This window comes from Trachemys scripta, chromosome 5 (genome assembly GCF_013100865.1).
Source record: "Trachemys scripta elegans isolate TJP31775 chromosome 5, CAS_Tse_1.0, whole genome shotgun sequence".
Taxonomy (NCBI): Eukaryota; Metazoa; Chordata; order Testudines; family Emydidae; genus Trachemys; species Trachemys scripta.
In genome coordinates this window covers 113536626-113596812 of record NC_048302.1, presented here as the reverse complement: position 1 = coordinate 113596812, position 60187 = coordinate 113536626, and the positions used below count along the sequence as shown (strand labels likewise).

The 60187-nt window shown below is 44.1% G+C and overlaps 1 protein-coding gene across 1 annotated transcript; it reads left to right on the top strand.

Annotated features, from left to right (window-relative positions):
• Positions 1 to 31133: 31133 nt before the first annotated feature.
• Positions 31134 to 51341, top strand: TMEM128 (transmembrane protein 128). The gene is made up of 5 exons (XM_034771672.1): positions 31134 to 31254; positions 41633 to 41774; positions 44936 to 45097; positions 46864 to 46973; positions 48807 to 51341. The coding sequence occupies exons 1-4, from the start codon at positions 31155 to 31157 to the stop codon at positions 46961 to 46963; spliced, it is 504 nt and encodes a 167-aa protein (XP_034627563.1). The 5' UTR covers positions 31134 to 31154; the 3' UTR covers positions 46964 to 46973; positions 48807 to 51341.
• The last annotated feature ends 8846 nt before the right edge of the window (positions 51342 to 60187 follow it).

Sequence of the window (60187 nt, the reverse complement as noted above, 5' to 3'; positions counted from 1 at the left end):
GGCAATTATCCCTGTGAGGAATTAATAAAGAATGCATGAATGTGAAAAAACAATGACTTTATTGCCTCTGCAAGCGGTGCTCGAAGTGGGGAGGGGAGGGTGCGGTGGGGTGGTTGGTTTACAGGGAAGTAGAGTGAACCGGGTCGGGGGGGGGTTTGGAGGGTTCATCAAGGAGAAACAAACAGAAGTTTCACACAGTAGCCTGGCCAGTCACAAAACTCGTTTTCAAAGCTTCTCTGATGCGCACCGCGCCCTGCTGTGCTCCTCTAACCGCCCTGGTGTCTGGCTGCGCGTAATCAGCAGCCAGGCGAGTTGCCTCAACCTCCCACCCCGCCATAAATGTCTCCCCTTACTCTCACAGATATTGTGGAGCGCACAGCAAGCAGCAATAACAATGGGGATATTCTTTTCGCTGAGGTCTGAGCGAGTCAGTAAGCTGCGCCCGCGCGCTTTTAAACGTCCAAATGCACATTCCACCACCATTCGGCACTTGCTCAGCCTATAGTTGAACAGGTCCTGACTACTGTCCAGGCTGCCTGTGTACGGCTTCTTGAGCCATGGCATTAAGGGGTAGGCTGGGTCCCCAAGGATCACGATAGGCATTTCAACATCCCCAACGGTTACTTTCTGGTCCGGGAAGAAAGTCCCTTCCTCCAGCTTTCGAAACAGACCAGAGTTCCTGAAGACGCGAGCATTTGCTTCCCCCTCCCTTTCCCGGCCATCCCACGTTGATGTTGGTGAAACGTCCCTTGTGATCCACCAGGGCTTCCAGCAGCATTGAAAAGTACCCCTTGCGGTTTATGTAGTCGGTGGCTTGGTGCTCTGGTGCCAAGATAGGGATATGGGTTCCGTCTATGGCCCCACCACAGTTTGGGAATCCCATTTCAGCAAAACCATCCACTATTGCCTGCACGTTGCCCAGAGTCACTACCCTTGATATCACCAGGTCTTTCATTGCCCTGGCAACTTGGATCACAGCAGCCCACACCGTAGATTTGCCCACTCCAAATTGATTACCTACTGACCGGTAGCTGTCTGGCGTTGCAAGCTTCCACAGGGCTATCGCCACTCGCTTCTCAACTGTGAGGGCTGCTCTCATCCTGGTATCCTGGCGTTTCAGGGCAGGGGAAAGCAAGTCACAAAGTTCCATGAAAGTGCCCTTACGCATGCGAAAGTTTCACAGCCACTGGGAATCGTCCCACACCTGCAGCACGATGCGGTCCCACCAGTCTGTACTTGTTTCCCGGGCCCAGAATCGGCGTTCCACGCCATGAACCTGCCCCAGTGACACCATGATTTCCACATTGCTGGGGCCTGTGCCTTGTGAGAGGTCTATGTCCATGTCAATTTCCTCATCACTCTCTTCGCCGCGCTGCAATCGCCTCCTCGGCTGGTCTGAGTTTTGCCTTGGCATGTCCTGGGTCTGCATATACTCCAGGACAATGCGCGTGGTGTTCATAGTGCTCATAATTGCCGCGGTGATCTGAGCGGGCTCCATGATCCCAGTGCTAGCTATGGCGCCTGGTCTGAAAAAAGGCGCGAAACTAGTACCTGACGGACTAGGGGAAGGAGGGCGGGAGGGAAGGAGGGCGGGCCTAGTGACGACATGGCGTACAGGTACAAGGAATTAAAATCAAGAACGGTGGCTGTGCATCAGGGAGAAACACAAACAACTGTCACACAGAATGGTCCCCCCAAAGATTAAACTGAAAACCCTGGGTTTAGCAGGCCGTTGATTTGACGGAGGGAGGGAGGGGGAAGCAAATGAATACAGAGCAAATCTATTTTTTACATCTTAAGACGACGGTGCAGCATGAATGATAGCCCTCGGCATCTTTCTGGGTGCTTGGCAGCAAATACTGGGCGTTTGGCAGTTAGTGTATTACGATGGCCTTCAGGCCTATTGCACAATCTGCTGCTCAGGGAAGATTCTGCTAATGTGCGATGACCCAACTTGTAATAGGACGGTTACCAGTCGTAATACACCATCTACTGCCAAAAGGCAAGGGGCTGGTGCAATGCAGCCCTACGGCTGCAAGCCCCACAGCTGCCAGCACCCAGATCGCCGATGAAGGCTACCAGTCTACTGCACCGTCTACCACCAAAAGGCAGTTAGCTGCTGCTGCTGTGTAGCAATGCAGTCCCACGTCTGCCGGCACCCAGATGACATATGGTGACGGTGAGCTGAGCGGGCTCCATGCTTGCCGTGGTATGTTGTCTGCACAGGTAACCCAGGTAAAAAGGCGCGAATCTATTGTCTGCCGTTGCTGTGACGGAGGGGGAGGGGCCTGACGACATGTACCCAGAACCTCCCGCGACACTGTTTTGCATCATCCGGGCATTGGGATCTCAACCCAGAATTCCAATGGGCGGCGGAGACTGCGGGAACTGTGGGATAGCTGTGGGATAGCTACCCATAGTGCAATGCTCCGGAAGTCGACGCTAGCCTCGGTACTGTGGACGCGGTCCGCCGACTAGAGCACTTAGAGCATTTTTTGTGGGGACACACACAATCGGCTGTATACAACCGATTTCTATAAAACCGGCTTCTATAAATTCGAACTAATTTCGTAGTGTAGACATACCCTTGCTAGCTGCAACTCCAAGTGTGATTTGGCCTTCCTGATTTCACTCCTGCATGCCTGAGCAATATTTTTATACTCCTCCCTGGTCATTTGTCCAATCTTCCACTTCTTGTAAGCTTCTTTTTTGCATTTAAGATCAGCAAAGATTTCACTGTTTAGCCAAGCTGGTCGCCTGCCATATTTACTATTCTTTCTACACATCGGGATGGTTTGTTCCTGCAACCGCAATAAGGATTCTTTAAAATACAGCCAGCTCTCCTGGACCCCTTTGCCCTTCATGTTATTCTCCCAGGGGATCCTGCCCATCTGTTCCCTGAGGGAGTCAAAGTCAAAGCTTTTCTGAAGTCCAGGGTCCGTATTCCGCTGCTCTCCTTTCTTCCTTGTGTCAGGATCCTGAACTCGACCATCTCATGGTCACTGCCTCCCAGGTTCCCATCCACTTTTGCTTCCCCTACTAATTCTTCCCTGTTTGTGAGCAGCAGGTCAAGAAAAGATCTGCTCCTAGTTGGTTCCTCCAGCACTTGCACCAGGAAATTGTCCCCTACACTTTCCAAAAACTTCCTGGATTGTCTGTGCACCGCTGTATTGCTCTCCCAGCAGATATCAGGGTGATTAAAGTCTCCCATGAGAACCAGGGCCTGCGATCTAGCAACTTCTGCTAGTTGCCAGAAGAAAGCCTCATCCCCCTAGTCTGGTGGTCTATAGCAGACTCCGACCACAACATCACCCTTGTTGCTCACACTTCTCAACTTTATCCAGAGACTCTCAGGTTTTTCTGCAGTTTCATACCGGAGCTCTGAGCAGTCATACTCCTCTCTTACATACAACGCAACCTTTTCTGCCCTGGCTGTCCTTCCTGAACAGTTTATATCCATCCATGACAGTACTCCAGTCATGTGAGTTATCCCACCAAGTCTCTGTTATTCCAATCGTATCATAGTTCCCTGACTGTGCCAGGACTTCCAGTTCTCCCTGCTTGTTTCCCAGGCTTCTTGCATTTGTGTATAGGCACTTAAGATAACTCATTGATCGTCCCTCTTTCTCAGTATGAGACAGGAGTCCTCCCCTCTTGCGCTCTCCTGCTTGTGCTTCCTCCCAGGATCCCATTTCCCCACTTATATCAGGGCTTTGGTCTCCTTCCCCCAGTGAACCTAGTTTAAAGCCCTCCTCACTAGGTTAGCCAGCCTGCTGGCGAAGATGCTCTTCCCTCTCTTCATTAGGTGGAGCCCGTCTGTGCCTAGCACTCCTCCTTCTTGGAACACCATCCCACGGTCAAAGAATCCAAAGTCTTCTCTCCGACACCACCTGCGTAGCCATTCGTTGACTTCCACGATTCAATGGTCTCTACCCAGGCCTTTTCCTTGCACAGGGAGGATGGACGAGAACACCACTTGCGCCTCAAACTCCTTTATCCTTCTTCCTAGAGCCACGTAGTCTGCAGTGATCTGCTCAAGGTCATTCTTGGCAGTATCATTGGTGTCCACGTGGAGAAGCAGGAAGGAGTAGCGATCCGAGGGCTTGATGAGTCTCGGCAGTCTCTCTGTCACATCATGTATCCTAGCTCCTGGCAAGCAGCAGACCTCTCAGTTTTCCCGGTTGGGGCGGCAGATAGATGACTCAGTCCCCCTGAGGAGGGAGTCCCCGACCACCACCACCCTCCTCCTCCTCTTGGGAGTGGTGGTCGTGGAACCCCCATCCCTAGGACAGTGCATCTTTTGCCTGCCAATCGGTGGAGTCTCCTTCTGCTCCCTTCCCTCAGATGGGTCATCTAGTCCACTCTCCGCATTAGTACCTGGAGAGAGAACATGGAAATGATTGCTCACATGTATCTCCATTGCTGATACATGGACGCTCCTCTTTCTCCTTCTGGAGGTCACATGCTGCCAAACTTCTTCACCATCCTTCTGTCCCTGCTGCGCCTGCTCTGAATCTTCAGAACATTGTGGCCGTAGAAGCATCTCCTGTCGTCTGTCCAGGAAATCTTCATTTTCCCTTATGCAACGCAGAGTCGATGCTCGTTTCTCCAGACATGGAACCTTCTCTTCCAATATGGAGACCAGCTTGCACTTTGTACAGACAAAGTCACTTCTGTCCTGTGGAAGAAAGACAAACATGGCACAACCTGTGCAGGTTACAATAGCTGATTGCTCACCTTCCGTATCACCTTCCTCTTAAGAGCTTCCTCAGCTGTTGCAGGAACTACTCAGAGAAACCTGCAGATGAAAGCCTCAGTGAGCTCTCCCCAGGCAAACTCCCTCTGTTAGCCTCTGCTGTTCGCCGCTTAGCTGGTTTGCTGCAGACTGCCCTTATATACCAGTCAGGCCCACTCAAGGCCCACCTGGAACAAAGCACTCCCAATTCACACTTTTCAAACAAACAAGCAAGCAATCAAGCACACGGTCAAACTGACAAACTGATCCTACACATGCCTATCACAATAAGTGGTATACCTCATCCAGGGCACCAAATGGCTCTATAACTATGTGAGTGAAACCAGGCAATCACTATGCTCTCAAATGAACTCACATAGGAAAATAAAATAAAATAAAAAAATAAATAAAAAAAAACACACCCTATCACCTGTAGGTAAACACTTTTCACAAAGCGATCACTCTATATCTGACCTATCAGTCCTCATCCTCAAAGGAACACTTTCAAAAGATGAACCTGAATGTTTAAATTCATTACTCAGATAGACACCAAAAACTATTGACTGGACAGAGACACTGAATTTATGGCTTATTACAACAATTTGTAACCCACAAACCCCCTTTTTTTGTCCTGTGACTGCAGAGGTATTAACAGGCCACTCTACATTGAATAGTCCCTAACAATATGTGCTAACTACTTATACTGAACAATCTGTTCCATCTTGCATTTTACAGTTACTCTGGGAGTACCTTTCCCAGACCTGAAGAAGAGGTCTGTGTGGCTTGAAAACTTATCTCTCTCACCAACGGAAGGTTCTCCAATAAAAGATATTACCTCACCCACCTTGTCTCTCTAACCTTTTCTATAGACATGGCTACCTGTCCTGACTATAATAATAATAAACCTGAGTTACACACATTAATAATGAACATTTGTGATTCTATTAACCCATTTTTTCTGAAAATTTACCATATAGTAACTGGAGTTTTCCTTTTACAGGAAATACATGCTGCATTTCTTGTGCACTCAAAATTCCCATTAAAGTGAATGGGAGCTTTATGTTTACAGAGAATATAGGTTTGGGCTCATCATGGAAGTTATTCTTGTCCCTTAAGTTGAAAATATCCCATCCAATTGACTATGTTCAAAGCCACATCGTTGGAGGTTTCAAATGTTTTGCTTTTTCAACACATCAAGCAATAGTTATCTCCTGTTTGTACAATACATATTTTAGGCCTGATCCCATATTTTTTCCAGCACCTAGATTTCCCATTACCAGACTAATTGGCTGTGTTGCAAAACTACAGTGTTGTAAGAGGTTTAGGCCTGTTTCAAGTTAATCAAAATCATGAAAAACTTGGGAACAAGTAGTAATATTTGAAGACAGTGGTATTTTTGCATCATTTTACAAAAATCTGTCCACAGTCAATAATAAATAGAATTTATGATGCAATTCGATACTTACCAAAACTAAAAAGCTGCAAAACATGACAGAAGTGTGCCAATATCTAAAATTAATAAAGTTGTAATTATGAAAAGCAACACATATATACAGTAATACCATTCAGAATTTAGAAATTCCTGGATATGAAATTTCATTTTTATTAAATATTTGGTGAATCAGCTACTTTGATGAAAGAATGTATACACTTATTTAATTAAAACAGGCCTTTTAATTATCATAGAATGTCTTAAGGATGTTAAGAAAATCAGTAGTTATGACATTTTGAAGAATGACTAGGAGTTTAGCGTTAGAATAATTGCACAGTGCTGTAAGCAGTTCAGAAAACAGGAGATTGTTTAATGATTTAATTAAAAACAAACAACGATTTTATTGAGCTGACAGAGACTAGTATGATCTGCTTCCATAACAAACAAACAGAGTGTGTTGAAGAATAAATCTTCAAAGCAGCATTAAGAAAACTATTCAATTTTCATTCCTTATATAGTTCAGCTCTTAAATTTGGGAGCTGTTGACAAATGTTTTATTTTATTGTCTACATTTTTTGCTATTATGACTTGTTAATTAGGTATAGACCAGGACTTCTCAAACTGGGGGTCACAAGGTTATTACATGGGAGGTCATGAGCTGTCAGCCTCCACCCCCAAACCCCGCTTCACCTCCAGCATTTATAATAGTGTTAAATATTTAAAAAGTGTTTTTAATATATAAGGGGGGGGCACACTCATAGGCTTACTAATTCAAAAGTTTGAGAACCACTGGCATAGACAGTGCTGTAAGTTTAAGAGCATGGTTCCCTAACAAATATTCTCCTCGAGTGAGGGTGGGGAAGTGTCCTCACCTACACATTCCATGTGTATATTTTCTTTGTAAAACACATTTACATGCCAGGCACTGCCCTCCTCCTGGCCTCTAGGGGAAGGGAAGGGCAGTAGCCCCATAGATTTCACATCACTAGGTATCTGGGAGAAAATGAAGATCCCTGCCAGAGCTGAGACTCCGAGAGAGTAGGAACAGAGAAGTTAGTCAAGATGAGATGGATGACCCACTTGCCTAACTTCAGTTCTGCCTTGTCTTTAGCTGTCTTTTAGTTAAGAAGGCTGGGACAGCAGTCTTCTGAACCTCTCTCTTCTCTCAACTTCAGCCGTGGCTGATTGGCTCCTCTCTTTACCTGGGTCATCAGGTGACAACTAGCAGGCAGAATGTCCCATTCCACATCTGAGGGGTGCTGGGGCAGCAAAGTAGACCTATTCTCACAACCTTTATGGAAAAGTCAATGGGAGTTTTACATACATAAAGTCTGCAGGACTGGTTCTTCATTGTCCACATATGCAATATACTATATACAAGGTTTATAGCACCCATGCAATACTTTCTTTCTTGCTCAATATTTTAAATATACATTTCATTATTGTCAGACAGACTTACTAATAGTTGAGGTTGGAAGTGGAGCCTGATTGGGAATTCCACAGCTGAGTTATCTGATTATTATAATAATATTTTAGTGGCATGGTTATTGGGTAGTTATGATGCAACATTTGATCTACTTTTGATGCAGATGTGAAATTGTTGACAGCAAATATGTATATCCATTTTTATATTACAGCATCGGAATTTATGTGAGTGGGGTCAGGTGAAGGTGTTATTTGTGTTTATATCTCAGTTTCATTAAACTGCAGTGGGTAATACTATCATGCAGCAATCAGACTGACTCAATGACAAGTTCTGTTCTATCTGTTCCCTGCAGTCCTTGTCAGACTCCATTCTAGTATGCTCCAGATTTGAAAGATTAGACAATCTTACAAGTATATCCTTTCTTCAGAGGTACCAGTGTTCCAAATTATTTGGTAGATGTGTCACACAATCGTTATATGCTAAAAAAACCGGTTACTCACCTTTGTAACTGTTGTCCTTCGAGATGTGTTGCTCATATCCATTCCAATTAGGTGTGCACGCGCTGCGTGCACGATCGTCGGAGAATTTTCTACCCTAGCAACACCCGGTGGGTCGGCTGTGGAGCCCCCTGGAGTGGCGCCTTTATGGCGCTGGATATATACCCCAGCCGACCCAGCGCCTCCTCAGTTCCTTCTTGCCGGCTACTCCGACAGTGGGGAAGGGGGGCGGGTTTGGAATGGATATGAGCAACACATCTCGAAGAACAACAGTTACAAAGGTGAGTAACCGTTTTTTTCTTCTTCGAGTGCTTGCTCATATCGATTCAAATTAGGTGACTACCAAACCTTACCTAGGCGGTGGGGTCGGAGTGAGACATCGCTGAGTGCAAAACCGCTGATCCGAATGCAGCATCGTCCCTGGACTGCTGTACAAGCGCATAGTGAGCGTTGAAGGTGTGGACCGATACCAAACCGCCACTCTACAAATGTCCTGGATCGGGACGTGAGCCAGGAAGGCAGTTGAGGAGGCTTGGGCCCTCGTGGAGTGGGCAGTAAGGCGTGGCGTCGGGGCACCGGCCAGGTCGTAGCAAGCACGAATGCAGGACGTGATCCAAGAGGAGAGACGTTGTGAGGAGACCGGTAAGCCTTTCATCCGGTCGGCCACTGCAACGAAGAGTTGTGTCGTCTTCCTAAATGGTTTCGTATGCTCAATATAGAAAGCAAGGGCCCTGCGTACGTCCAAGGAGTGCATACGCTGGTCTTGACGGGTGGCATGTGGCTTAGGATGGAAGACCGGGAGAAATATATCTTGGTTCACATGAAAAGCTGATACCACCTTGGGGAGAAAGGCAGGGTGGGGGCGAAGCTGCACCTTGTCTTTATGGAAGACTGTGTATGGAGGCTCAGACATGAGCACCCTGATTTCAGAAACACACCTCGCTGAAGTGATGGCTACAAGGAAGGCTGTCTTCCAAGATAGGTAAAGGAGTGAGCAGGTAGCCAATGGCTCGAACGGGGGCCCTGTGAGCTTGGAGAGAACCAGGTTAAGATCCCATGCCAGAACGGGTTGACATTGCTGTGGGTATAGCCGGTCTAAGCCCTTGAGGAATCTGACAACCATTGGGTTAGAGATGACCGAGGAAGCGTGTTGTCCTGGGTGGAATGCCGATATAGCGGCCGGGTGAACCCTGACCGAAGATATCGCCAAGCCCTGCTGTTTTAGGGATAGGAGATATTCAAGTATAAGTGGAATAGATGCCTGCAAGGGGGGCGTGGCCCGCTGCTCGCACCAACAGGAGAAACGTTTCCACTTGGCTAAGTAAGTGGTCCATGTAGAGGGCTTTCTACTTCCCAGTAGAATCTGTTGCACCGGATGTGAGCATCGTAGCTCTGTCCGATTCAGCCATGGAGCATCCACGCTGTAAAGTGGAGCGATTGCAGGTCGGGTTGACAGAGTCGGCTGTGGTCCTGAGAGATCAAGTCTGTGCACAAGGGAAGCGTGATCGGAGTTTGTACCGATAGCTCCAGAAGCGTGGTGTACCAGTGGTGTCTTGGCCAAGCTGGAGCGACTAGAATCATATGTGCCTTGTCTCTGCGTAGCTTGAGCAGTACCCTGTGGACCAGTGGAAATGGAGGGAAAGCATAGAACAGCTGGTCTCTCCACGATAGGAGGAAAGCGTCCAACAGGGAGCCTGTGATTGCCCTTGGATGGAGCAGAACACGTGGCACTTCCTGTTGGCTCGTGAGGCGAACAGGTCAACCTGGGGAAATCCCCACCTCTGGAAGATGGAATGGATGATATCCGGGTGAATCGACCACTCGTGTGTCTGGAAGGATCTGCTGAGACGGTCCGCTAGAGTGTTCTGGACTCCAGGGAGGAATGATGCCATGAGGTGTATTGAGTGGGCAATGCAGAACTCCCACAGGCGAATGGCCTCTTGGCATAGGAGAGACAACCGGGCTCCTCCTTGCTTGTTGATGTAGAACATGGCCGCGGTGTTGTCTGTGAGGACTGACACGCAACGGCCATGTAGGAGACCGAGAAATGCCTGACAGGCTAGGCGCACCCACCATCAGCTCTCGAACATTGATATGCAGAGCTAGTTGGGATGCGGTCCACAGGCCCTGGGTATGGTGCTCCCCGAGGTGAGCGCTCCAACCTAGAGATGAAGCGTCCGTGTCTAGGTGTAGAGAGGGTTGTGGGGCATGAAACAGCACTCCTGCGCAAACCGCCTTGTGATCCAGCCACTAGGTGAGAGAGGTCAAGACCGAGTTCGGAACCGTGACCACCATGTTCAGGTTGTCCCGATAAGGACGGTACACCGATGATACCCAGGCCTGAAGTGGGCAAAGCCGAAGTCTGGCATGCCTGGTTACATAAGTGCAAGAGGCCATGTGTCCCAACAGGCCGAGGCACGTCCTTATTGTGGTGATCGTGAAGCCCTGGAGTCCGTGGATAATGTTTGTGATGGTGTGAAACTGAGTGTCTGGCAGAAGAGCTCGGGCGAGTCTGGAGTCTAAGACTGCCCCGATAAACTCTATTCTCTGGGTTGGCTCCAGAGTGGACTTTGTTTTGTTGAGTAAAATGCCTAACTCCTGGAATGTTTGTAGTATTATCTGGACGTGAATTTTAACTTGCTCCCTGGTGCGGCCGCGCACCAACCAGTTGTCTAGATACAGGAACACCTGTATCCTTTGTCGACAAAGGTATGATGCCATGACAGACATACATTTGGTGAACTCTCTCGGAGCCGCGGACAAGCCAAAGGGAAGGACGGCAAATTGGTGGTGCACATTGTCTACTACAAATTGAAGGAAGCGCCTGGGGGGGGTAGATTGCTATATAAAAATATGCATCCTTCATGTCGAGGGCGGCGTACCAGTCTCCAGGATCCAGGGAAGGGATGATGGTCCCCAAGGAGACCATGCGGAACTTCAACTTTACTATGAATTTGTTGAGTCCGCGTAAATCTAAAATGGGTCGCAGACCCCCTTTTGCTTTGGGGATCAGGAAGTAGCGGGAGTAAAACCCCCTGCCCCTTAACTCCGGCGGAACCTCCTCTATGGCCCCCATAGAGAGAAGCCCAAAAACCTCCTGTATAAGGAGATGCTCGTGAGAAGGGTCCCTGAAGAGGGATGGGGAGGGGGGCTGGGAGGGGGGGAACGAAGAAAACTGGAGAGCGTATCCCCTCTCCACCGTGTGAAGGACCCAACGGTCCGAGATTATAAGGGACCACGCACGGTGGAAATGGGAGAGGTGATCCCGAAAGAAAGGGAATGGATCCTGGGTAGTGGCTGGCACGCCGTCCTCGAGCGCACCTTCAAAAATTTTGCCTAGGTCCTGAAGGTGGTCTAGGAGGGCCTTGGTTCTGACCGGGTTGGGGGCCAGTTGACCTCCGTCTACCACCTCGCCCCCGCCTTCTGGGGAAGTCCTGTCTTGGATGAGGAGGAGGAGGGTAGAACCTTTGTGGCTGGGGCCTAAAGGGCCTGTGCTGGGGTCCTGGGACATGCATCCCCAGGGAGCGCATGATGGTTCTGGAGTCCTTGAGCCTCAGCAACCGAGAGTCCGTCTTGTCCGAGAACAACTCCTGGCCCTCGAACGGCAGATCTTGCAGGGTCTGCTGCAGTTCTGGCGGCAACCCCGATACTGGAGCCAGGAGACGCGTCTCATGGCTATCCCAGACGCTAGTGTCCTGGCAGCAGGGTCCGCTATGTCTAGGGAGGCCTGCAAGGAGGTCCTAGCCACCTTTTTACCTTCCTCCACTAGGGCCCTGAACTCTTCTCTCGAGTCCTGGGGGACCAACTCTTTAAATTTACCCATGGAATTCCATGAGTTGTAATTGTACCGACTCAAGAGCGCCTGTTGGTTTGCGGCTCTGAGTTGCAGACCCCCCACTGAGTAAACCTTACGCCCAAACAAATCGAAGCGTTTGGCGTCCTTCGATTTGGGCGCTGCCGCCTGCTGACCAGGACGTTCTCTTGCGTTCACTGAGGAGACTACTAGTGAACACAGCAGAGGATGTGTATAGAGGTACTCATGGTCTTTAGAGGGGACAAAGTACTTCCTCTGTACACCTCTGGCAGTGGGAGGAATGGAGGCCAGGGTTTGCCATATGGCATTAGCGTTAGCCTGGATCGTACGAATAATGGGCAACGCCACCCGGGATGGGGCATCAGCTGAGAGGATGCTCACCACCAGGTCCTCCACCTCCACTATCTCCTCAGCATGTAGGTCCATGTTCTGTGCCACCCTACGCAACAAGTCTTGGTGGGCACGGAGGTCTATTGGAGGTGGGCCTGAGGCTGTTGTACCCGCCACCGCCTCATCTGGGGAGGATGAGGAGGACGCCTCAGGGGGTAAAGAATCCAGATGAGGGTCCGGCTCTAAGGGTCCCTGATGTGCAGGATCCCCTGCACCGGGGTCTGGGGCCTGCGTGGGTGTTGGCACTGGAACCTCCATACCCCTTGGGGGAGGACGGGAGATGGTGGCCTCAGGTACCCTAGGCTCAGAGTGTGCCGAGCGAGAGGCCGCTGGTGGAGCCCCTTGAGCTTGGTAATATGCCCATGGGGTCCAGAAAGACCAATGTGCAGGGTCCTGTCTAGGGTCCTCTGCCCCTTCCTGCCAATGACCCAAGTCATCTGCAGCCTGACTCTGAGCAGGGTATGCTGATCGGGAAGCCCCTTCCGACAAGAGAGACGCCGATCTTGAGGGCCAGGATGGTGCCGAGCGTGATTGCAGGGGCTCGTCCTGGTACAGTGCTGAGCGGTGCCGGTCCACAGGCGAGCGGTCTCTGCGCGGTGCCGGTGAGCAGTACCGAGATCGAGAACGGCGCCGATGGCCATGCTGGTACCGGGATCCAGATCTGGATCACGAAGACGAAGACCGTCTGTAGACTCGGTGCCGGGAGCGGCCTCGCAAACGGGAGCAGTGCTCATACTGGTGCCGGGAACTGCATCTGGACTCCAACCGGAACTGATGCTCAGGTCGATGGCGAGAAGTAGACCGGTGCCGGGAGGAAGATCTGGGCCACGAGTACGACTGGCGCCAAGATGAAGATCAGTGCTGGGACTGTGAGCGGCGTCGGGACCTGCTCCGAGACCGGGATCGGTGCCGCGAGTCCACGCTCGGAGATGGAAGGCGTATCAGGGCAGGCTTGCCCCTGGATTGCACCGTGCGAAGGGGATGCGGTGCCGCTGGCTGAGACAGCGCCGGCTCCGTGAGGGCGATAAGGTCTTTTGCCGTTGCAAAAGTCTCCGGCGTAGAAGGGAGATAGGGCTCAACCACAGGACGAGGCGGTGAGCCAGTCCGCACCGGACTCAACGGCCCTACACCCAGTGCCGGAGTCAACGGTGTTGACGATGCCTGCCCCCTCTGGCGCTCCAAAGCCGGAAACGGCTCTACCACCGGTGCGGGGGGAGCCGGTGCCTGTTGGACGGCAGCGTCCTGGGTCTTGCGGGGTCTTTTATGTCCCGGAGACAGGGAACGGCGCCGAGGGACTTGCGGCGGACACGGTGACGAGGGAGGACAGTGCCGTGGGCCTTATCCGCATCTGCTTGCGGTGCAGTACCGGAGGGTGCCGCTGAGGCGCTGCGCATCGAGGCGCTCGGTGCCGGAACTTGGTGCGCTGAAGGGAGATCTGGGCTAAGTGCCGCCTCCATAAGGAGCTGCTTAAGTCTAAAGTCTCGCTCCTTTTTGGTCCTGGGCCTGAAAGCCTTGCAGATCTTACACTTGTCCGTCTGGTGAGACTCCCCTAAACACTTCAGACAAGAGTAGTGAGGGTCTCCCGTTGGCATAGGCTTAGCACAGGTCGCGCACGGCTTAAAGCCAGGAGCCTTGGGCATGAGCCCGGCTGCGCGTTGGGGTGAAAAGTGGGGATAATAGCCCCCTTAATCCCCGCTAACTATTTATAACTACTCTACAACTATTAACAACAAACTACTAATCTAAAAGTATATAACCAACAACTATCTACAAGAATGAACAAGTAACGCTAGGGAGAGTGGAGAACAGCTATGCTGCACTCCACAGTTCCAACGACCATCACGGGCGGTAAGAAGGAACTGAGGGGGCGCTGGGTCGGCTGGGGTATATATCCAGCGCCATAAAGGCGCTACTCCAGGGGGCTCCACAGCCAACCCACCTGGTGTTGCTAGGGTAGAAAATTCTCTGACGATCGTGCACGCGGCGCGCGCACACCTAATTGGAATCGATATGAGCAAGCACTCGAAGAAGAACTGTCAACTCCAAAACTAATCTCATTTTGTCTAATTACACAGTGACTGTGCCTAACTGCTTGCTTCTCTTTGGCTTTGAGGGAGATCCAAAGTGAGCTTTTAAAAAAATATTGTTTGCTTAAAATGTTACAACAGATGGAAAAGGAAATATTATAGAAACCAGAATTGATTTTTCCTCCGTTTAGCTGGTGAAACTACTGAAATAAATGAGTTAAACTGTCATAAAACTGGAGTAACACAGTAATGAATTATGCTGTAAAAGACTTCTTAGTTCACTAAGGATCTTTTTGAAAGATTCCACTGACTTCAATGGGCTTTGGATCAGGCCCTTCTTACCCCGCCAGTTCAGGGTTGTTCCATAAAGTACGAAATACTTTCCAGTACTCTGTCAAGTTCAGTTTCAAATAACTCTAGCAATTGGCTTCCACTCCAATTTTAAAATTACTCTACTATGAGAAGTAGTGCAGTAATTAAGTATATCGTTATGTAACTATAGCAAACAATTCCATCTTTTCTATTTTCTAATTTTCCACCGAATGATGAATGAATGTCTACAAAATTGGGGGGGCAGAAGGGGCGAAGGTTATATACATTTCTCACAGCAAATGTGCATGGTGAGTAAAAGCTGAACCACCCCACCCTTCAATATTTCTTCATATTTATAGTGTTTGTTTTTTTAATCAATGGCTCTATGCAAAATATTCAGACACGGTACCTTTTAAAGGTAAAACATGCTGTAATCTATACTTCCAGATATATACATAATGAAACCAGATCTCTAAGAATTTTCTCTCATCACATTTGTCTCATTGCCCATGTAAATAGAGTACTCTCTACCCTCTATGCAATAATTTAAAATGTAATACATTTAAACTAACATTTACTATCCATCTTATTGTCCCTGGATTTCAGGTTATGGTCCACAACACAATACAGCAATTACTTATTTTCTTCAATCCAGCAACAGTTTGTTACTGAGATCCTAACTCATACAGTTTCACTAAAGTATTTCTGCACAAATTCAATCACCACTAATGTTTATTTATTTATTTAGGAAGCTTTAATAAGTTTACAAAATTTTGTCATGTAAATATCAGAAACATAACACTTATTACATGTTAGCTTTTGTTTAAAGAGACAGGAATATAGTAATCAGATCTTTCTGTTTCATAGGATATTGTCATATTACAGAGTGAGCATCATTACAACACCTATAGTATATAATTACTAGACATTTTATTAAATTGAGTGAAATCTCTATATATACACACATATTTAACCGACCAGGCATGTCTATCAAATATTAATATTCAAAACAACTGGATAGGTGTACTGATTTTTTTGAAGGAGAATGTACTTTTTTTGAGTATTGAATAAAAGGTAACCAAATATCTAGTATCTATTTGTCCTACGTCTATTTTGCTGGATACATCATTGGTATGTTAATTTTTTTCCATAACCAAAACCCCCCCCCCCCCCCTTTTTTTTTTAAACCATGAGCTATTTTTCTTTTTCCAATGAGAGGCTACCAATAGCTGACCAGCTACTAAAGATTAATTCCTCATTTCCTCCTGGGTGATCATTCACCACTAAAGTTTTACGAACATTTAACCTTAATAGATGCTACACTTGACAGTTACAGATATTGGGCTTTCCTGCAGTCTTTACTTAAGCAAAACTTCCATTGACTTTACTGATTCAGATGTCAGTATCACATCAGTAATCAAAGAGATCATGAAACAGAATTATCCTTTCTAATTAATTATCAATTAATAATTACTATTAGATGCATGTTTGTTGCCATATAAAAAGCTACAAAAATATGACTACTTAATGAATTGTATTTATTCAATTAACATATCATTAAATATACTATTAGATGAAAATGTAACAGAGACATCTTATAAATACCAAAGATAGATGGACTAGATAAATAAATTTTGAGCCCTAATATTTACCTTGTCCACATGCTCGAGTAACAAAGAAAGCAACTATACAGTAAGCTTATTAGAAACCCTGTGGGGTGTGTTTATTGAAACATGCTTATGTGAATTTATCAAAAGTAGTTATATGACAGATTCATCTACTGAGAGTTGAAACAAAGGCAATCTATTGTACTGTTTTATTAGGTTTTTTTTAAACTTTTCTTTTTATCTTCTGTTTTAGTACTAAGAACCTGGTTATTAAATTCAATTATAGGCTTCTCCCACAATATTACAGGATACCCAGAGTTCTCATAACTCCCAAGCCCTTATATTTGACTTCTGTCTTGTCTATACCTTTGTTCTATCTTTGTTCTAAGTGGATGCAACTGCACAACAAGGTTTGCAAAAGCCTTTGTATGTGTGAAGAACAGGGCTGAATTTAGACTGTTTTACAGAAATAATTTTATCATAAATGCATGTATTACACTTTTATACTTTTGAAGTTGGGACTACAGTATATTTGGAAAAAAGATATGTAGCTAGGGCTTTAGATCCTAAAGCATCAGGCCCTAAGTAAGATCTACAGGATCCAGCCCACAGTGAATCACCACATTCTGTGATAATGGTTTCTTTTCTCCTTTTTGTATCTCTATTAATGTAACATTTGTCTAGTCATCCTTCTGCGGGGCAATATCTGCTGTGTAAAATGATCCTGGGAAAGTACAGTTTGCAAAGTATTCCTCTGAAGTCTTGCCAAAGAACCATAATGTATAAAAATAACACAATTCTTCTTATTTATTTGTATTACAAATAAATATGGGACCAACTTCACTGTGCAAAATGCACAGCCCCTGTCTTGAAGACATAAGAATCTAAGCATGCAATTGGTGAAGTCCTGAGCCCACCGATGTCAAGGGCAAAACTCCCACTGACTTCAACAGAGTTGGGATTTCACAACACTCTCTCTCTCTCTCTCTCTCTAAATCTCAAGGTGGGATTTTCAAAGGAGCCTATGGGAATTAGGGGCCCAAAATCCCATTAAAAAAAAAAAACAATGGAATTCCATCCCCTAAATCCTTTAGGCTACTTTGAAAATATAATAAACCTTAAGAATTAGAGTCCAATAACATGGCTTAAATTCACCTATTATCATAACTCATCAAAATAAATATATATTTTTAGGGCCAATTCCTAAATCGCCATTTTGTTTTACCAGGGTTGTTGTTTGGCCTCCATATTGGTACCCCTTCTTGTTTGTGAAGATGGTGCCCTTTTTCAAACTAAGGTGGGAACTAATCATGTAACAGGTGTAATCTGCCCAGAAACAGGAAGTTATATAAGGACTAAGTGCACAGCACTCCAGACTGTCTGCCCCCATGGCGGCCCAGTACCTAGTAAGTGAACCAAGCTGAGACGTCAAGTCAAGATCAGAAGCAGCGTTCCCTCTAAGATGTGTGCCTGCGTGGCCGCACAATAGTGTTTATCTTGGTAGATTCAGTCAAATAAACTTTTGTCAGAATGTCAGGGCTTCATTATGTTTTTGATAGGAATAAATAAAAAAATAATTTGAATTTTGATCCATGTACACTGGACTGTGCTGACACCTCTCTTCGTGCTGAGAAACCAGGACAGAGGAGGACACGTAGTCATGGGGCAGTTGCAATGTGGCGTGCAGTTGCTACTCTCTTGATTTTCACCCAGTTTTCGGTAAGATTGTTAGAATTTATACTTGTAATATACGTGTGTTTTGCTGATAAAAGTACATTTATGCAATAACCTTATAGGATTTTCGGTTCAATTTAACAATGTTGCGGATCAATTTAACGATTAACTGTTCCAAGTTGTTTCTCTCACATCAAACATATAAACAAATACTATTGGTAAAGTCTTGCCTACCGTAATTGAGTAAAATGTCAGAGTTTAATGTAGATGTAGTGGGGCGGCTGCCCCACTCCCTGAGATTATGGGCTGCAGCAGGCCAGTGGGCCTGCGCAGACACACAGCCAATGAGAGAAGGGCTTAGTGGGAGCCAATCAGGGCCCAGGTTGGAGACAGCCAATCAGGGCCAGGCTCAGCCCTATAAAAGACTGCATAGGGAGAGAGCAGTCAGGCTGTCCCAGGCCTTCGAGAGGGGAAGGTCTATCTCCAAACTGGGAGATTAGCACCGCGGACAGCGCAGTGCTGGCCAGGCTCAGGGAGCAGAGGGGAGCTCTAGCCTGAGGCCTGCCAGGCTGCAGGCCCTGAGTGGAAGGGCCTAGCGGGTGCAAGGGGCTGTAGGGGAAGCGGCCCAGGGAAGCGGACAGACGAGGGGAGAGTAGGAGGACAGCGAGGCTGCCGCCAGAGGGTCCCTGGGTCGGGACCCAGAGTAGAGGGCGGGCCTGGGTTCCCCCCTATCCCCTTGCAGTACATCTAGCCATTGGCCGTAGGGAGCGGCCAGTACAGACCACGCCAGATCCCTGATGGGAGGGATTAGACTTTGGGGTGTGTGGTTGACTACGGTGGCTGGACAAGGAGACTGCTGATTGAAGCCCCCCCTCCCCTGGAAGGGGGTGTGGAAAGACAGAGGGACACTGCCGGAGGGCAGTGGTCCCGAAGAGGACGCCGCGAGTTGGTGAGCGACGTGGGCTCAGATACGCCAACCGAGGGCGAGACGACGGTCGGGACACCACCAGGAGGGGCGCTCCACTGGACTGAGCTAATTCCCGGAACAACCAGTAGGAGGCGCCACGGTGGTGAGTCCCAACCCCGTTACAGTAGAATTTTAAAAATTATTATTGATTTTAATTATTTTTGTGGCGATTCTATTTATTAACAAAAGCATATCCTTTTAACAGACATGTTTAAAAGAAGGCAAACATCACCACCCATCAAAGGGGCAAATCCTAAGAAGAAATGCTGCCTCATGTTCAGAGGAGAGTGGCTGGATGAAATAATGGAAACAGAATCTCAACAATCTAGAGGTAAGATTCATGTACAACTGAAGAAAATATTCCAATTGGGCTGATGTGGGCTTGATCTGCAAAATCTGTGCTAGAGCTAGAATATCCAGTGATTTCTCTACAGGCAAGAAATGTGAAGATGGATGGAAGTTGGACTACATGAAGAGGCATTTATTAAGCAAAGGTCATGAATCTGCTGCACATATTCTTAGAAGCATAAATTCTCACCCATTGGGATTTGACTTGTGAAGTATTCTATTAGAAACCACTAGTGACAGACAGAAGAGACTGATGTTCAAAGCCAGAAGAAATAAAATTTCTCATAGACAATGTTCTGCTTGCAGTACAAATGAACAGCTCCATGAACTCTGTGCAAAATATAAATGATCACATGGCAAAGTATCTGCATGAACCAACGAGATGGCGTAGCAAAAACTACGCTTTAGAGTTTTTGGAATCGATCAATAGTGTTGTCCTCACAAAAATCATGTCAGAGATTCGCCTGTCTTCCTATCATACACTTATTATTGAAGAAAGCACAGATATTTCTGTTAAGTTCAGAGATGCAGCATCTCCAGTGTTTGGTGGATTTCCACATTCTCAATAAGCTGGACATGATGAAAAAGGTGATGTTCATGTCTGATGGTGCTTCTGTCATGCTAGGAAAAAACAATGGTGTTGCCACACAACTCAAGGAGTGCATTCCACATTTAATAGAACAACACTGTGTAGCCCATTGAGAAAATCTGGGGTTAGTCGATGTGTGGAACAAAGTACCAATGATGAAGAAAACTGAGAGACTTTTGAAGACCATCTATACAGTCTTCTGCAGATCCGCAGTCCAAAGAGGACAATTTGAGGAAATGGCAAATGTCACAGAAAATGAGACTATCATTTAAACCTCTAAATGAAGTGAGGTGGCTATCTAGACATTTCGTGGAAAGTGCTTTGATGCACAATTAAGAGACCCTTCTTAGATACTTTGAACGTGAAATCTCATATAATGGCCCGATAGCAAAGTACTGCCTAAAGAAGCTTTTTGACACTAATTACCGTATCACTCTACCTGCATTAAATGATGTTTTATATGAATTAGCAGAACTGACCAAATGCTTTCAGAAGAGCTCTTTAACAGTTGAAGCTGTACAGTTAGCAAAGGCCCAGATCCACAAGATGAGAGGATGCTATCTAGGAGAAACAAACAGTCTCTTGGAGCAACAGTGTGAAAAATCTAATTGCATCAAGCACAAGAGATGAACAATTCAGCAGTTAATCTATTCTAAGTTTCATCTCTCTACTGTGTGATCATCTGAATAAAAGGTTTCTAGAAAAGGAACTAAATGAATAGGCAGCTTTTGATTTTGCCTCATTTTCATCACAGCAAATCAGTTATGAATTTGGCATTGAAAACATTAGCAAGGTAGTTGACCAATACAGAAAAATTTTGGACCTTAGTCAAGTGAAGTCATCTGCCCAAAACACCATGGAAAAAAAGGAGTCCATTGTGAACGAGTATAATGTTTACAAATACATAATTGCAGAGAAACATGAAGCAAAGTTGATAATAAATTTCCAGAAAATGGTGACTTTCAGTCTACAAAATGCAGAATAATACAGTATAGTTTCACAACTGGTGGATATATGTGTAACCTTTCAAGTTTCCAGTGCTGACCAGGAGCGTGGCTTTAGCCATATGAATAATATCAGAACTAAATCATGAAACAGCTTGAAATAAAATCACCTGGATATGCCAATGAGGATCAAATTTCATACTTCAAGTGATGAAGAAGTAAACCTTGACACTGTATATAAACACTGGAAGAGAAAATGTTCATAGCCAGCAGCAAGTGTCTGCCCCATCGTCTAATTTGATAACTACTGGTCTGGGGTCTCATTCCAGTGACAAGTGATCTCCTAAATCAAGAAAATAAAATAATTTCGTTCAGGTGTCACCAAAAAAAAAAAAAAGGAACACACACACACACAAAGATAAAAAACTGTTTTCATGTCAAGCCAAGAGATATCTTTAATTTCAAGCATAAAGTGTAAACTTTATTTTATTTCATGCATCAATACTAATGATAAAATATGTTTCCTATATCAAGAAAATGGATAATTTTGTTTTATGCCTCAAAAGGAATAGATACCTGTAAGATTCTAAAAGGCAACTGAAATTTTTGCAATGTTTATTTAATATGAAATCAAATAAAAATAAAATTAACATCTTAAGCATTGCACCTTATTAATTATCCCTTGTTTTAATATTCTCTCTTCTTCCTCCATACCTATGGTAACTTTTTAAAAATATATGTTATATCTAGGTTTTTTGTTTCTACTGGTGGTGCACATCCGCACATTACCTCCATTTTGGTGCACATAACAAAATTCATTCTGCACATAAAATGGAAAAAAATTAGAGGGGACATTGACCAGAAGAGAAGACCAGAAAACCTACTTACCTGTTGTTCCTGATCGCTCCCGATTTCCTGCGCTGTTCCTGTGCATTCCCGAGTTCCTGTGTTGTGTTCCTGAGTCCTTGCGTGATACTGTCTCGTTCCTTGTTCGTCAATGACATGTTGATGTATTAATTTTCTTGATTTATTGTATACCTACCAACCACCTGTATTGTTTGGAGTCCTTGGCTTCAATCTTATTTGTCTGTTAACATCTGAGTGCTTTATTGCTTGTTCACTGTTATTGGTTGTGGGGTCCTTTGTTTAATAAACCTTGTTCTGTTTGTACCTTTATATTTGCCTCCTAGTACTTTAAGAGTCATTATTACTTTTGGTGATAGATATGGATGGAGGGTGGAGGGGGGAGGGGGGAGAGGGGATGGGGACTCTGTACTGGAAGGGAGTTTAAGGGCAAATACTAGCTCCCTATGTTATTGACCCGCTAGAGGGTTTGTGTTGTAATAGTGACCTGCCTAGCTGGTTAACATATTCACCTTATCTTTTCACGTAAATTAAACATATTTATAGCTCAACTGATAAAAGATGTCCTCCATTTACATAGAATTGCCATTTCTATGTGAAATATATGAAATAAATATTCAAAACACAAGTTTTTAAACTGTCCATATATAAAGTAAAGAACAAAAAATTAAAAATGCTATGTTGAATTATTTCTTCTGCAATTTAATTTTTAAGATGGTAAAGGTCCAAGAACCAGTTCCTATGATTCATTCTGCTAAAATCTGACCAAGCCACTGTACTTTGTTCCAGAAATTAAAGTAAAGAAAAAACTAAATGGAAACCATTAGACTGATTAAATGCTACAGCATGAGACAGCCAAAAGAACCTACAGAGAGTCCCCCATTTTAAATTATTTCGATATTATGGGCCTCAATTCTGAAGCTGGATCCAATTACCTTTGACTTCACTGGTGCTCTGTGTGGTACTAAGACCTGCTTGTGTGGGTTCAATTACTGGATTGGGGCCATAGCCATAATTGGTTATGGGTGAATGCATAAAATTGTCTCTCCCTAGAAAGCATGCACAAATTGTATCTCTCTTCCTGAAGCAATTCATGTAGGAAGTAGCTTTTATTTGTAAGACGTGAGAAATGACCTAGGAAACAAAAAGTAAAGAACCTGAATGAAATGGAAAGGCATTTTTACTGGACCTGCGTGAATGATTTGTAATTAATAATTTATCCAACTAACTCAAATTTGTTTTCTAATCACAAAATATTCAAAAAAGATTGAGATTTTCTCCTGTTTACTCATTATTGGAAATCATTCAGAATTTTTTTTTTTTTTTTTTAGTACAACAAAAGGATTGGTTGCAAAGCATCTTCCTAGAGCACTGAGTACTTTACATTTATTATTTGAATTATGGTGTTTAGTTCGATCAGATTAGCAATATCATATGGTAGTGCTTCTGTTCCTTGCAGCTCCCACATGAGCATTTTCACCTTCAGTTTTGCAAAATCAGGCCTAAGTGATTTGCCTCATTGGAAGTCTGCGGTAGAACTGGTATGTAACACAGATAAGACCCAAAACTCTTAATTTCCAGTCCTGTACTCCAACCACTAGAAAAAAGCTTTCTCTTCTATGTGAGCATAATTGGAAGTCTAATGCTAATAAGACCTTTTCTTGATAGAATGGATATAGTGGGAGATTATACCCACTGAGACCCTAATTCAGCAAACTACTTAAACATATGCCTAACTTTAAGCACCTGAATAATGTCTTCAACAGAAAAAATGAGGGAGCACATCACTGGGATTAAGGCACTATCCTAAGAGGTGGGAGACAGGATATGAAAAGGGGTCTTTTTCCTCCATCAGGCAGAGGAGGAAATTGAACCCAGATCTCCCACATCCTGAGTAAGTACTCTAACCACTAGGTTAAAAATTATAAGGGAAGTGGCACCATCACCATGAGTCAGATTTTGAATGGGCCCTGATCTGATAAGTGCCTATCAAATCAGGCCCCACATAGGCAAGATAGATGGGGGAATGCCTGTATTCTCCTGGTTTGCAGATGATGTAGGGCAGTGGCAGAGTTAGAGTTGTTATGGTGCGGTGCGTGGTTGCTGGTGAGAATATGCTTAAGGTTGGCGGGTTGTCTGTGGGCGAGGACTGGCCTGCCTCCCAAGGTCTGTGAAAATGAGGGATCATTGTCCAGGATGGGTTGTAGATCACTGATGATGCGTTTGAGAGGTTTAAGCTGAGGACTGTAGGTGATGGCCAGTGGAGTTCTGTTTTCTTTTTTGGGCCTGTCTTGTAGCAGGAGGCTTCTGGGTACACGTCTGGCTCTGTTTATTTGTTTCTCTATTTCCTTGTGTGGGTATCGTAGTTTTGAGAATGCTTGGTGAAGATCTTGTAGGTGTTGGTCTCTGTCTGAGGGGTTGGAGCAGATGCGGTTGTACCTCAGCGCTTGGCTGTAGCCGATGGATCGTGTGGTGTGTCCGGGGTGGAAGCTGGAGGCATGAAGGTAGGCGTAGCGGTCGGTGGGTTTTCGGTATAGGGTGGTGTTAACGTGGTCATCACTTATTTGTACTGTGGTGTCTAGGAAGTGGACCTCCCATGTAGATTGGTCCAGGCTGAGGTGGATGGTGGGGTGGAAGCTGTTGAAATCATGCTGGAATTCTACCAGGGTCTCCTTCCCATGGTTCCAGATGATGAAGATGTCATCAATGTAGCGTAGATAGAGAAGGGGCGTGAGTGGACGAGAGCTGAGGAAGCGTTGTTCCAGGTCAGCCATAAAAATGTTGGCATATTGTGGGGACATGCGGGTGCCCATGGCTGTGCCACTGGTCTGGAGGTATATATTGTCACCAAATTTGAAATAATTGTGCATGAGGATAAAGTCACAGAGCTCAGCAACAAGTTGTGCTGTGTCATCATCAGGGATACTGTTCCTGACAGCTTGTATTCCATCTGTGTGTGGAATGTTTGTGTAGAGAGCCTCTACATCCATGGTGGCTAGGATGGTGTTTTCTGGGCGGTCGCCAATGCATTGTAGACAACCCGCCAACCTTAATCATATTCTCACCAGCAACCACGCACCGCATCATAACTCTAACTCAGGAACCAACCCATGCAACAAACCTCGATGCCAACTCTGCCCACATATCTACATCAGCAACACCATCACAGGACCTAACCAGATCAGCTACAATATCACCGGCTCATTCACCTGCATGTCCACCAATGTTATATATGCCATCATGTGCCAGCAACGCCCCTCTGCTATGTACATTGGCCAAACTGGACAGTCACTACGCAAGAGGATAAATGGACACAAGTCAGATATCAGGAATGGCAATATACAAAAACCTGTAGGAGAACACTTCAACCTCCCTGGCCACACAATAGCAGATGTAAAGGTAGCCATCTTACAGCAAAAAAACTTCAGGATCAGACTCCAAAGAGAAACTGCTGAGTTCCAGTTCATTTGCAAATTTGACACCATCAGATCAGGATTAGACAGAGACTGTGAATCGCTATACAACTACAGAAGCAGTTTCTCCTCCCTTGGTGTTCACACCTGAACTGATAGCAGAGCACCTCACCCTCCCTGATTGAACTAACCTCATTATCTCCATACTGATTTATACCTGCCTCTGGAAATTTCCATTACTTGCATCTGATGAAGTGGGCATTCACCCACGAAAGCTTATGCTCCAATACTTCTGTTAGTCTTAAAAGGTGCCACAGGACCCTCTGTTGCTTTTTACAGATTCAGACTAACACGGCTACCCCTCTGTTATATGAGTTAGTGGTCCCACTCTAGACCCTGAAGGACAGATGTCACACTAGCACTACAATTAGCACATTATCAATATTCTCTGCAGGAAGACCAAAAGCTGAATGGGCCTGCAGACTGATCTATTTTCAAGCCCTACAAATCATAGTATCTGGTGTATAGCTTAGCCTGATGCCTCCAAACAACAGTAAAGACACATTGGAGAGGAATACTGTTCTGTGCATAGAGGATTTCAGTGCTCTTGACTTTAGCAAAGCTTTTGCTAGCAAGGTCTCCCACAGTATTCTTGCCAGCAAGTTAAAGAAGTATGGGCTGGATGAATGGACTATAAGGTGAATAGAAAGCTGGCTAGATCGTTGGGCTCAACGGGTAGTGATCAGTGGCTCCATGTCTAGTTGGAAGCCGGCATCAAGCGGAGTGCCCCAAGGGTCGGTCCTGGGGCCGGTTTTGTTCAATATCTTCATTAATGATCTGGCGGATGGTGTGGACTGCACTCTCAGCAAGTTTGCAGATGACACTAAACTGGGAGGAGTGGTAGATACGCTGGAGGTTAGGGATAGGATACAGAGGGACCTAGACAAATTAGAGGACTGGGCCAAAAGAAACCTGATGAGGTTCAACAAGGACAAGTGCAGAGTCCTGCACTTAGGACAGAAGAATACCATGCACCGCTACAGACTAGGGACCGAATGGCTAGGCAGTGGTTCTGCAGAAAAGGACCTAGGGGTTACAGTCCAAGAAGCTGGATATGAGTCAACAGTGTGCCCTTGCTGCCAAGAAGGCTAACGGCATTTTGGGCTGTATAAGTAGGGGCATTGGCAGCAGATCGAGGAACATGATCATTCCCCTCTATTCGACATTGGTGAGGCCTCATCTGGAGTACTGTGTCCAGTTTTGGGCCCCACACTACAAGAAGGATGTGGAAAAATTGGAAAGAGTCCAGTGGAGGGCAACAAAAATGATTAGGGGGCTGGAACACATGATTTATGAGGAGAGGCTGAGGGAACTGGGATTGTTTAGTCTGCAGAAGAAAAGAATGAGGGGGGATTTGATAGCTGCTTTCAACTACCTGAAAGGGGGTTCCAAAGAGGATGGATCTAGACTGTTCTCAGTGGTACCAGATGACAGAACAAGGAGTAATGGTCTCAAGTTGCAGTGGGAGAGGTTTAGGTTAGATATTAGGAAAAACTTTTTCACTAGGAGGGTGGTGAAGCACTGGAATGGGTTACCTAGGGAAGTGGTGGAATCTCCTTCCTTAGAGGTTTTTAAGGTCAGGCTTGACAAAGCCCTGACTGGGATGATTTATTTGGGAATTGGTCCTGCTTTGAGCGGGGGGTTGGACTAGATGACCTCCTGAGGTCCCTTCCAACCCTGATAATCTATGATTCTATGGGACTCTGGACAAAACTTGTAATAGCTACATAAAAGCAATTTTAAAAACTTCCGTAGTTTAACTATGATAGAGCAGAGATATTGATTAAGTGGATTAATTTCTTATGAATATGAATGAAGAACCATGTAGAACAGCACTGCTCACAATACTTTAAAATATATTTACCAAAAAAAAAAAAAAAACATGACCCAAAATGAACAGACTCTAAGACAAGGAAGTGAACCCCTGGCGTACTATGAAAGGTAGATATAAACTTGAAGTGAAATTGTAAAATATATTAGATCAGTGAAAATACAAATGTATATTCATCTATTTGACAGAGACAGAAAGCCAAAGGGAGGATATTTCATGTATACAGGAATAGACCTCAACCTTACTGTTCTCAGTTACATAATTTCCTCCAAAATTGTTCTAGTCCACATGCTCAGACACAAACACTGTAACAACCTGTTGAACACAAGTAAGGTTCCCTTTTAGGCATCAAGATGGTGACCAACAACTGGCTTGTTCTGGTTATGATCGACCAGGAAACATGGGACATTTAGTACAATTTAAAACATTTTCACCTAAAGATTATTCTCTTTCCACTCCTTGGGAAAAATATACTTAATAAAATGGGTCTTTCCCAGAAAATAAACACTCCACACACAAATATCAGAGAAACACTTCTATTCTTATTATTCAGTTACTGAAAATGTTTCTGGTTTATACATCCTATGATGTCTTCAGTCATCCCTGAAATTATAAAGTGTTTTGCCTTTATCTTCTTTGCCAAAGTTCAGGTAAATGCACTTGTTTTGTTTTGTCAAGTTTCAACCAACATTTCTATTTCTGGCTCTCCATAACTCTTTAGCAATTGTCTTTTAGAATAGTTCTCAAAGTGATTAGTTAATTTGCAACAGATGATGTTTACTCTGTAATGACTATACCGTAGCACAGTATTTTTCTTATTAAAAATCCTTTGTGCCCTTTTTAACCTATAAAAGGTTAAAGCAAACAAGTACGGTATATATCAAAACTTTCACTGGCAGGTTCATATAATGATCCAGCCATAAATTAAAACTTTACTTCTCCAACAGATTCTTCTAGGTTAAGGAAAACAGCAACCCTCTCCCACTGCTAAACATCACCCTGGTGAGGCTGCCCCTCTGAATGCATTCTGTATATGTCCAAGGCTTTAGGATGGTTACAGAACACACTATATATAAAATGAAAATATGTTTGGGGACTACCAGATGAGTCTCCTCTCCTGGTTGTATTTGTCAGGTAGGTGAGCTCTTGTAGGTAAAGACGTGCTTGTACGATATTAGAGCAAAAATATATATAAAAAGTATACAAAGCCATCATATACAAATCTGATTTGTATTTTGTGATAATATATAGGGCAATCTTATTTTCTGAAAAGAAACAACAAACTGCTGTAAACTGGAAAAAGAGTGAACATTTACTGACGTACCGTGCTATATTTAAACCTTCTTTGGAAAGAAACTGAAAAACTGCAAGTAGGCCTGAAATATTTCTATAGTACCTGTCTTACCTATGCAGATTCTCCTGTGTAGGTATAAGAAGTGACTGACTTATCCCGGACACACATGCTTTGAGCAAGTCTGACACAGTGAAGGGTTGGAGGAAGCTCTAAATTCCACCACCAAACCGAAGAGAGATGACTAGCATACCTCAGAAGCAGATTACCCACACTCTGGGCACTGCTAAATCATCCCTTGCCAGAGATGACTCCTTGGTGGCACTCAAAAATACTTCCCAAGAGATTTGCATTGTATTTGAATGTACCGTGCACACCATCTATCCTTCCCAAGGGCTCAAAGTGAGACAAGATACATTGCCACCAAATTACTGGTTTCCCTGTGTCCTGCACCCATGCTACCGGTCAATGCCACGCACCCAACCAAGGGACTCTTCTGAGGTTGAAATAGGTGTAGCGGTTGTCGCATCGGGGCAGGGCGCAGGCACCCACCTGCCCCAGTGACTGGGGCAAAGACATTGTGGACACCAGAACTACAGGCTTGGTCATCCCCAAGCCTAGGATTGCCAACTTTATAATTGCACAAAACCAAACACCCTTGCCCCGCCCCTTCTCTAAGCCCCCCCCCACTCACTCCAGCCCCCACCTCAGTCACTCGCTCTTTCCCACCCTCATTCATTTTCACTAGGCTGAGGCAGGGGGTGAGGGCTCCAGGGTGGGGGCAGAAATGAGGGATTCAGAGTGCGGGAGGGGGCTCCAGGCTGGGGGAAGGAAGTTTGGGGTGCACGCTCCAGGAGAGAGTTTGGGTGTGGGAGGGGGCTCAGAGCTGGGGAAGGAGGTTGGGGTGCGGGAGGGTGTGTGGGCTCCAGGAGGGGGCTCAGGGCTGGGATAGAGGATTGGGGTCCAGGCTCAGGGAGGGAGTTTGGGTGTGGGTGGAGGTTCTCACCTGGGGCAGGGGTGTGGGCTCCGGGAGGGAGCTGAGGCAGGTGGTTGCAGTGTAGGGTCTGGGAGGGAGTCTGGGTGTGGATGGGGGTGTTGGTGTCACTAGGCATAACCCTAAGTAACTAGGGAGGGTGGAAGGCCACTAAGTGTCAATGAAGCCTTCCTGCACTAGGCCTATATGAACCAAACTTCTTCCACGTTTAAACTCTGATCAACCTCAAAAGCCAGGTGCAATTGGAATATGTAAGCAACCAGTTATCTGTGTGCAACCCCCTGCTCACACCGGTATCAAGCGGTAATAATGAGACTGAAGGGAAAAAGGACAGGATAACAGTTTAAAGAAGTTACTAACAAGCTAGGCTTATAGCTGCCAAGAATGACTTAACTGCTTAAATATAATCATTATTTGCTTAGTATCTGTTACCAGGGAAGGGAGGGGTAGAGGGGGAGGAAGGGAGGAGAAGGGGGGTGGGGTGAGGCTTAACTGCAAAATGTATAAAAGAAGAAAAACTGTTTCTGTTAGTGTGCTTGATTTGAGACTTGCCAGTCTCCTTGCACTGCTTTGGGATCCCAAATAAACTTTGTTTGTTTCTCCATCCCTGGTGTGTTTATTGGCGCGAAGCACACCGGGCAACGAACCCCGCTGTTGCTGTCCCCGGGCACTCTGTTCCGGCAACAGGGGCTCTGACCTAGGGCAGCAGGTTGGGGTGCAGGCTCCTGGAGGGGGCTCATGGGTTGGGGTGCAGGTTGGGGTTCCAAACTGGGGCAGAGGATTGGGGTGCAGACTCCAGCCAGGCTGCGCTTACCTCAGATGGCTCCCAGTCAGCGGCACAGCAGGGCTAAGGCAGGTTCCCTGCCTGCCCTGGCTCCACTACTCTTGGAAGCGACCTGGACTTCCGGTCCCTGGCGGAGGGGCCAGGCAGCTCTGCACTGTTCCTAGCCAATGAGAGCTGTGGAGCTGGCGCTGGGGGCAGCACAGGGAGCTTCCCTGATCATCCCAGTCCCTGCACCTAGGGGCCAGAGGGAAATACTGGCCACTTGCAGGAGCTGCGCCAAGCCAAGGAGCCTGCCTTAGCTAGGGTTACCATATTTTGAGTGTCCAAAAAGAGGACACTCCACAGGGACCCGGCCCCAGCCCCGCCCCAACCCCACCCCCTCCCCTGCTTCCCGTGAACATTTGATTCATGGGAAGCTTGAAGCAGGCAGCAGGTAAGCTGGGGGAGGTGGGGGGAGGAGGCGCGGCCCAGCCTGCCCGCCCCCAACCGAGCGGCTCCCTCCGGTGGCCGGCCCCGGCCCCAGCGTCTCCAGCCTGGCTCGGCTTGGGCCCTGGGGTGCTGGCCCCGGGCCAGCACTGCCAGCCCCCGGCCCAGCACCCCCTGCCCCGGCCCAGCATCCCCGGCCAGCACCCCCAGCCCTGCACCACCCTATTTTCCCGGACATGTTCAGCTTTTTGGGATTCCCCCCCGGACGGGGATTTGAGGCCCAAAAAGCCGGACATGTCCAGGAAAATCTGGACGTATGGTAACCCTACCTTAGCCCCACTGTACCACCAACTGGACTTTTAGCAGCCCAGCCAGGGGTGCTGACCAGAGCTGCCAGGGTCCCTTTTTAACCAGCCGTTCTGATAAAAAACCAGCCACCTGTCAACTCCACCCAAGCCAGCACCACATTTAGTCCCCAAAAGTGAGGGACGCCACCCGTGGGGCTCTTGGTTTTTAGAACGAGCTACTACAAAAGCTCAGTTATTTTTAATTAAAAAAACCAAGAAAATAAGTCACAAAAATAGACAGCAAGGCAACAAACCCTAACGCGCGCGCGCCGCTCAGCACAACGGCTACAACGGCTTAGCACCATCACGCGTCTATTTATAGCTCCCTCTCAGCCCGCCCTACCTGCGCTTCCTCCTAGCGTCACTTCCGGAGCAGTCCAAAATGGCGGCTGGGGTGGGTGACAGGGACCCGCTGCTACGGCTGAGACGCCACCTGAGGGAGGAGGTAGAGCCCCAGGCACTGCTGCTACAGCCTCCCCCTGGTAGGTGATTCCTGGAGCCTGTGGGGACCCCCCCCCCTTTAGCGCGGGGCGGGGTGTGACCGCTGCCTGGGTGCAGTACGGCGCCTCCCCCTCTCCCCACGACCTTGGGAGAAGAGGGCAGGCCAGGGCCCGCGCGCCCCGTCCCAAGTAGCTTCGAGCGGGAGCGGCGGTGTGTGCTGCGGGCGGGGGGCGGAGGGAGGCTCCCCTCTGGAATCCGGTACGTGCGGGGAGGTGGCCAGTGCCGACCATCCACCGGCTCTGCTTAGAGCCTGCCGGGCCTGCCTGGAGAAGCCAAAGGAGACAGGCGGGGAGAAAGAGCCTCAGGGCTGATGGGGGGATGGGAGACGGTCACTCTGGGGCTGCCGGTGGCTGAGGTAGATGTATGGTCTAGGGGAGAAATTGCATCAGTTCTGGGAGTATTACCCTGGAGGCAGTATCTTCTAAGCCTGCTCTATACTTTCATTTTAAGGGTTTAAGTGTGTCGTTTAGAGGTTTTTAATTGAAGTAGTTAACACCAGTAAAACCCTGGTGTGGCCACTATTATACCAGTATAAATGTGGCTCATGCCAGTGCAGTTGTTACCCTTCCCATAGGGGAATAAATGGTTGCAGCATACCCTACTATAACTACATCCATGGTACGGGTGTGTGTGCAGTGCGAGGGGGTGGTATCTTGAGCTACGCTGTCTCATGTGGACAAGCCCCTTGTCTGAGTTCCAATAGCTGGCCCTGTCTGTCAGGGTATATGTTCTCTGCCCCTTATGCCAGCCTGACCCCCTCCCCCAACAGAGACATCAGCTGAGGAGAGCTTATCAGTACTTTGTTCTTGTTAATTTTTAGGGGTGTCAGACAACAGGTTGCAGTGATTTGTTTATTATGAAGCTATTAAAATGCTAATAAGAGAAGGGAGGGTAGGGGGAAGAACTGTACAAAAAGGGGAGGAAGAAGAAAATCAAAGAGGTCTCACACCCTTGTTGTATAGCAGGAGTTCCCAAACTTGGTTTGTGGTTTGTTCAGGGTAAGTCCCTGGTGGGCTGCAAGATGCTTTGTTTACCTGAGCGTCCGCAGGTATGGCCGCTCGCAGCTCCCAGTGGCTGCGGTTCGCTGTTCCTGGTCAATGGGAGCTGCGGCCACTGGGAGTTGCGAGCGGCCATACCTGCGGATGCTCAGGTAAACAAAGCGTCTTTCAGCCGCCAGGGGCTTACCCTGAACAAGCTGCGAACCAAGTTTGGGAACCCCTAGTTGTAGAGGATCTCAGGAATACAAGAATAAGATCTCAAAGCAGTTTTTGTAGGCACCATAAAGGCCCTCGAACTGTGAACCAAAGGGGTTGAGACAAAGGGAGGTTCCAAAGTGGTAAGTTTGCTAAATCTATTACTACTAAATTTACCTAATTATTATGCAAATCACAGAAAAATGTAAAGTGAAGTAATATATATTACCATGGCAAGGGTGTTACTGACTGTTTAGTACTAGGGAACAGAGAAAGGCAAATCCAAAGAGCAGTTACAAATAATGTGCTTGTCCTAATAAAGGAGGCGTAAAATATGTGAAATATTCAAATATGCAAATATTTCCACAGGTATTCCCATCAATTTAGTTTAGTTAATTCTAACAATGTATGTGTTTTGTTTAATGAGTTGGTCTTTCAACATTGCAGTTAAAAGAACATACACCCTTGCCTTCAAAACTGTATGCTCCTTTGCCCTCATTGATTCTGTCTGCTCTAAAATTTGTAAGGCGCTCAGATCTTACAGTGAGAATTCTAGAAAAATCTACATTTCTATGTAATCACTTTTTTACAGTAACTTAAGTACAGTTAATATCCTCTGCATATCAAGCTGCCTCCTGAAATTGAAACTTGGCATGTGACATTGGTAGGAAGCAGGGCCGGTGCCAGGATATTTTGCGCCCTACAGTATATTTACAGTCCAAAATTTAATAAGACATTCAAACCAGTGTCTTAACAATATTTCCTATCACTGTGATGTGTAGACTACCAGTACCTTTCAAAACACCTAAACAAATGCAAGATGGGTGAGCAGCTAGGGCAAGTATTTCATAGGTTTCTACATGTCCATGTGCAGAAGAGCTCTTTTGCAATTGGGCAAGACCCTGGCCTCAATGAATTTGTCCCAAGTGGATATACAGAGTATTTATAATAGCTCAGTGTCTGTCAACATAAGCTAGCCTTCAAGTTTTGGTAAATCAGGTATTCTAACCATTTAGAATTTCAGACCCAGTTCAAGGAGATGGCTTGGAGTTCCCACTTACTAAGTCTAAGTGCAGTATTCAAAAGTTATAAGCCTGTTATATTAATTTAGGACTATATGGGCCCAAAGAGTTAAATGTGTTAGCATAACCCTGAAACTGTCCAACACTAAACAAGATTCAGGGTTTGGTATCCCTTAGCCTGCTTAGAACCATGGCACTATTAAAAATCTATTACCCTTTAATGAAAGTACAGCGAAGATAGTCAAAGCATTTAAAATGTAGAGTATTAAGAAGGGGTTCATTTTAACAACCTTTTTCCCCTTTCCATTTAGCAGGAGAGAGCTTTTAGAAAGATCTCTCTCACTCCCAAATTTTTTTTTTTTTTTTGACAGTCTCCCTCCTGGTATTACAGATGGCCGTAACTGTCCTTTTTGGGGAAAAGAGGTTAGTTGAGATGGGCTGGAGCTGCTGCTGCTAAACTCTAATCGTGTTTCCTAAAAGGCAAAACAAGACACACACACTCTCTTACAGCAGTGGTGCAAAATATGCAGCCTTGACTAGCTAAGACAGATGTTTTAAACAGAAGAAAAGAGGAGAGGGTACAAAAGAGAAGAAATAAAGCAATGCGTGCATGCACATATGAGAGACAGACATCACCCCTCCTCCCCAAGTGGTGGTAGGATTTAGTTGAAGCAGGTAGGTATGGAGATGTCTTGTGTCCCTCTCTCTGGCCCAGAATGGTCAGAACATCTCTCAGGAGTAGGATAAAGATCTGGTGTCCCAGGAAATGGTGGTAGTGGCAGCAATGATGGGGAAGCTCACTCCTTCCTCTTCTCTTGTTTTTCAGCCAGCCAGCATTTCCCTCAAAGTTGCTTTTTGAGGCCCTCAAAAGGGAGTGATGTGTGAAATACTAACCAGATAAGCCTAATTTTCAACACACCAATTTCAGTCCATTGATTTCTGGTCCCACACGTTTGTCATGTATCATCTTAACACAGTCCTTGAGTTATATCAGTAGGCTTCTTTGTTTGGACTAATTTCATCTGCTCCCCCAACATTTGTTATAGGTTATTACAGGGGTCGGCAACTTTTCGGAAGTGGTGTGCCGAGTCTTCGTTTATTCACTCTAATTTAAAGTTTCACGTGCCAGCAATACTTTTTAATCTTTTTAGAAGGTCTCTTTCTATAAGTCTCTAATATATAACTAAGCTATTGTTGTATGTAAAGTAAGTAAGGTTTTTAAAATGTCTAAGACGCTTCATTTAAAATTAAATTAAAATGCACAGCCCCCCAGACCAGTGGCCAGGACCCAGGCAGTGTGAGTGCCACTGAAAATCAGCTCGCGTGCCGCCTTTGGCACCCGTGCCCTAGGTTGCCTACCCCTGGGTTATTGTAACACTTTATAAACTTTCACTTATTTTACAGTTGAGCTCATAATTAAGGTAAATTCATAGGGCCCAATTATTACAACATACCTGCTTCACAAATCGACATGTTAATGGTGTTAGAGAACACAGTAATCACATTGTTTAAGCAATTAGGTATTGAAAATGAATCAGTCATCTGACTGGAAGCTTTTAATAAAGTTTATATACAGAACAGCTTTGTAAAATTACGTGTGCTGCATAGTGTTTTATTAATGCAAACATACAATTTAAGATTGAAAGTAACCAATTTATGTACTTGATGTATACAATGACAGAACTACTATACCTGAGGCATCATGATAAACAAAATACATCTCAAATTTACATATATACACATGCAGAAACTGTAGGAATTTTTTAAACAAGAAAAGTTGAAAACCCCGAGCCTGTGGAAAGTCTCCCTTTTATTATTTGAGAATATTTCTCGCTCTCATTAGATCTGACAGGTTAGAATTAAGAGACTTACTCAAGGATCAACTTATTGTACCAGCTAGTTCAAATAATACAAATATAATTTTAATTTGATGGGTCACTTATGTTGCATGCTTTGAGTCAGGGCCGGTGCAAGGATATTATATGCCCTAGGCGAAACTTCCACCTTGCGCCCCCCCGTCCTCCTCCCCTCCCCCTGGAGCATCGCTTATTATAAGCTTTCAAAAATGAACACTGCATAATGTGGCATTTTTCATTAGAATTAATACACGTTTGGCTTGAAAATTTATTAATTTCATTATTTAGTCTACATATTTATCTGCCATGAGGCTGCATCAACTGAAAATAGTAATAAAATTTCATTTTTTTTCCTCATCAGTTCTTTTTCTTGTTCACTATTAAAAGTAAAGGATAGAGAATACATGTCACTTACTATGAGTCACTATTTGAATTTCATCAAATGTTTGCCGTAAACATTGATTAAGAGCTCAAGATGACTTTTCCTTAAAATTAAGCAATGTTGATTGTAATCAGAAATACACCCTTTTTAGTCACATATACTTCCTTCCTTCTTTCATATCAAAATCTACTACATTTTATTCTACCTTTAGAATATTCAATTATTGTTGTTGTTAAATTTATAAAATTAGAATGGCGGATACTGTCATACAACAACTGACAATATCAATATGACAGATTTCAACAACCTACACACGCATATTCACACATGATAAACATATACACCTCTAACCCGATATAACGCTGTCCTCGGGAGCCAAAAAAATCTTACCGTGTTATAGGTGAAAACGCGTTCTATCGAACTTGCTTTGATCTGCCAGAGTTCACAGCCCCACCCCCCTGGAGCGCTGCTTTACCGCGTTATCTCCGAATTCATGTTATATCGGGTCACGTTATATAGGGGTAGAGGTGTACACTCAAATACTTAACATACACAGTTGACACAAAGTATTAGCGAAATGATGCAGCAGCAATTGCCAGAGTTTTAGGCCTTGGCTACACTTGCAGATGTACAGTGCTAAACCTGACTTCGTGCAGCTGAGTAGGGAAAGCGCTGCAGTCTGTCCACACTGACAGCTGCCCAGCGCACTGTCGTGGCCACATTTGCAGCACTATTGGGAGCAATGCATTATGGGCAGCTATCCCACAGAGCACCTTTTCCCATTCTGGCGCCGTGGGTTGTGGGAAGGGGGCATGGGTGCGGGGAATTCTGGGTCCTGTCCCAATGCCCCGTGATGCATCACTTTACATCCCAGAAATCCCTTTGTTTCCGTCCACCTTTGGCGCATCTTTCAATGGTTTCTGTGCAGCACGATCTGTCTGCTGGAAATGGAGTCCGAACTGCTGAGGCGTATGCTGACGAGTCTCGACAGCATGTCATATTTGGCTGTTGAACTATTCCTTAAGATCCAAAGTGACAGTGAGTGTGAGGGTGAGGAGTCTGATGATGCTATCGAGCCGCGTAATGCGTACGACATGAAATTGCTTGTGGCATTCACGGACATGCTCAGCACCGTGGAACACCGCTTTTGGGCTCGGGGAAACAAGCACTGAGTGGTGGGCTCACATCGTCATGGAAGTCTGGGATGACGAGCGGTGGCTGCAGAACTTTCGGATGAGAAAAGCCACTTTCATGGGACTGTGTGAGGAGCTTGCCCCCACCCTGCGGCGCAGGGACACGAGATTGAGAGCTGCCCTGCCAGTGGAGAAGCGGGTGGCTATTGCAATCTGGAAACTGGCAACTCCAGACAGCTATTGGTCGGTCACAAACCAGTTTGGAGTGGGAAAGTTGACCGTTGGAATCGTGTTGATGCAAGTTTGCAAGGCCATTAATTGCATCCTACTCAGAAGAACTGTGACTCTGGGTAACGTGCAGGAAAGAGTGGATGGCTTTGCACAAATGGGGTTCCCTAACTGTGGACGGGCGATAGATGGGACGCACGTTCCTATTCTGGCACCACCCCACCTGGATCCGAGTATATTAATCGGAAGGGGTATTTCTCTATGGTTCTCCAGGTGCTTGTGGATCACCATGGGTGTTTCATTGACATTAACACAGGCTGGCCCGGAAAGGTGCATGACGCATGCATCTTTCGGAACACTTGGCTGTTCAAGAAGATGCAGGCCGGGACTTTTTTCCCAGAGCAGAAGATCACGGTAGGGGAAGTTGAAAAGCCATTGTGATCCTTGGAGATCCCACTTACCCGTTAATGCCGTGGCTCATGAAACCCTACACAGGGACCCTTGACAGCAGCAAGGAACGGTTCAACTACAGGCTGAGCCGGTGCCGAATGACTGTGGAGTGTGCCTTTGGCCGCTTAAATGGCCACTGGCGATCTCTGTATGGGAAGCTGGACTTGGCCGAAAACAGCATCCCCACGGTTATATCCACGTGCTGTGCCCTCCATAATATTTGTGAAGGGAAGGGTGAAAGCTTCACTCAGGCATGGACCTCCAAGGTTCAACACCTGGATGCTGAATTTGCACAGCCAGAGAGCAGGGCTATTACAGGGGCCCAGTGCGGGGCTGCAAGGATTAGGGATGCCTTGAGGGAGCAATTTGAGGCTGAAAACCAGTAGTGATATCTGGTGCCCTGCACGGGAGTGAAGTGCAATAGTTCTTCCGATCTTTAGGAATCAATGTTTGCTAAGCAGACTTGCAGTGCCTGTTTATTTCCTGGGCTAAGGAGTCTTTTTTACTTTTATGCAATAATAAAGAATGTTTTCAAAGCCAAAAAATCCATTTATTGAAAAGAAACAAGGGGGTGGAGTGGGGAACAGTACAATCACAGATTTGTGTATGTCCTGTCTGGTGTGCTGTGCAGTGAGTGCTGCACTTCAGGACAGCTATACTGCATGGTGATGGGGTTTGAGTGCAGAGGGTAAGGGTCGTGGTTTTCAGGGCTGGGTGGTGAAGATACTGGTGTTGGAGGCAGTGGGTGGCGTGAAGAACACGGAAGTTGGAGAAAGTGGGTCGGAGGTGACAGTGGGGCACAACGGAAAGAGTTTTGGGACAAGGGCTGTGGGGGTGGGGGTGACATTTGCGGTACTGCTCCTCTTTGAGCATGGCTACCAGCTCCTGGATAGCATCTGCTTGTCGCTCCAGGATGCTTATGAGCCTATCAGTGCTTTGCTGCTGGTGCGCTGCGTTTTCCTGGCGGATCCTGCTTTCTCTCTTCCTCCAGTTTTGTGCTTTCTCATTCTCTTTAATAGATTGCTGCATCACTTCTTGCAGCATGTCTTCTTTGCTTTTTTGCGGTCTCTTCCTGAGTCTTTGCAGTCTCTGAGCAGGTGATAAGAGGGATGGCTGAGGTCTCAAGGTTGATGCAGCTGTATAGGCAAAATGCAACATTTAACAGAGGCAGCATTGTTTATACCAGACAGTAATGATTTCCCCCCGTACTTAAGGAGTAGAAAACACACAGGGTCTACACAATAGCATAATTTTCCCGTCCGAAACGGAGCGCACATCCCACGGGAGCCTCAAAATGGTGAGTAAGGGGGACTGATTGTTTCAGGGCTGCACTGTCCTCTGGGTTTCTGTGCCTTGGGGAGAGCCAACAGCTTCACTGGCACCTACACTGAACACTGTCCCAACATTTTCCACAGGAGTTCATCCTGGACGATATCTCGCTGCTGAGGGTGACCTGGGAAGCAAGGGAGGGTCTTCTACTGCAATGCAGCTTCTGCCCTGGCCCATATGCAGCTTGCCTATGTGCAGCAATGGTCTCTCCGCCCCTCGCGACACAGTGGTGTGGACACGTTAGCCTGGCTGGGACAAGGACCACGGTGGCTCTCCCGATAAACCTGCGCAAGCACATTGCACATGTTCTGGATGAGACATTCGAGGAGATTATTGAGGCAGATCACTGCGATGTGATAAACCACATCAATGCACTATTCCGTATCTAGGCATGCATGCCTAACCCTCCTCTCCTAAAGAGTCCGCACCGAAAAAAATTCCTTCCCGGGGGGGGGGAAACCCGCTTACTGGGAACCTGCTCTTCTGTTTTGTCCTCCACCAAGTACCGGCCGCTGCAACTGGCTACCTTCCTCCTGGCTCGAGAAGAGCTCCTGGCTGCATGGCTCCAGGGTGTCTCCATCTGTCCATCCGGCCCACTACCGTCACTCCTGTTTGTCTCTTTTAAATAATGGGATGGCACAAGGGATTGTATAAAATCATGTGTTCCTGTAGCTAAACCCCATCACCCTGGTCCTTTTCAAGTGTACATAGTAATAAGTTCAATAACAGATTTGCAGACCTTTGACAGCTCTACTTAAAAATGACCTGACAACTTTCCAACAACCGCTGAAAAATGCTTTTTTGAAATGTTCTTTATAAAATAGGCCCCTTCCATATGATTTCATATTGTAAAGTTTGTCTTTAAGTTTAAACTAATATTTACTGAAACTTCTGTTTGTTTTTGCATAATATGTGTTTCTTACTAATCACTTCCTTATGTGGGACGTGTGAAACCAACAGTCATGGCGTGATTTTCCTAGTTTTGTGGCTGTGTTTTTATAATCAGTTGAATTACTTTTTAAAATGTTAGCTACATTAATTTCTTTGTATGCTGTGGCTTTCTGAACAGTTTGAAGAGCAGGATACATCATTGCAGCTGGAATTGTTTTCTTGATTTAAACACTGCAAATAAAAACAAGTTGGGGCATATTTTTGAAAGTTAGATTAATGCAAATATCAAGTATTTAATCATGTAACTTTTTAAATAGGTTGTTTTCTCATAGATATCCCAGATTAATCCATACAGGGAAATACAACTGGAAAGTCCAGGGGTCTTTTTGAGCTGTGGAGGCTTGGCCCATGTGACATGAGGGAAAGGGGACCCCAAGTGGCTGCAACTTACAACTCCCAGGTTCAGGTCATCGGCCCTAGGGGTCAGCGTCATGAAGGCTTCCTGCCAAGCCAGCCAGACGACGATGGTCAGGAACATTTCCCGGGAACCCCACTCTGCCTGGTGGCCACGGTCCACAGTAGCACCCCTCCTAGTCCTGCGCCGCCTCCCGCTGCTGCTCCCAGGGCAGGAGCCAACACCGGGCTCCAGCGATCTGCGGGGTACAGAGGTGGCGGGTGGCATCCGAGCGCGCAGCCGCCTCCTCCTTGGGCTCCAACTTTCCTGACTCCCTGAACCGCGGGGCCCGAAGCAACTTCTCCCCCACCCCCCGCGCAGCTGGGGGGGGGGGGGGGGTGCCCGGCCGGGAACGCACTGGCTGGAGAGCGTCGGGAGCTGGGAAAGTTGGAGCCCGGAGAGGAGCTGGCTGCACACTTGGACACCGTCCGTCGCCTCTGTCCTCCACAGATCGCTGCGGAGGGGGCAGTTGCAACAGCTCACACACCTGGGAGCGGCAGAACTTGAGTGCGGTCAGTGGGGAGCCAGGGGGTGCGCCTGCCCTGGCTGCGGCCCAGTGCCCCCTCCCGCCCCCCGAGCTCCTGGAGCGGATGCATGCTGGCAGCGGCGCCCCCTGTGGGCCTCCGGGCTACCCCCTCGCCGCGCTCAGGCTCTGCAGATCCCGGGGGTGTGAGCCGCTGCCCCTCCTGGAGCAGGCTCAGGGCCCTGCACCCCGGCGGCGGCTCACATGCCCGGGAGCCGCAGAGCCCAAGCACGACGAAGGGGGAGCCAGGGGCCCCGGGTCCATCGCCCATGTGCATCTTCTGCAGCCTGCAGGAGCCGCTCACCACCGATGCTCTGGCTCTCCGGTGACTCCGGAAGGTGGCTCCTCCCTGCCGAGCCAGGACACTGCTTTTTGGCTCCCCCAACCACTTGGCGCCTTAGGCGACCGCTTAGTTCGCCTAGTGGTTGCACCGGTTCTGGTAGGAAGATCTATGGGGAAATTCAGCTTGCAAACATCAGAGTTAATGAAAATGGATGCAAAGTAATTAGTGTATGGAACACTGGTCTTACCTTTCCATGTGTGTCTTTCATATCAAACAAATATTTTCTTTCATTATAATAGGTGATTCTTAAGTGGTTAAATAACCTTTTCAGCAATGTAAACAGCTGTTAATGTTTCTGTCAAGATGCACAAACAGAGCATATGCTGATTTACTTTTTTATCAAAAGGCACCTTGCTTAGTTTTTGTTTTTATTTCAGGAAATGTGCAGAACCTTTTTAGAATGCTTCCTTTTTAATTCCAAATAAAGTTTTATAGTGAATACGTTAATCTCTAAAGAAGAATGAATTAGAAGGATTAAGTGTCCTATTTAATTTTAATAAAACGATACTTCATTTACTGGTGGTTATAACAGAGTAATCATGGTTTTATTTACAGAAGAATCTACAAATGTGGAGAAAAAAGAGAAGCCTCTTCCCAGACTTAATGTTCACTCTGCATTCTGGATTTTGGCATCAATTGCTGTGACATACTATGTTGAATTTTTTAAAACTATTAAAGAGACCATTCAAGCAGATAGGTAAGGGATCCTCTTCTTAAAAAGAAAAGTTCTGTGTACGTCTTCAACATTATTACTGTAGATTTCATCTTTGTGGTCAATTAAAAAGTTAATTTTTCCATACAAGCTTTACAAGATTCTTCTTGCACATTAACACAGGACCCTGTAATCGAATTATAGTACATTATTTTGCTATAGTGCATGGGATCGGAATTTAGAACTTGCTCTGTCTTTTGGTCCTATATTGGGTAGCATGTTGGTTACATTTTTGGAAAGGACATATTGTGTCTTCCTTTGGCTCTGTAGAAACTCTTCTGCCTGTTTTTGGAAAATTTATTTGAGATTGAAAGAAGTTAGCACCTTTTAATCAAGGATGGCTTACTGTACCCTTGAGAGTGAGGGAAAGGGAATTAAAATATAAAAATGAGGGGATAATACCTGGATTTAAGATAGATGCCAAAGGCTAAAAAGGTAATATTTATTTTCATGGCTATTTGTCCTACGGCATTAATGTACAGAGCTAATGTATTTGTGGGGGGTTAAGTTGAAACCATTAACTCAAAACATCCATTGGTTTTAAAGGAGCAAATTGAGGATTGGGTCTTAAGTATTTTATAAGGCCTCAGTTGTGCAAACACTTACACGTGCTTAAACTTTACTACTATGAATAATCCATTGAGTTCAGTTGGACTGCAAATATTCACTTTATTACTAAGGGCAGGATTGGTGCAGGCTGCACGCTCGTCAATAGAATTACCAGTTTTACAGTTAAATTGGAGTAAAGATTTTTAGATCCTGTGCGGATACAAAATTTGTATCTGCATCCTGTCTGTAAACGTGGTCCATGGATGTCTGCATCCATCAGTGTGGATATCCATGGATATAAAATGGATATCTACAGATTTGCAGGGCTCTAAAGATTTGAGCTGGTTTGAAATATGGGTAACACAAGTTAGGAACTAATCTTGTTGAGAGGTTTTGGGATATTGGAGAAATTCTTACCTGATATTATGTGGGCTAAGCTGTAAATTCCATATATTGCACATATAGCAGACACAGTCAATTATTAATTTGTAGCAAATAGTTTTCCTTCATCGTGTGTGTCTTACTAGGTTATCAGTTTTGAATGTTGCTGATATTTTCTGGGCTCTTTATGAATATTGCTCTCATGGTGAGGAGAGGTGGTAAGCTATTTTTTATTGAAGTAGCTGCTTACAGTGGCTTAATCTTTTGCCAAAGATTAGTCTACAAACATTGTGAATTTTAGATAGTTTTATGTTTCAGGCAACCAGATAATTGTTACTAATAAGAATTTCCAATTTATCATTGATTAGCACTCACTTAACTTGTCTCATCCATTCATACACATATGAACAGATTTAAAATCCATAAAACAGAGAAATTTACAGAGCAGAGCTGTAAAGTACCACTATGATACTATAAAAAGGTAATTAAATGTAATATGAACTTGTTTTTCTGATGTGTATATTTTTTCTTTAAATTTAAAAATTATGTTTAGGATCAGATCAATAACTTTCTTCCTAAATAGATTTCAGAGTAGCAGCCGTGTTAGTCTGTATCCGCAAAAAGAACAGGAGTACTTGTGGCACCTTAGAGACTAACAAATTTATTAGAGCATAAGCTTTCGTGGGCTACAGCCCACTTCTTCGGATGCACAAGTACTAAATAGAGTAGAAAGACTTAACTAGGTTATAGGAATGCACTAACACTTTTGCACTGTTTTCAATTGGGCTGGTGCGTGATGAGCATTTTTGAAAATCTGTCCCCAGATGTGGTTAAGAGTCCAATTCTGTGCTGAGCTGTTCTCAGTCTCCCATGATTTGAGAGCGTTTAGCTCCTTGCAGAATAAGGTCCCAAGTGTCCCCATGTCTCTACCAGTGCACATCTAAGAGCTTTGCTACAATATTTCAGAGCAGGTGATCTCTTGGACAAAGACAGTTGCTCTGCTGTCTGTTGTGGTTTAGTAATTTCAACTGCGGTGATATAAATTCACTTCATTTGTGAAGCTGAGCATATTTGAACTCTATTTGGCATATTTCACCAGAAAATAATTTTAAAAATTGGCACCTATAGTCCATAATTTGTTAGCTTTCTAAGTCCCATACCGTTGAGTTCCATACACTGTTATGCCTGGATTTGAAATAATTTTTCCTTATGGTTTTTTTTAGCCAGTATATTAAACTGTTTGACTCTATTAGAATCCTGTAATGAGTTTGTAGATGTGAAAGTTTATTAAAACATTTAACTAACTTTCAGCGTGAGAATGATCTGAGAAAATACTCTGTTTTAGCAATTGAAAACAAGGTAATACTGTGTATTTAAAAAAAAACTTTTTTCCAAGGGTTGCGGAACTAAGTGGAGTTAAACTTTTAGTTAATTCAGGAAGGCGTCTGTTTGATAATGTTCAATGAAAAGCTCAGAACTTCACTTTATATAAGAACTACACAATAAATTGTCATATAAAATACAAATGTAATGGTTATCCTCTGGCTTGGGAATGTGGCCAGATCTAAACTAAATACTTTTGCCAGTATAGCAATATCGGTGGGGGGAGGGGGGGCGTATTTAAAGGGGTTGTGTGTTTTTGTTTTTGTTTCTGATTCATAAATATATCAGCAAAAGTCAAGAATAGATCCAGTTATACTGGCATAAAAATGCTTTTGGTAGTATAGTTTTTCACTCTGACGATTGGTGTAAGCTATACCAGCAAAAGCTCTTTTTTTTGCAGGTGTAAACTGGATTGGTCCATATAGCTAAATCTAGTCTAGTGTAGACCTGGCATGAGCCTAACTATTTAGGACTCTCTTAATCTGTTGACAATGCTTGACTAACAAAAAGAATTGTTCCAGTACATTTATACACTGCAGAGTAGATCTTCACTAATTCCCCCTAATTACTGAGACTCACTGAAAGTAACTGAATTTTGTGAATTATTGTGATACAGTATTCTTGCTGTTATCATGTGTCATAAGATATATGCTTAAGTAATTTCTTTGTTTTATACAGATGTATTGTATTTTGTGAAAGTAATGTTTTCTTAGTAACATCAGCATTTACTACAACACAATAATCTATGAAGTAAGGAGCTACTGTGAATTAGTGATGGATGATAACACGCAAACTGAAATTTTGCTGTATTTAATTTGTTTATTTCTTTGCAGTTGGTGCATTGTTCTTGGCAGCTGTTTGTTGGTTGCAAGCTTAGCTGTTGCTTTTTACTGCATAATATATCTAGAATGGTATTGTGGAATTGAGGATTATGATGCCCAGTATCCAGTACTGATACCTGTCACAACTGCCACTTTTATTGCAGCAGCAGTTTGGTAAGTTAAAGTGCTGCAGAAATACATAAAACTTTTGCAAAACCTGAAGAGGGATTACCAGTGACAACGCCAACAGCCTCTCGAATTTAGAAGCACTAGTGGACACTGATAGAATGGTCACTTCTGTAGATTTTGGTCAAGTCCAGTAATGTTGCTCACATCCTGAATTAGTTCTATTTAGCATAAAGTCCTTATTTCCATTAATATTCTTGGAGACCATAGATCAGATTCTGCCACCCTTATTCCTGTTTACTAGGACCTTGTTTCATGAGTAGTCTCCTGTAAATCAAAGGGCCTTTATATATGGTAATTTTTTTTAAGTAAAGGTGGTAGACCTGGCCTTGTCTCTAAAAATCTTAAAACAAAATGTCTTATATCAGAAATACAACAGAGTACATTGTTGAGAAAATAGTAAAAAATGCCAGATCAAGGTGGTAAACCTATGAAGAGAATAAACCACTACTGAAACAAAAATTTTAGACATCATACTTTCATCATTTTTTGGTTACATTTTCCTTTTATTGAAAAAGTGAATTCCTAATTGTAGGAAAGCTGTGATTGCGGACTGGAACTGAGGCCAGTAATGGTCGAAATTGTATATTAAATCCATTTCTAGGTGTATTGGGTCTTCTATTTTTTCCAAGTGTTAAGAAGATAGAAAAGTCCTTCGCTGGTTTTGTTAAATTAAAGATGATTGTTAAAAATAAAGCTGAGAAGATAGTGTATAACTGACAAGTTAGGACAAAACTAAATACTCTATGTACAACTTCTTTTTCAAGGTGGAAACTACCTCAAATTGCTTTATAGCAGACTGGTGGTCAGTACAGATAGCTTTTATCAAACTTGCAGAACACTGCTTAAATAAAAAAAATTTCAATATATACTCTGAACTGTGGCTTTTTTGGAAAGCTTATTTTTCAAGCATTTATAACTTGGCTTTTACTGAAATGCTACAGCCTGATACCTTGCTTTATATAATGCTAAAGTCTTATTCCCAGTCTATAACAATTGTGCATGGATGCAGAAAAAGAAATCTGCAAAACAAGAAGTTTGTGTATTCCTTGCTTTCCAATTCAGTTTAAAAAAGATGGAGCCAATTTGGAAAGTTTCACTATTGCATGAGTTTTCAGACCGTGTCAATAGGTGACCTTATGACACATTTGTTGCAAAACTTGAGAACAAAAGGAAGGGTAAAAAGAAAAATGGTCACACTTGGCTTAGAATTTCTGTTTTTGTTGCTGAAGTCAAATTTTATTCTCAGGTTGTACAAGGATATCTTGGAGTTCTCTTGTCAGTTAATTCATGATCAAGGCAGCTTAGCTGGACGATCTAAAAGCTTTTCATAACTGCCAGCCCTGAACACTATCTGAGAATCAAATTGCTCATCTTATTTCCTACATAAACACAGACAATTAAAAGTTCTTTATGCTGATGCTCTCTCTTCCATGGCTGTAATATTTGTTGTATAGGACGAAAATTAATAGCTGTTTTGTTGGGAGGGTTTCTAGTAAACCAAGGAATTGTGTCACAGGTGTGTAATAACGTGGTGCCACTTCTGTAGAGTTGTTTTTCACACCATAACAAAATTGATTGTGTAGAAGGAGAGACTTTTTTACAGTACTGTTTTCAAATAAATTTGATCTTTCAAGATTGGGGTGTAGAGTCCTTAATCTTACTTCTGGTACAATATGCCAAATATGTGCAGGATATAGTACCTGACATTAAAATTACTAAAAAAAAATTAAACTTCTTGTTTTTATTTCCAGTTTCAACATTGCCTTATGGCCTGTATGGTCATTTCTCACCCCTCTGTTGCTGTTCACTCAGTTCATGGGTGTTGTGATGCTTGTGTCCCTGCTGGGATGAGTCACCTAAGGTAACACATTTTTAAATATCTATGTACATCCACAAACTTGTCTTTTGAACTATACAAACTTTCATTTGATAAACCAATTGCACTCTAACAAAAATGCAAGAAACAGAATTCTAACATATTTAGTCGATATATCTTGTCTGTAAATTAGTCCTTATGCAAAATATCCAGTTTTACATGCTATAAACTAATCCCTTCTCCCCGCTTCATTCCTGAATTGTTTTTCAACTTTCAGGAATGAGCCAGGGTTGGAATTTGTCACAGCTGTGTTGGTGCTAGTGGGGTAGAATGTTGGGTAGGTGGTATATCAGTGTGTCCTGTGGTGCTTTGGCCATAGCAAAGGAAAGAAATGGACTGTGGAATAGGATTAAGTGCCTTGTCAGGGAGATGGATCACTGATTGACTGAGAGTGAGTGAACGCTGTGCTGGCATTTTAGCTGGCTGAAAGGAGGAGTGGCAGCTACAGGTAGAGATGGGGACTAAAAGCAGGGATTGCAAAGCATGCTCTCTATAGAGCATTGGAGTGAGGTGGGACTATTGCTAACCTCTGGAAAAATTAAGTTCCCAATATGCCATTAACATAGTCTTAAAATTAATACATATATAGGCAAATATGTAAGAAAACAAAGTCCCTAACTAAAATGTTACCTCATGGGAAAAACTTGGCCCAAAATCTACTAAAATTCCCAGTGATCCCTGTAAATGCGGTATTAGGGCACTAGTGACTTGAGAAGAACATTGCAGTATTTTTTCTTTTCCCTCAAGCAACATGAACTCTTCACTTAAACCTTTTTCCATCCTGTGCACCTCACTTTCAAGGACAAGGGAAACTTTTAGGTTTCCTCCTTCATTTCTCCCACATACTTGTGTATCTTATTTTCCATATTGCACATGCTCTGGTAACTGAGGGGAGTTTTTCCGCCCTTACCTAAAACATTGTCAGTCTGGATTGTAAGCAATAGAGACCAATGAATTTAGACATCAGGAACTTTTGGCCAAGTGGCTGAAACTTTATTAAATCAGAACAGGATTACTTCTGGGGGCAATCTGTCCTAGTAGCAAAGGAAAAAGGAGAAAACTATTGACACCCATTTGTTACCATTTCTCCCCTTTTTGATGCTCAAATCCAGAGCATTCCATTCCTAGGTCTTATCCTGCCCACTTAAACAATAGCCTTTCTTTTTCTCAAGCCATTCTGGATTGCAAACACCACTAAGCCTCATGTGGTGGCTCATGCTTTCTACAAGTGAACCACCTTTTCTAAGGGAAAAGAATTTCCCCTTGTAGATTTGAGACAACCACCCCAGTAACTACCCTCCTGAAAAGGGGATCTGACAGGCTATACAACCCAAAATTGTGATCCTCTGAAAGTAAAGTAAAGCAAACAAACAAAAAATCCAAGCTGCACAACACAAACCACATATATCCCTGTCAGTTCAGCAAACAGTTTATGCCAGCTGGTGGAACCAAGAAAGAGGCCCTCTTCCATTTAGCCTGGTTCTTTATTAACTGCCCTGTGCAACAGACATCTGGACTATCAAATGATAGCTCCCCTCCTAGAGAAGCTGGTTCGCTGGCTGACTGTTACAGGGCAGCCTAGTTTGTTAGCCTGTCCTCTGCCCCCTCGCCCCTGTAAACCCACTTTAAGAAGGCCAGCATGCTTTTATGTGAACACAGCGATGATGAATGTAATGTACTCTTTCAGTCTCGGTCTCTAACTCTAAAGCTATCACATCTGAGATAACTAATAGTTCTGACAATATGTAATGCTGGTTTTGCTTTGTTTGCACAAAAGAAATAAAATAATATAACCCTTACTTTTCTTTGAGTTTCTAGGTATCAAGAAATCTGCCTTTGCAAGGAGGTAACTAACTTGGTTCGCTACACTGTGTGCAAACTTTAAATACTATGGGTTCCTTGTGAACCTCTGCTGAAAAACATGGCAATATTGTATTTCAAAACTTTAATATCAGAGTCTGATTCACATTTACAAAAGCAAATCAATTCAACATTCATGCCAGTTCATCTGTCACTAGCCATGTTATTGTTGGAATTTGTAGGGGGAAAAGGGGTGCATGTGCTGCAATGCTCAGAAGCTACTAGATTGAGTTAAAGAACTGATCAAATTAAGGTGTCACTAAAGAGTCACAGAAGGGTCTGTTAGTAGCAGATGTCTGGAATGGGAAGTTAGTTGGATAACATCTCTTCTGAATAGTTGACATTGACAAGAACTTTCAACTTGAACAGCACAAGTGAATTCAGAACATAACCTCTGAATTGTGTACTGAATTTAATGATGCAGACTCATCAAATCATAGTGCAGTATAAGTGTGTGTGCAGAGCCTAATTTGAAATTGACTGAAAACTATTGCCCCTCCAATATTTTTTTAAGTTTTGTTTCCATAAGCTTTGTATGTAAAGAGCTCACTGTTTCAAATTATAAGGCAACAGTTTCCTTTTAAACTAAATTACCGTGCTCTGTCATACCTTTTAAAATTGATAATTCTGAGAATCTCTGCTTAAACTCAAAAGTTGTGTAGTATCTCAGACAATAGCTTGTCAGTTGTGTGACTTTTATCAAAAAAGTATAAATGCAGTAATGTAGAACCCTATTTTAGTGACCCAAAACTTATGATCCTACTAAATATTTCTTGACAAAGTTTATGTATAGTATTACAAAGGTAGGTAACAAGCGAGGGATGTATTCTTAAATGCATTTTGTTTAAAAATAATAATCAGTTGACTTGGAACCACTTGAGATTTTGATTTAAATGATTTGCCACTTAACACAATTAAACCTTATTCATTCCACTTGAATTCTAAAAGTAATCCTACAATAGATGGCAATTCTAACCCAGGCTTATACCCAAAGAGATGAGCTTCTGGCTGTCTATCAGTTCAATTTTTGTTTGTGTATCTTCTGCTAAGTTATTGGTATTTGGAATCCGTGAATCAGGCTCAGTCTAGATTGACAATGTTTATAAACTTCTGGTATGCCATATTTGATCTTTAAAGAAATATTCTGTTCTATTGGCTGTTACTGTACCTCCATTAAAATTTTGGGGCCAGATCATCTGCAATAGCAAAGAAGCCACATGCAGGTGTGGGAGGAGGCCTTCAAAGATGGTGTAAACCTCACCTTTGCATACCCTTGATCCTGGTACCATTGTTAGCCACTTTAGTATCCCTGGCATAAATTAGAGCATCTCAAATGAATGGGTGCTACTAGAGGTTCCCCCTTTGCTGGTGTGACCCTCCCATGGCTGAATGGCCAGATTCTGCCAGCAGTGTGCAGCCATGCTGCAACAGAAAATATGTCCTATGTCTAGAAAAATTGATCCATAAAGTACTAATACATATTTGTGTTTCTTTGCCAATTCAGACATGTACATTTAAGATCTTTCCTAGAGAAAGTAAGTTATGAAAAGGCCAAGTGCGACTTATTCCCTTGATGTTTGTTTGCTTCTCTGATACAAGATTTGGGGAATTAAATTGCACTGTATTCACCATTCCTCCTCGCTGTCTGCTGTTAAATTATTTTTGTGTATTACATGGAAGAGTGCCTATTAACCAGATTTCCCTTTCCTTTCTTAACAAGAAGGAAATCTACTGTAAATGTAAAGGCAACTAATATAAATTTAAAGGCAACTAGTCATGCAACAGTGGGAATGTAAACTGTTTGTACTGTTTATAATGCTAAATTTACTAGTTTTCGGAGGCTGTTGACTGAGTCCAACTATTTTTGTTGAGTTGTTTCAGATTTAAGACTGGCAATTGCTGCTGCATCATTTCGCTAATACTTTGTCAATTGTGTGTGTATGTTAAGTATTTGAGTGTACACCTCTACCCCTATATAACGCGACCTGATATAACACGAATTTGGATATAACGCAGTAAAGCAGCGCTCCGGGCGGGGCTGCGCACTCTGAGAATGAAAGCAAGTTCGATTAACGCGGTTTCACCTATAACTCAGTGAGATTTTTTTTTTTTGGCTCCCGAGGACAGCGTTGTATCTGGGTAGAGGTGTATATGTTTATCATGTGCGAATATGCGTGTGTAGGTTATTGAAATTTGTCATATTGATATAGTCTGTTATATGACTGAGTATCTGCCATTCTAATTTTATAAATGTTGTTAATAACAATAATTGGATATTCTAAAGGCAGAATAAAATGTAGTAGATTTTGATAGGAAGGAAGGAAGTATCCGTGACTAAAAAGGGTGTATTTCCGATTACAATCAACATTGAGCTCTTAATCAATGTTTACGTCAAACATTTGATGAAATTCAAATAGTGACTCATAGTTAGTAAGTGACATGTATTCTGTATCCTTTACTTTTAATAGTGAACAAGAAAAAGAACTGATGGGGGGGGAAAAAAAATGAAATTTTATTCCTATTTTCAGTTGATGTAGCCTCATGGCAGATAGATATGTAGACTAAACAATGAAATTAATAATTTTCAAGCCAAACGTATTAATTCTAATGAACAATGCCACATTATGCAGTGTTCATTTTTTTGCTCCGGGGGGAGGAGGATTGGGGGGGGCGGTGCAAGGTGGAAGTTTTGCCTAGGGCGCAAAATATCCTTGCACCGGCCCTGACTGAAAGCATGCAACATAAGTGACCCATCAAATTAAAATTATATTTGTATTATTTGAACTAGCTGGTACAATAAGTTGATCCTTGAGTAAGTCTCTTTTAATTCTAACCTTTCATATCTAATGAGAGCGAGAAATATTCTCAAATAATAAAAGGGAGACTTTCCAGAGGCTCAGGGTTTTCAACTTTTCTTGTTTAAAAAATTCCTACAGTTTCTGCATGTGTATATATGTAAATTTGAGATGTATTTTGTTTATCATGATGCCTCAGGTATAGTAGTTCTGTCATTGTATACATCAAGCACATAAATTGGTTACTTTCAATCTTAAATTGTATGTTTGCATTAATAAAACACTATGCAGCACACGTAATTTTACAAAGTTGTTCTGTCTGGAAGCTTTTAATAAAGTTTATGTACAGATGACTGATTCATTTTCAATACCTAATTGCTTAAACAATCTGATTACTGTGTTCTCTAACGCCATTAACACTTTTTGGATAAATACTCTAGTGAGTCATTGGGCCAAAAGAAAGTGACTGACCCCAAAGCCTGCTGGTTATGACACTCACTTGGAACATGCATGAACTAGTCTAGGGGTGGGCAAACTATGATCTGCGGGCCGCATCCAGCCTGCGAGCCATTTTAAGCTGGCCCACAAGCTCCTGCTGGGGAGCCGGGTCGGGGGCTGCACCATGTGGCTCCTGGAAGCTGCAGCATAGCCCTCCTCCGGTGCTCCATTGGGGTGCAGGCTCGGGGGCTGCACCATGCAGCTCCCGGAAGCGTGGCATGGCCTGGCTCCAGTGCTCCAGCAGGGAAACAGGGTTGGGGTCCACTCCACGTGGCTTCCGGAACCCACGGCATGGTCCCCTTCTGGCTCCTATGTGCTCCCATGGCCCCCTCCGGCGCTCCAATGGGAGCTGCAGGGGTGCTGCCTGCGGATGGGGCAGCATACAGAACCACCTGGCTGCGCCGCCGCGTAAGAGCTGGAGAAGGGACATGCCGCTGCTTCAGGGAGCCCCTTGAGGTTAGCACCATTGGAAGCCTGCACCCCTGAGCCTCTCCCCATGCCCCACCTCCCTGCCCCAGCCCTGATCCCCCTCCTGCCCTCCAAATAGCTCTGGGCTGGGATAGAGGACTCTCCTGCACCCCAAACCTCTCATCCCCAGCCCCACCCTAGAGCCCACACCCCCAGCCAAAGCCTGCACCCCTCCCACACCCTGAACTCCTCATTTTGGACCCACCCCAGAGCCCACATCCCCAACCAGAACCCTCACCCCTTCCCACACCCCAACCCCAATTTTGTGAGCATTCATGGCCCACCATACAATTTCTATTCCCAGACGTGGCCTTCGGGCCAAAAAGTTTGCCCACCCCTGATCTAGTCCCTCTACTCCGATCTGTTCATTATTTACATACACAACAGCTTCAACAGGCGAGACAGAAACCCACATCAGAACACCCTCTAGCCCAGTGCTTCAAGCACATTTGTGAGAGGTAAGGATTTAAACAGGCATCTTTCTCCAGACCAGGCAGAGGGGGGAAATGGAACCCAAGTCTTCCACATCCCGCTTGAGTTTTCTAAAACTGGGCTAAAAGTTAAGGAAGACCCCCACTTCTTGCAACCCCCCAAGCCTAGACATCTAGTTCTAATATGTTCACAGCAGTAGATCCCAAGCAGAGGGAGGTGCCTACGTCCAGCCTGGGTGTGAGGCTGGGGACACATCCTGGCCTCCATCTCCCCATGGCTGGCTTAGGCAGTTCCCCACCTAGCATGCTGGATTTTATAGATCCTGTTCCCAGGTACCTATCTAGCCCCATGCATCATAGAGGGAGCTGAGCCTCTCAACACCTAAATTCCTGGGAAGATATAATCTGCTTAGGCACTGCAGCCTAAGAGCCTAATTTTCAATTATTTCAATGGGAGACAGACACCTAACCTGCTTAGGCACTTTTGAAAGTCACATTAGGTACCTCTCTACATCTTTAGGTGCGTAAATGCTTTTGAAAATCTGTCCCCATGTCATTCAAGTTTTCAGAATTAGCAGACCACCTCTTCTCCCGGCTGGTTTTTATTCATATACTGGAAGAGGAAAACAAGCTTCCCTGCTTCTTCACCTCCCAACTGGTATTTCAAACTGAGAAAACTAGTCTAAATGAAGAAAATACTCTCTGCCCCTACTAGCTAAACTGAAACCAAATTAAGATAAACAAAAGCTTTTCTGTATAGCAGAAACTGAAAATATTTGAGAAAAATGTAAATATTAGCATTCCCTCCATAAAGGATGAAAACATATCTACTTAATGTAGTAATTACATTTTGTGACCTTTATAAAGCTTGTGTTGACATCGAAAGTTGACATTTTAGCCCTAATTGTTTCTAGTTTTAAAAGAAATCAGCACCCTTTAACTCAGTGGGTCTCAAACTTTTTTTACTGGTGACCCCTTTCACATCGCAAGCCTCTGAGTGTGAGCCCCCTAATAAACTAAACACACTTTTTAATATATCTAACACCATTATAAATGCTGGAGGCAAGCAGAGTTTGGGGTGGAGGTTGACAGCTTACAACCCCTCATGTAATGACCTCACGACCCCCAGTTTGAGAACTCCTGCTTTAACTCATTAAAGTTTGAGGACTTACTGATGAAGTTATTGTTAAAATAATTTTTTATTTTAACCTCAACGCAGGTTGTCAATTTCAGGTTTAAAATGTTTAAGAAAAATTTATTTAAATATTTAATAAATATACCCTGCATGTTAGGCAGAAAACATCACCTTTTTCTCCACACCCTTCAATGTTATACCAATTGACTCTGTCCAGCTGTAGTCTATTTTAGAGACAGAGGCTTGTCTACACTATAAATGCTTTGTGAGTACAGCACTCTTCAGAACTGAAATTGAGTACATTCCACAATTCAAGAATGGTGATAAATTCTGAGGAGAACCAGCAGAATGATTGAAGGATTAGAAAATATACCTTATAGTGAAACTCAGGAAGCTCAGTCTATTTAGCTTAAGAAACAGAAGGCTAAGGGGTGATTCAAACAGTCTATAAGTACCTACATGAGGAACAAATATTTGAATATTTGCTCTAATTTAGCAGCCAAAAGGTACAAGATCCAATGGCTGGAAGTTGAAGACCAATTCAGACTGGAAATAAGGCACAGTGAGGATAATTAGATATTGGACCAGTTTACCAAAGGCCACAGTGGATTCTCCATCACTGGCAACTTAAAAAAAAAAAGATATACTTTAAAGGAATTGTCTTCAGGAAGTTCTATGGCCTGTATTATACAGGAGATCAGACTGGATTCCCTTCTGGCCTTGGAACCTATTAGCTTGTCATCGAAGTCTAACATTTACACAACTGTGAATCTGAAAAAAAAAAAACATGCCTGCTGGCAGCAGAATTTAGCTTCTAAAATGTTTGTTTACAGTCCAAAACTTACTAAGACATTCACAGCCAGTGTCTTAACAATATTTCCTATCACTGTGATGTGTAGACTATCAGTACCTATCAAAACACCTAAAGAAATGCAAGATGGGTGAGCAACTAGGACAAATATTTCATAGGCTTCTACGTGTCCACGTGCAGAAGAGCTCTTTTGCAGTTGGACAAGACCCTGGCCTCAATGAATTTGTCCCAAGTGGTTATACAGAGTATTTATAATAGCTCAGTGTCTGTCAACATAAGCTAGCAATCAAGTTTTGGTAAATCAGGTATTCTAACCGTTTAGAATTCCAGACCCAGTTCAAGGAGGCAGTCGAGCATATGCCTTGCTGTAACCTACTCCTCATCATGATTTGGGTGTAAAACAAGTCATGGAGGGAGTGACCTCAAACTTGAGGTATAAGTTCTGTTTTGACCGTCCAGCCCAGGAGGCTGCTGGTTAGTGAACGCTTCATAAAATTTAACTCCAATGAAGTTTGGGTCATTTCTGAAAACAGTGGATCAGTACATTTACTGTCCTCTGCCATCAAGGATGGCTTGGAGTGTCCTCCTACTAAGTCTAAGTGCAGTATTCAAAAGTTATAAGCCCGCTATATTAATTTAGGACTATATGGGCCCAAAGAGTTAAATGTGTTCATATAACCCTGAAACTGTCCAATACTAAACAAGATTCAGGGCTTGGTATCCCTTAGCCTGCTTAGAACCATGGCACTATTAAAAATCTATTACCCTTTAATGAAAGTACAGCGAAGATAGTCAAAGCATTTAAAATGTAGAGTATTAAGAAGGGGTTCATTTTAACAACCTTTTTTCCCTTTCCCTTTAGCAGGAGAGAGCTTTTAGAAAGATCTCTATCACACCCATTTTTTTTTTTTTGGACAGTCTCCCTCCTGGTATTACAGATGGCCATAACTCTCCTTTTTGGGGAAAAGAGGTCAGTTGAGATGGGCTGGAGCTGCTGCTGCTAAACTCTAATCGTGTTTCCTAAAAGGCAAAACACACACACACGAATGAGCAAGGATAGAAAATGTAGGTTCGGTCTCTAACTTTCACATGCAACCTCACTGCTGGAAAAATGCAGGCACAAAACAGGGTCTTATTAGTCACTTTGAGACCTGGCAAACTTATACCAGCATAGGCTATTTAGATGCTGCCTTTCTGGTCACAGACTTACAGCAGTGGTGCAAAATATGCAGCCTTGACCAGCTAAGACAGGTGTTTTAGACAGAAGAAAAGTGGAGAGGGTACAAAAGCAATGCGTGCATGCACATATGAGACACAGACATCACCCCTCCTCCCCCGCAAGTGGTGGTAGGATTTAGCTGGAGCAGGTAGGTGTGGAGATGTCTTGTGTCCCTCTCTTTGGCCCAGAATGGTCAGAACCTCTCTCAGGATTAGGATAAAGATCTGGTGTCCTAGGAAATGGTGGTAGTGGCAGCAAAGATAGGGAAGCTCATTCCTTCCTCTTCTCTTGTTTTTCAGCCAGCCAGCATTTCCCTCAAAGTTGCTTTTTGAGGCCCTCAAAAGGGAGTGATGCGTGAAATGCTAACCAGATAGGCCTAATTTTCAACACATCAATTTCAGTCCATTGATTTCTGGTCCCACACTCGTTTGTCGAGTATGATCTTAACACAGTCCTTGAGTTATATCAGTAGACCTCTTTGTTTGGACTAATTTCATCTGCTCCCCCAACATTTGTTATAGGTTATTATAACACTTTATGAACTTTCACTTATTTTACAGTTGCGCTCATAATTAGGGTAAATTCATAGGGCCCGGGAGCCGCGTGGAGTGGACCCCAACCCTGTTTCCCTGCTGAAGCACTGGAGCCAGGCCATGCCACGCTTCCGGGAGCTGCATGGTGCAGCCCCCGAGCCTGCACCCCAATGGAGCACCGGAGGAGGGCCATGCTGCAGCTTCCAGGAGCCACATGGTGCAGCCCCCGACCCTGCTCCCCAGCAGGAGCTCGCGGGCCAGCTTAAAATGGCTCGCGGGCTGGATGCGGCCCGCGGATCATAGTTTGCCCACCCCTAGACTAGATCATGCATGTTCCAAGTGAGTGTTATAACCAGCAGGCTTTGGGGTCAGTCACTTTCTTTTGGCCCAATGACTCACTAGAGTATTTATTGAAAGTGGAATGGCTTCAACAGGAGAGATTGAGAAAGACCCATATCAGAATATCCCTCAGCCCAATGATTAGGATGCTCTGAGAGGCAGGATTTGAACAGGGGTATCCTACATCCTAGTTGAGTGCTCTAACTGCTGGTCTAAATTATAAGGGAGGCACCACTACTATCTCTTCTTGGATTTTGAAAGGGGCCCTGCAGATGAGAAAGGTGTTCCCCTACCTATCTCCACCAACTTTGGGGCTTGAGTTGGGACTTAGGCATGATCTGGGTGCCTGGATGTCTAGTGTAAGGCATTATATGCATGCCCAGAGGCAGAAACTAAGGCACCAAAGGAACTTTTACCACAAAATTTTAGGCACTGAGTGAATTTAGGAGTCTGTAGGGTTAGGTGGCAGCTGAGGGGGTGGGGTGAGGTTGGATCACAGTAATGCCTAATCTTTGTGTGGACCTGGACCTGCATTTTTAGGTATGTAAATATCTTTGAAAATCTGGCTGATGAAACAATCCAGCAATTACTAATTACAGTAAATATTTCTGTTGTTTATTAAATCAGTTTTAAAGTGAGAAAATATTGATAAACTTGCTTTTTTCTTGTATATCTGCACATTTAAGGTACTTTTATTTAACTAAAAAAGTAATTTAAAATATTTATATATGTATTGAATTCTAATTTCCATCCAAAGACAGCTTGCCACAAATCCCAAGTAAAAGGTTACCTAGTAAACAAGAAATATCATTCACCATTTTCTGACATAATGAAAAATAAATTGGAATAAATGTATGTTAAGAAACTAGATAGCCTAAAATAAGTGCATATAGTGTTTCCTACTGGGTAGCTAAACTACCAAATTTGGCAGAAAGTCAATATTGGGTTGCAAATCAGCAGGTTTTAATGGTTATACCATTAAATGAGAATAAACCTTTTTTTAGAAAATAACTGAAGTACAAATGCAAGATTAAAACCAATTGTTTAAAATGGTGGTTTTCAATCTTTTTTCATTTGCAGATCCCTAAAAAATTTCAAATGGAGGAGCAGATCTCTTTAGAAATCTTAGACATATGTAGTCTGCAGACTGCCAGGGCTCCGCAGACCACAGGTTGAAAACCACTGTTCTATGGTAACAACAATCTTTCACAGACCCCTTCAACCAGTGGTCCTCAACCACGGTATGCAGAAGGCTTCTGGGGGTATTCAACATCTAGATCAGTGTTTCTCAACCTGGGGGTTGTGGGATGAGTTTGGGGCATTGCAAGTGCAGGTCTGGTGTTAGGGGTTGACAGGCAGGGAAATTGTCAGGGGTCTCATGCCACAGCGGACTCTAAAGCTAAGTTATATGCTTCGGCCATGAGCAGTGGGGCTCAGTCTTCAGACAAAGCTCACAAGTGAAAAACAGTATCAAGTATCACACTGAAATGTAAGTACAATATTTATATTCCAATAGATTTATTTTATAATTATGTGGTGAAAATGAGAAAGTAAGCAATTTTTCAATAATAGTGTGCTGTGACCCTTTTGTATTTTTATGTCTGATTTTGTAAGTAAGTAGTTTTTAAGTGAGGGGAAACTTGGGGTACACAAGACAAATCAGACTCATGAAAGGGGTATAGTAGTCTGGAAAGGTTGAGAACCATTACCTTAGACATAGTCTGGGGATCCCCTGTTGAAAACCACTAGTTTAAAACAAGGTTTTCTGACTGCTGATTTAAATCATGATTAAAATCCCTGATTAAATGAGCAGTCCACAGTGCTAAAATAATATAGAAAATATTATATGGAAGACTAGTGAACAGAGTCTATGGTATTTAGGTATGTCAATGCCCTAGAAATACTTAAATGGTAGCTAGGATAAGAATATTGTAACAGGCTTGCTATTTAATGAGAACCCCCTAATGGCCAGAGATGCCTCTTTAGTATCCACCCTGTTTGCCCTCCTCAGGGCCCTTTAGGAACTCCCTACAGTCTCTCAGACCTACCACCAACCACCGCTTGGGGCTAGCTTAATAGCTAAACACTGCTCAAAATAGCATTCAGTGTCCCAAAAAAATAAAGTCCATCACAGGGACAGCAACACAAAAGTTCATACTCATCTCTGGCTTTTCTGCCACATACACAGCTCTTATTCTCCCCACACAGAGCTACAGCTCTCATCTTTCCTAGTGGGAACTTAGCCTACAGGATCTGGCTTGCTTTTCCCTGTCAGCCACCCTCCTGTTCTTTCTGAGTGGGTAGGCAGCCTATATAGTGCTCTCCTTCAGAGAGCTTCCCACTAATTGGTTGAGGGAGAGGGGAGCCCTGCCCCCACCCTAAGCTACAGGGCTCCTGGTCCCAGGCCCTTAAAGGCAAGATGTTGGATTGGCAAAACCATAACTAGTAATTCTGCAGGACTTCTTCCTATTTTACTTCTACAAGACCATTTCTGGGGCCTTTGTTTATTCCAGCATTCCTGGAAGGGAGACTTCTGGTTCCCTCTAGTCTTAAAGGGCCAGTATTCCGTTACAAATATATAGAAAATAACTCTTCAACCAGGTATAGTTATTTGTCTAAAGTATTTATCCTGCAGAAATGACTTGTATAAAATCATCTCCATAGTTGTTTAAAAGTCAGGTTAAATTAAATAAAAGTAGTGATGACTTAGCCCTTCCTGAAGTTCATAAACTTATAGCTTTGCACTGAGAATGAAAAATCAAGTAAGTTGTAACTGTCTCTTGTCTAACTTTACCATTTATTGATTACACTGTTTTTGTAGATTGAACAATCTCCTATGGCTCAACTCTTCAATTTTGTACATTTGCAGTGTTGCCAACTCTCATGATTTTGTCATGATTCTTATGATAATTGTTTTCCTTAAAGCCCCAGCTCCTGGAGTCAAGTGGATATGTGATGATTTCAGCCTTCAGTCTTTAAAAAAAAAGTAAGTTTCTAGCCCTTACTGTGACCCAGTGCACCATAAAAGGCTCAAAAAGCAGAAGGTAAATAAAAAGAATACCAAATCTATTATTTTTACATAATCTCATGAATTAAAGCCAATCTCATGA

What these genes read in the sequence shown, in the direction of transcription:
- TMEM128 (XM_034771672.1), top strand. Translation starts at nt 31,155, where the DNA reads ATGGCGGCTGGGGTGGGTGACAGGGACCCGCTGCTACGGCTGAGACGC. An exon ending in GCTGCTACAGCCTCCCCCTG is followed by an intron (nt 31,255 to 41,632) that starts GTAGGTGATTCC and finishes TTTTATTTACAG; the next exon opens with AAGAATCTACAAATGTGGAG. An exon ending in GAGACCATTCAAGCAGATAG is followed by an intron (nt 41,775 to 44,935) that starts GTAAGGGATCCT and finishes ATTTCTTTGCAG; the next exon opens with TTGGTGCATTGTTCTTGGCA.